General features: G+C 55.2%; 2 protein-coding genes across 2 annotated transcripts; both read right to left on the bottom strand.

The window, feature by feature from the left end:
* Positions 1-20264: 20264 nt before the first annotated feature.
* LOC135892604 (T-lymphocyte surface antigen Ly-9-like) lies at positions 20265-34898 on the bottom strand. Its single transcript, XM_065420403.1, has 7 exons — positions 34802-34898; positions 33941-34261; positions 33067-33321; positions 26326-26652; positions 25065-25331; positions 21189-21455; positions 20265-20713 (listed from the first exon to the last, which is right to left on the bottom strand). Exons 1-7 carry the CDS (start codon positions 34896-34898, stop codon positions 20616-20618), a joined length of 1632 nt encoding a protein of 543 aa, XP_065276475.1. The 3' UTR covers positions 20265-20615.
* A 16469-nt stretch (positions 34899-51367) lies between these two features.
* LOC135892690 (natural killer cell receptor 2B4-like) lies at positions 51368-62740 on the bottom strand. Its single transcript, XM_065420481.1, has 4 exons — positions 62683-62740; positions 59284-59604; positions 58897-59193; positions 51368-51495 (listed from the first exon to the last, which is right to left on the bottom strand). Exons 1-4 carry the CDS (start codon positions 62738-62740, stop codon positions 51368-51370), a joined length of 804 nt encoding a protein of 267 aa, XP_065276553.1.
* Between the last annotated feature and the right edge of the window lie 6453 nt (positions 62741-69193).

Genomic DNA, 69193 nt, shown 5'->3' with positions numbered 1-69193 from the left:
TTTAACTCCAGTGGCAGAGGCTCATGCTGTTCGCATGAGCCCACTTTCCGGGGATTTCGTTTCCCGCTACAGCCGGGATACGTTGAGAGCAGCAGCAATATATTACCCCCCCCCCCAAATAAACTCAGTGGGGGGTTTCCGGCCTCCAGGAACGTGGGTCTGCGGTTTCCAGGATTATTCTGATTCTATTCCAGCTGCTTTGCCGGGCCCTAATTAGACCTGACTTTCCTAGGACTGGACGGAGAAGGCCGGAAGCAATCTCTCCTTGCTCCTTTCCCCATCCCCTTTCTCCTTGCAGTGTTTTCTGTACAGCCCCTTTTTGCTCATCCATTCTCAGTCGCTGGGCTGGGACTTCCCTGCCCTGGGGCATTAGCACAGGATCTCCAGGGGGCAGGTCTGGGGTTCCGTTTTCCAGCCCTACCCAAATACCCATTTGCAGTTAGTCTCCAGGCACCAGTTCAGAATGTGGAGGGCTACGTGTGCCCACCCCCAAGCCCTGGGGCACGGGGGTCCGCATCCATTGCCGGGATGAAACAGCCAAGCGAGATTGTGGGTGGTGAGGGTTGTACATGTGCAGCAGACAACGAAATTCAGTCCTGCTTGGTGCTTTTGCAGGGCTTTTATTGTGATGGATGCTCATCGGCCCAGCCGCTCAGCACCCTTGGGAAGGCAGGTAAACGCAACATAGCATCCATTTGACAGCAGGGGAAACTGAGGCACAGATACTTGGGGAGGTGACTTGCTCAGGGGTGCATGTGGAGCTGCTTATGCAAACTCTAGGACTCCCGAATCTCAGCCCTGCCCCCCCTTCTCTGGCCTATGGGAACGAAAGGGAATTGAACTGAATTGATTTTCTGTCTTATTATCTATCCGTTTCTTAATGATGCCCAACATTCTGTTCACTTTTTTGACGGCCGCTGCACATTGGGTGGATGTTTTCAGAGAACCATCCACAGTGACTCCACGATCTCTTTCGTGAGTGGTAACAGCTCATTTAGACCCCATCATTATATAGATATATATAGTGGTGGACTCGGACCAGAAGGACATAAAAGAGTAGTCCTGTTGGGCTCCATGGGAGACTACAGGACCAAGCGAGCGCCTGCAGAGAGGCAGCGGCCAGAGCACTCACCTGGGGCCCAGGAGACCTGACTTCTAGTCCCGGCTCTGCCAGTGACCGGCTGGGTGACCGTCCCCGCCCTGTGCCTCAGTTTCCCCTCCTGCCCTTTGTCTATGTAGCCCGTACATGGCAATAACGACCCTTTGTCTGTTCAGGCAGAGGACGCTTCGGGGCAGGGACCATCTCCACGATGTGTGTGTGCAGCATCCGTCAGGATGAGCTAGAACTATCGCAATACAAACACCAGCACAGAGGCGCAGGGCTCTCCGAACAAAGCGCCCTGCCCCTAGGGTTAGCGTCTGCCAGGCTCCCAACAGAGGGCACTACTGGGTGGGGGGAGGGAGAGGGAGCTGGAGGGGGGGTACACTTGGGGGGTGCTGGAGGGGTGTGTGGGTACTGGAGGAGGTACCTGGGGGGAATACTGGAGGGGGTATTTAGGAGGTGCTGGAGGGGTGTGTGTACTGGTAGGGGGTACCTGGAGGCAGCATCTGGGGGGTACTGGTGAGGTACTTGGGGGTACTGGAGGGAGTTTTTAGGGGGTGCTAGAGGGGTGTGTGTACTGGGAGGGGGTATCTGGGGGTGCTGGAGGCAGTACCTGGGGGGTACTGGAGGAGGTACCTGGGGGGGGTACTGGAGGGGGTATTTAGGGGGTGCTAGAGGGGTGTGTGTACTGGGAGGGGGTATCTGGGGGTGCTGGAGGCAGTACCTGGGGGGTACTGGAGGAGGTACCTGGGGGGGTACTGGAGGGGGTATTTAGGGGGTGCTGGAGGACAGAGGATGAAAAAAGAGGTGATGTCCAGGAAGCCCCAGACAGGTGGTAACCCTGCCTGCCCCAGCAGCTGCCCTTTCTCTTCTCTCCCCCAGGGACCCCGGCTCTTCCGTTAGCTCCTCGTCTTCACGTGGACGAGAGCCACCACGATGCAGAGGGGCACATAGACGGCCGCGATGATATAACCCTTCAGAGTGCAGTGGCACGATCCCTGGCTCCCACCGCCCTCCTGCCCTCCCCCATCACCTCCCGCCAGCGTGGTCCTCCCGCCTGTGGTCACGGGCGCTCCGCCTCCTGGGGGGCCCGTCGATGTTCTCCGTTTTCCTGCTGGGGGACCCGTCGATGTTCTCCGTTCTCCTGCTGGGGGACCCGTCGATGTTCTCCGTCCTACTGCTGGGAGGCCCGTCGATGTTCTCCGTCCTCCGCCTCCTGGGGGGTCCGTGGTTCCTCCTTTGCTCCTGTCCCCTTCCTGCCCACGTTCTTTGCCGGGGATGGAACACAAGAATTGCACGTGAATAGCAATTGTGGTTTCCTGCCATGCACGGCTGGGGCTGGGGGGTTGGTTTTAGATCTCCGGCCAGGGACGCTGGGACAATGTGTCTGGGGGGGTGCTGAGAGCCATGGAACCAAACTGCAAACCGTGCATAGGATGGAAACCACGTCAAGCCAGGGGGTGCGGCAGCCCCCGCCCCCCCTCCCTAGTTCCAGCACCTGTCTCCAGCCCCAGAGCTGCGGGAGGAGCTTTCTCAGCTCGATCCACAGCAGCGTCTTTAACACAGACAGGCTGCCAGCGTTTCGTGCTGCGTGGAGCCCCCCAATGAGACTCCGTCGGCGTCAATGGAGCTGCACCGATTGACCCCAAACGTGGATCGGGCCCCCATGGTACGGGTTGGATTGCAATGGAAGCGAGAGGGAACCGAGGAAGAGGAGAGAATGGATGGATTCCTCCAGGGCTCTGGCCTGGGCTCGCCCTGTGGTCTCATCCCACATTGGGCAATATGAGGAAGTGACAAAAATAGCATGTGCCCGACGGGAGGGAGTGTCTGAGCCTCGTGGCACCTAAAGGTCACCACCCCCGCCCGACTTTCCGGCCCCCTGCCCTGCGGGGTGGCTGCCGAGAGACGCCACGTCCTTCCCCCCCTGACGAGAACCCACCGCTGTCGCTGGGAATTTTTACCCATCGGCTTGAGATGAGTCACAGAACCTGACAGTCTCTTTTTCCCACTCCTCCTGCCCCTCCACCCTGCCGGGGCTAATGAAACTCACCCCAACTGGGATCAGGGCCCTGCTGCGCTAGGTGCTGTACACCCCCATAAGCAGACAATCCCTGAGAAGTTTACACTCGAAAGAGATGAAGGAAGGGTTAGTCAGCTTCCCCGTGTCTACAGCTGGGGAAACCAAGGCACGGAAGGACAATGTGACTTGCCCAAGGTCACACAGCCAGGCAGTGGGAGCACTACAAATTGAAGCCAGCTTTTCCGAATCCCAGGTCAGTGCCTAAAAGCTGCCCTTCCTTTCCGGGCCTGGCTTCACTGCAGAGTGAGCCTAGGTGTTCGGCACCCAGGGCCGAGCCCCCAGCTTAGCCTCGCCCGGGTGTGAGTTTGTGTCTTCGCTCGTTCTGCGCATCCCCGTGTGTCTGTCACGAGGACTTCTGGGGGCACTTCCCATGGCACTTGGTGCTGTGGCAGGCTGAGACGCTCTCTTATTCTTTCCCAGTGAATTGGGGGAGACCTTGTCTGTCCTTCTGGGCACACGGTGGGTTGAGGGGGGGATTGTGGGAAGGCATTGGAGGACTATCAGCACTGGAGTGGCTTAGCCGGCGTTCATGCTGCAAAGGGGGTGGGTGAGCAGCCTATGTGAACACGGCCCCTGTGTGCTAACCCAGCCCCTGACCTGAGCCGGCTAGCCTGGGCTGAAAGCACCCCCAGACCGTAGCGTTTGTGTGTGGACAGGAGCGGGGCTGGGGTAACACCCGGCTGGAGCCCAGGCTAGCGCAGTCCCATGTGCTGAGCTGCCGGAGGGACTGACTTACCTTGCACTGACAGCTCATAGGAGAACGCCCTGGGCTTGGTAGGGTCTGAGGCGATATCCACAACGGCGCGGTACGGCCCCTGGTCCTCCAGCCGCAGAGCGCGGATCTCCAGGGAGAGGTTCCCGGCGTGGATGGCCAGCCGGTTGCTGAAGTTGGGTAAGAAATTGACGTTGAACGCCTGGGCTTGGGGTTTGGCCTCTGCGATGTGAGTGCCCTGCCTTTCCGAAAACCACAGGATGCGGATGATGTCCCTGGCCACGGGGCGCAGGGCGGGGAAATACACGGACTCACCCACCAAGCCCTCCAGCTGCACGTGGCCGGAGGAGAGCTGCAGACCTGCAAGGAGAGGGGAGGCAGGAGGGGATGGGTGAATTGAATAGGGATTCTTACATGGCAGGGGGAATTGGGCCCATCGGTCCATAACAATCAGCACTGGGGGACACGCCTTTCCAGAGCCATGAATAGAACCCAGGAGTCCTGAGTCCCAGTTTAGTGCTCTATCCACTAGATCACACTGCCTCCCCTAATTGATTTACATGGGGCGTTATACCAGGATATGCTCATGTGTGAATTTAAAGTGCTGTAGTTATACCAGTATAATGCCCCATGATGCATCTCCCACGGTAGGGCGGACGCAGGGCATGACAGCGGGCACGCGGAGCCCGGCGGTCGCGCTCTCTTGAGTTAGGCTGCAGGGTGACAAAATGCTCGAGATCAACTCGGCCTCGGTAAATCCGGAGAGGAGACAAAGCCAGAGTGCTAGGGGCTGTACAGGTCCAGCCCAGCTGGATTAAGTGGGACAGAAGCAGCGACTAGCCGGGCGCTCTCTGTCCAGGGGAGCTGTGTCACTCTCGGAGACTAGGCCCTGCGAAGACCTTTCGTTTCCCTGTTCTGCAGAACTTGCCTCTGTCATCCCCATGGGGATGTGAAACCCCCTGGGAGTGGGCAGCAAGGCCTCTTCCATTCGCCTCGGTGCTGGAAGGGGTTTTTCTCTTGCTGTCATAAATCCACCCCCCAGAGACGGACACTAGGTCGAAGAAGGGTTCTTCCGTCGACCTCGCGGTGTCTACACCGGGGCTTCGGTCGGCTTAACTGTGGCTCTTGGGTATGAATTTTTCACACCCCTGAGTAACGTAGCTCCATTTTAGGTGTAGACCTGGCCCTAGTGAGATTTGAGAGGGGATGTATCTCTGGGTAACCCGAAGACACCGAGTTATCAGAGCCAGCGCTACCACAAACCCTGACAGGGAGATTAAATCTCCTGGGTCAGGGCGCAGGGGCGGCTCCAGCGTGTGTTTGGGGCGGCAAGCCGCGGGGGGCGGCAGTCAGACTGCCTTCGGCGGCATGCCTGCGGGAGGTCCGCCGGTCCCGCGGTTTCGGTGGCAATTCGGCGGCGGGTATGCCGAAGGCGCGGGACTGGCGGACCTCCCGCAGGCATGCCGCCGAATCCGCGTTACCAGCGGACCTGCCTGACTGCCGTGCTTGGGGCGGCAAAATACATAGAGCCGCCCCTGTCAGGGCGTAAACCCATTTCTCAGTATTAGAGACCAGGGTGAGACATACAAAGTGTGTATGTGGCGGGGGGGGGGGGGGGGGGAGATTTCCCCACATCTGCCCACTGCGGGGTTCTTGCACCTGCCTCTGAAGCTAGCCACGGTCAGAGACGGGCTACCGGGCTAGATGGGCTACTGGAGCTGGGAAACTCCCTCCCAGCTGCTGTATGGACACTAGGGGACAGACTCACTTTCGTGTGGTATTGGGGACCGGGTCTGTAAGCGGGGAGCTTCGGGTGTGTCTACACTGCATGCTAAGCCTGGTCTGTGGGACCCGAGCTTGTGGACTCAGTGTTTCCAAGCCTGCGTTTGAGCGTCCACACTACATTGTGAACCTGGGTTTACAGTGGCTGGACTCAACTCACAGCCGTGCTAACGGGTCCACACTGCGTTACGCAGACCTGCTGACTGGGGTCTGGGACTTGAGCTGTGTCCGCACGGCAGAATGACAGGGCTTGGACCCAAGTCTGAGCAGGTCTCGGGCTCTGACCCACTTCTCCTAGCAGGGTCCTAGGACCTAGCTTACTGACCTGAGTCAGGCTGATTTGTGTGTGGACGCAAGGGCGGGTTGAGCTCAAACCTGAGTCAGAACCTGGGCTTGGTGCTCGGTATAGACACACCCGGAACGTTCGGGTGGGTGGCTGTGAAGCTCTTGTTATGCCCAGCCACTTGGAACGAGACCCAGAATAAAACAGGCATCTTGCAAACACCTCCCGCACTAAGCGGTCACTGAGCGTCACCACCTGATAACACAATCCAAGAATCCCAAAGAGGGTTTAAAGTTACCTCCTCCACTCCCCGTCCCTGCCTCCGCCAGCCCCAGGGGAACTGCAAAGATCAAGAGAGCCCCATCGCCCCATCCCAGAGTGGTTCCAGCCCACCAGGTAAACAAGAGGCCCCTTTGCTACTCACCCCCTGGAGCCAATAGCAGGAGGCTACGGAGCAGCAGCCCCATGGCTGGCCCCATGCCCCGGACTTCTGCTTTCGGGTAACTGCGCAGCAGCGTCTCTGTGTGAGCGGGTGTGGGGGCAGGGGTCTTATAAAGGCCCTGTGCGGCGCACAGGAAACTGGGCTTGGCCACAATATGCCCGTGTGTTAGTTCGCCTTTCCTGCCAAAGCTGGATGTCTGTGGCAAGCCGTGGTCGAATGCATCCGCAGAGGAGGTGGCTCGGGGGGTAGCCAGGAGTGTTGTTAGGATTTTGCTGGCAGCCCAAGGAAAAGAGCACACTGAATGGTATTGCATGGAGGCAGTGGGTCCTAGTGGCTGGAGGCCAGGACTCCTGGGTTCTATTCGTGGCTCTAGAAAGGAGAGTTGTCCAGTGAAAACTGAAGAGGGACTTGGTGTCATTTCTGCTGGTGTCTGTTCCCAGCTGCAGGCGGGACGGTGTTCTAACCGCTAGAGCGACAGACCGGACACCTGGGTTCTGCACCTGGCTCTGCCACTGAGTTGCTGCCTGGCTCTGGGCAGGCCACTTCACTGCCTCAGTTTCCCCCTCTGCAAATGGGCATGGCAATCCTTCTGTTTGCAAAGTTCTTCAGATCCTTGCATGAAAGGTCCCACAGCTGCACAAAGCCTTGTTTCTCCTATTCGTTGTAATGGAGCATTTAAACCTCAGGGGGGGGGGCGCTATTTAATGCACCCCACACCTTCAGTTATTGGGTAACATCTGGGGACCACCCACTGCTTATTTTGTAATGGAAGAGGGGCTGGGGTTCAAGCAACTTTTTTACTTTCATCAGTGATGCAGCAAGGCCAGAGGTGCCGGGGCTCTGAACTGCGAGGCCCAGAATCATAGAATATCAGGGTTGGAAGGGACCTCAGGAGGTCATCTAGTCCAACCCCCTGCTTGAAGCAGGACCAATCCCCAGACAGACTTTTGCCCCAGATCCCTAAATGGCCCCCTCAAGGATTGAGCGCCCAACCCTGGGTTTAGCAGGCCAATGCTCAAACCACTGAGCTATCCCTCCCCCAAGAAGTGCTGGGGCTAGGAACTGCCAGGCCTAGAGGTGCTGGAGCTCAACCCTGGCAAGCCCTGGCACAAATTAAGCACCTGGACACCTCTCCACTCAAACCCAGTGCAATGAGGTCACTGCTGCTCCCCGTCCAGAGTAACCAATCGCTCCAGGGCATTCTCTGGGCTCTGGCCTTTACTGGAGGCATTAGCCTGCCCTCAGTTTGTCTAGAGCAGCTCGCTCCCGTAGCTAAACCGACCGTGGGGCTGATCCCACAGAGCTTCTATGGGGCGAGCGGCATGAGACTTCCTCTGGGAGGGGGGCTCCTGTGTTGTGAGGCCCCTTGGCAGGGGGGGAGCTTGTCCTGTCCCCAGGTCCCATGGTGCATGGAGCATGTAGCAACCCACGGGGGGCGATAGTTTTCTGCTCTTGGGGTGGGGGAAGAGGCCTGTGGCTTGATTCTCCTGCTGCGTCGGGGTGTGCTGGAGAGACTGGAGGGTTTGGCGCAGCGTGTCTGCATTAGGGGTTTACTGGCTCCGTCGTTGCAAATTTCCCCTACCTAGACCCCACGAGAAGGCAACGATTTTGGGGGTGGGGGAGGGAGCCCCTCGCTTGCTGGGATGAGGTAAAACCAGCCTGTTCAGGCTGTACAAATCGTCCTCTCCTGGGACCCACGTGGGGAAAGCAAACGGGTTTCCTCATCAAACAGACCCAACATCCCGTGAGCAGCAGAGGAGCAGGAAAAGGGTCACCTTGCGACAGGCTGGCTATGGGTTGCGGACAGAGGGCCACATCCCGTCTTGCAGAGCCCAGCGGCACTGGGGGGAAATGTCTCCTCATTAGACAGCATCAGACGCGAACGACTTCCCCAGCCCAACCCGCTGGCATTGCTTTTCATGCTCGTTCAGCTGGTGCCCAGCAAGACGTCCCGGAGAAAGGCCGTCCCAATAAAGTGAAGGGTGCCCGAGCGGAGCCGCTCCTCAGAGCTAATCAGACCAGTCATCCATCTCTCTATCCCAGGACACACCCATCACTCTCCATGCCATTGCTCTCTCCTGAATGGAATCAGAACTGCTCAGCTGTGTATCATTGGCCCTATATTGCTTATATGTAGTGGAGAGTCTCAGGTAGATGAAGAGGCAGGCCCTGGATTATTAGCAATGCTATTAGGCCCAGATCCACAAAGATAGTTAGGCTCCTAACTTCCACTGGAATCAATAGCAACCCTTGCTTTTAGCATGAAATGGAAATTGCAAGTAGCCCACGAGTGCAGGAAATGTGATTGGTCCCAGGTGGCTCCGGATTGGTCACAGCACGGTGAGCGACTCACACACACTCTTCCCTGGACAGTCTGATAAGTCACCTCCCGAGGAAGAGAGCCTTGGGAGGAACTGGGCTGAATTGATTCTGCTTGGGATGGCGGGCGGGAGGCCCTGGTCACACCAGATCCCGTCCTGTGTTTGTCCTGGTCACCGGCTTCCTTCCTTGCTGGACATTCCTGACATTTGTTATTGTCCGGTGAGCCAGGGAAGAGATTTAAGCCCAGTGATATGAAATGGCCGGGAGAGCTGCTGAGTGGGGCTGCTCCTTGTTCTAACCCCTCGAGGGAATATCCCGGGGGACGGGTCTCTATGTCTCAGGGGTGCCTGCTGCTGACTCTCTCCTGCAGCACCTGCTGGGAGGCACGCAGCCGGGCTTCACCGGGGCCTGCTCCTTTCGTGCCAGAGGCCTAGCACCTCACCCCTGCCCTTTCTGGTGGGAGGCGGCAGGCTCAGGCCCTAGCCCAGCATTAGAAACGCACAGAGGACGGCGTCGCAGAGATGGTGACCCCAATGCCACAGGACAGGCTCTTTGCAGCTAGACAGCACCCCAGGGAGCAGCCTTGCTCCTGAGGTGAGATCTCCTGCCACCTCGGAGCTCGGCTGAAGGGTCCCCTTAAACCGGTTCCCTTTGGGCTGGGTGGGAGCGAGGTAGAACGGCGAGGGACCTGCCTGGGGCAAACACGGATCTGGGGGGGTTTCCTGCTCACGTCTCACGGGTGTAAATGACCACCGAGACCCCAGCCCTCTTATTGGCGAAAAGGCGGCAGGGGGCCTGATCCTGGCTGTTAAATGTCAATAGCTGCCGAAGCCAAGCGTGGTCGAGTGCTGCCACCGCCTGGTCTGAATGGAGCTTGTTCTTTGCTTGCAGTGGGGCAGTAGCCGTGTGGGTGGCAAGATATTAGAGGGACAAGGTGGAGGGAGGCACCCGACTTTTGTGGGGGGAAGCAGGGGACAAGCTTTCGAGCTCCCCAGAGCTTGTCTTCAGGTCACCTGAAGTTGCTCCAGTAAAAGATGTGATCTCCCCCACAAGAGACAGGGGTCCCTGGGTGAACTCCCATGGCCTGGTTATACAGACTGGTGAGCTGGTGGTCCCTTCTCCTTCTGGCTCTAACCCTATGGGCACGTCAATTTACACAACTCACCTCTGTCAACACCGTCTCCTCCCGATAATCCTCCGAGAGCAACATTTTAAACTTTAGTGCAATTGATTTAATGAGTTTTAAGCACTGAGAAAGCACAGAGCTGGTGTGCAGCGTGGATGGGAAGGAGAAAGGTAGGGCCATAGTCTTGGTAAGGGGAAAAGGATGGGGTTAGAGTACCCCTAAGGGAAGATGGGTTTAGCCCAGGGCTTCTCAAACTGGGGGTTGGGACCCCTCAGAGGGTTGCGAGGTTATTACATGGGGGGTTGCGAGCTGGCAGCCTACACCCCAAACCCCGCTTTGCTGCCAGCATTTATAATGGGGTTAAATATGTAAAAAAGTGGTTCTAATTTATGAGGGGGGTTGCACACACAGGCTTGCTATGTGAAAGGGGTCACCAGTATGAAGATTTGAAAACCACTGGTCTAGCCCCACCTATGACCTAGATAAGGATGATGGGGATTTGAACTCAGGTCTGTAGGACTACTAGGAAACCAACAGTGTCCTACTGCCACCTGGTTACACTCTAGGATGCTGCCCCCCCCCCCATTAACAGATGTTGCAATCTGCAGGAAGTTCCGCCTTATGTGATCTGACTGACAGTTGCCTTAGCGAGCCCTCATTGGCTCCTTGGCCCTATATAAGCCCATGGGGCACAGTGGGCTGTGCTTAGGTAACTGGGTGGGTTTCTGGTGATGGTTGCCTGAGCTCTTGTGCTGGACTCGGACCCCTGGAGCCCCAACATGGACCCTGGCTCTCACTCTGACCCATGACTTGACTCATGACCCTCATACTGGCTCGGACACCTGGCTTCCGGTCCTGGCTCCCAAGCTCCTGCTGGTAGTCCTGCCTCCCTCTGCCCAGGATCTTGACACCCACTTACTTTACCTCCCCAGGTGGAGAAAATGAGCAAAGTCACATGAGGGGCTGGGCAGGGGGCTGACCTGGGCTTTCTGGGGTGGAGATGAGACAGAAGCCTGTGGAGAGCTGCAAGGAAAGACCCAGGTAGGAAATGCTGGGCATTGCTGCTCCATAGAGACACTCAGCAGAGCCCAAGGGGGGCTGGGGAGGGACACAGACCCTCAGGCAGGAGGGGGTGGGCCCAGCTTTAGATGGGGGGTGGATGACTCTTGTTTGTTTTGGATGTAGGTACCCTGTGTGGGGTAGACATCTCCTTTAAGGACTTGGTTGGAGGGCCAGGTTACCATGGCAACCAAACCCAGCTGCAACGTGGGGGAGATCTGACCTGAGTGAGGAGAAACTGAGGCAGCAGCTGCTAGCCTGAAACCGGGCTGGATGAGTGATGCTGTTATGGTGCGCTGTATGTGGTAAGGGGACGGAGGGGGTTAGTGTACCCTGCACCTGGGAATGGGTTACAAAGGCCAAATTCTCTGCTGGTGGAAATGGGCCAGACTCCATTAAAGTCAAGGTGACCCTGCTGCAACTGGTGACTTGGCCCGAGCCTGCGGCATTTGTGGCTCAGGTAGGAGGTGAATGAAAATGTGATGCTTTCGTAAGAAATAGTAGCCCAGTAGACACACCTGCTGGTTGTGTTTTCTCTGCCAGCGTCAATGAAGTGAAATTTGGGGGGAGGATGAAATTAGCAAAACTGAGGGGCAACATGATTGTGCCAAAAAACCCTGAAATCTGTCCCTTCTTCCCATGCGTGATTCAATCCCTGGTTTTGCACTGGAGAGTTGGCTTCAGAGGCAGCAGGCTTGCCGACAGGGCAATGACCGCCTTCGTGATACAGGATGACCAGGAGCCAGACGCAGTGTGTCCTAAAACAAACACATCCAGGACTTGCTTAGCTCAGGGTGGGGAGAAGCTGGAAATGCAGAGATCACTGTATGCAGCAGAGCCGTTCCAAAACCAAACTCCTGTTAGTATCGCGTGTCGCTCTGTCTCCGTCGCTGAAGTATCGGATTTGTCGGATTTAGGCCCAGAAGGGACCATTGCATCAGGAAGCCCGACCTCGTAAAGACACAGGAACCAGGTGTGACGTTATTGATATAATCTGGGACCATATAGGTCATTGTTGCAACCAAATTCCTGTAGTCGCACCCAAATCTTGTATAAAGGGGGTCAAATGGGGTGTCTAAGACAAGGTTATGGATTACTGGTTATAATTATGCTGTCTATATGTGTGTATCAGTGTTATAGTTGAAGTTATGAATATTGGCTCTATACTGTCTGTATTGCAAACTTATGCTATGCTTCTGGGTGACATCCCAGACAAGCTGGTGTTAGCTCTGCCTAGCCTGCTTGATGGCCCATTAAGAACCATCAGCTATACAATGGACTCATTGAGAAAAGGCAAATATGCCTTGAGACTCAGCAAAGTATGCAGGGACTGGCCCATGTGACTCCAGACTCCATTTTGCTGTAATTTTCCACAGTAAGAACAAAGGGGTGTTCTTACACCTGGAAAAGACTATATAAGGCTGATGCCTCATCTCCATTTTGTCTTCAGTCCTGCTTCATACCTCTGGAGGAACTTTGCTACAAGCTGAAGCTTTGAACAAAGGACTGAGGACCCATCCCAGCGGGAGATGTATTCCAGAGACTTGATTGGAACCTGCAGTTTATTCTATCGCTGCTGCAAGCCTGAACCAAGAATTTTGCCATTACTGTATGTAATTGATTCCATTTAACCAATTCTAACTCTCATCTCTATCTTTTTCCTTTTATGAATAAACCTTTGGATTTTAGATTCTAAAGGATTGGCAACAGCGTGATTTGTGGGTAAGATCTGATTTGTATATTGACCTGGGTCTGGGGCTTGGTCCTTTGGGATCAGGAGAACCTTTTTCTTTTACTGGGGTCTTGGTTTTCATAACCATTTGTCCCCATAACGAGTGGCACTGGTAGTAATACTGGGAAACTGGAGTATCTAAGGAGATTGCTTGTGAGACTTGCGGTTAGCCAGTGGGGTGAGACCGAAGTCCTCTTAGTCTGGCTGATTTGGTTTGCCTTAGAGGTGGAAAAAGCCCCAGCCTTGGGCTGTAACTGCCCTGTTTGAGCAATTTGTCCTGAGTTGGCACTCTCAGTTGGGTTCCGCCAGAACCGCATCGTCACACCAGGACGCTTCTTGGCCCAAGTCACTACCCCTCTCCACTAGCCCCCACTGCCTTGCTCGTGTGCCTGAGCACCTGGCAACTCGCTCATGCCGGTTTCCGTCCAGCTCCCTGTCAGGGCCGGCTCTAGGCACCAGCTAAACAAGCTGGTGCTTGGGGCGGCACATTTTTAGGGGCGGGATGGCCGGCGCCAGAATGCCGCCCCTAAAAATGTGCCCCGGCCGCCCTAGCTCACCTCTGCTGCCGCTCGCGCGCCGCTACTCGCCCTCCCTCCCAGGCTTGAGAGCCTGGGAGGGAGGGGGAGAAGCGGCGCCCGCGCCGTGGCCACTCGGAGTCTCCCCCTCCCTTCCAGGCTCTCAAACCTGGGAGGGAGGGGGAGATCCCGAGCGGCTGCGGCGCGCGAAACAGCTGTTTCGCGCGCCGCTGCTCTCCCTCCCTGGCTTGAGAGCCTGGGGGGAAGGGGTGGAGTTGAGGCGGGGGTGGGGGTAATTAAAAAACGGGCGGGGGCGGCCAAAATTGTTTTTGCTTTGGGCGGCAAAAATCCTAGAGCCGGCCCTGCTCCCTGTGACGCACAGCGCTGCGATCACCCCTGTTTTACAGATGGGGAAACAGGCATAGAGAGGGGAAGGGACTTGCCCCAGGTTACAGAAAAGGCCTGTAGCAGAGCTGGGAACAAACCCACATTTCCTGAGCACCATTGCAATCCCTACTGAAAGGCCGTCGCCCGTATCAGCCCCTAGCACCGCACCTTCCTTGTGCCTGGCAGCAGGTTTCAGAGGTAAAATGAACGGGGCAGTTGCTGCCTCTGGGAGCTGTTGTTTCCGGCTGCCAGCAGACTTGGGCCGTCACACGATAGCAAGCTCTATTTTGCATGCACGAGGGCTAGAAAGATCATATCTTTAAAAGGCAAGCTGAGTCTAGGGCAGACCTGGGAACCGAACCAGCTCTCCTGAGTTCCAGGCCAGTGCCTTACCCACAAGCCCATCTTTCCCATCTGCCCTAATCCTCTCCCACCCTTTCTTTTTTGCATTTCATAAGCTGGAAGGGCAAAGGGGAGGCTTAATGTTGAGGCGTACACACAAACTCTCCCGCAGCTTGCAGTGGGCGGCTTTGCATCTTTCCTTCCGTCGAAACTTGTTCTGCAAAACCTGTCAAATGCTTCCCTTCCCTGAGTCCTCTCTCTTTTCTGGGCTACCCTCTTGGGGCTTGGCGTCCCTGGCTGAGCAGAAGAAAGACCTCACTGCATAGGAGAAGGGAGCCATTGATGTAAATTGTTCCCAGCCTGTTTCACTGCGCCACAGAGAAAAGCTCCAATGGATCTCCTCCGCCCTGCTCCATGGAGACAAGGTGGGGGAGGTAATATCTTTTTATTGGACCAACTTCAGTTGGTGAGAGAGACAAGTGTTTGAGCTCCACACTGGGGCCCAGATGGGGTATCATCAAACAACTCCAGCCCGTGCTCGATGGGGACCCCGTCCTGGAAGAAAGCTTTCCTGCACCCCCTCTTCTGGCCTTCAAACAACCCCCCAACCTCATCGGAAACAGGAAGCAAGCTCGCCACAGACCAGGACACACCAGCTCAGAACTTCTCTCTCTCCCCAACAGAAGTTGGTCCAATAAAAGATATGACCCCCACCCTGCCCCCGCCCTCTGTCTCTCTCAGGTCCTGGGACCGACGGGGCTACAACTACTCTACATCCAACCTTGTGGGGAGGTAGTTTTCTTTTGTCCCCTTAATTAGCTTCTTGCTCTATGGCCTGTCACGGGGGTAGGGGAGAGCGGCTGTGTTTGATCACAAGTACAACCAGCGAGGAAAAAGAGCCATGGAAGAGGAAGCATGGTCTGGTGATTAGAGCGGCGCCTCTCTCTCTCTCTGTGAGCTTGGAACAGTCACTCATTGTCCCTGCCTCAGTTTCCCTATCTGAAAAAAAAGATTTCTCCCCCGCTCTGTCTATTTAGATTGCAAGCTCCCCAGAGACCGAGTGGGGGGGTTGCTACTGTGGTGGCCTTTGCATGACCAGGCCCGTGCATTTAACAACACCCTGCCTTCCCAAATGGAGGATGACTATCGCTCTCCAAAGCCACCCCCACGAAAATAACAGCTCCCCCACACCACGGTGGGGCTGGACAGCGCCCAGCACGATGGTGCCGTGATCTCAGGGGATGCCTCTAAGCCAAGGGTAGATCTACTGTGCATCTGGTTAGACTGGGCATCAGGATTCCGGAGTCCTGTTTTCAGCCATAGGAGGGCAGTGGGGTCTAGTGATTAGAGCAGGGGAAAGGGAGCCAAGACCCCTGTGTTGTAATGCCGCTCTGGGAGGGGAGTGGGGTCTAATGGGTAGAGATGGAGGCGTGCTGCGGGCATGACTCCGGGGTTCTGTTTCAAGCTTTCTCATTGGCAAACCACTTCCCCGTCCTGCGTCTCGCTTTCCTACCTTGCTTTGTGAGCAGACGATTGTTTGTCGAGAGAACCATCGAGGGAAGGTGCCGCATCCTGTTTGCGCAAAGTATTTTTACATCCCAGGCCCCGCAGTTGCTTCTAACTGCTCCGTTCGCCTCATTGTTTGCCTTGCATTGAGTTTCGCTTTCCCAGCGCGTTTCGGGGAGATTGTGTAGATTGGAGACTACAGGGCAAGGGTGTAATTCCAGAGTCACTCCCATTCAAGCCTGATTCTCAGTCGCTCTGTTCCGAGGCTGGAAGCAGGGGATGAAGGTGGAGTGGGCGGCTTAAACTGGATTTAAGTTTCCTTTGCATTCCCTGTATTCTGGCCCCTGATGTAAATTAGAGCAGCCCAAGGGCTATTTGGTTTTTCATCACAACCTGGCATCTGGACTCCTGGGTCCTCTTCCTGACTGAGCTCAGGTCCCCTCTCCGTGCCTCTGTTTCCCTATGTCATGTAGGGTCACGTCCGCTGTAAAGTGTAGTTCCCTGGTGCATTGCAGAGATCATCGAATGAGAAAGGGGCTGTCGAAGGATGCAGTGTTGTCATGCTGGATGGAAACATGCTTGCAGGCTCCCTGGAGAAGAGAAGGGTTTCTGTTTGCCGTGGGAGATGGGGCAGCAATCTGTGAGAGCCAGGTGAAGGACCGGCCAGTGCTGACTGGTACAGACGCCCGATGCTGACGCAGCGGCTAATCCGGAGAAGCTGCAGAAAGGATGACAGACAATAGGTTTAGGCAGGCGATTTATGGGGGGGAACCATAAGGTGATTAGTGCAGTTCAGAGGGGATTTGAAGGGAAAACAGCCGTGTGGTGGATCAGATTATGAGCTCAGAGTCAGGGCGCTCCTGCCTGCGCGGTAGCTTTTTCTCTCTTCTGGCTGCCGAGGGAGTTTATGGCACGTTCTGGAAAGGCAGGGCTCTGGCCACGCTTGCCAGCATGATTCTGTTTTGCAGCCAGGTTATTATCTCTAGGCTAAGGCTTTTCAGGTCAGATGGAGGGGGAGGAGGCCTGGCCCTATGAAATACGGGATTGACTCGCTAGGGAGAGGCAGTGTGGTCTGGTGAATAGGGCACTGGGCTAAGCTGGCAGAGACCTGGGGCCTGTTCTTGGCTCTGCCGGTGCTGGGGAGGAGCAAAGGGCCGGCTCTCCAATGAGGTAGCATGGTCTAGTGGGTAGAGCCTAGGACTGTGAGTCAAGTCGTTCAGGTTCTACTCTTGATCTGGTGCCTCACTTCCCCTCTCTGTTTCCTCTTCCCTCTGTTTAAATTCCAAGCTCTTCAGGGTGCGGGGCTGCCAGTTTTGGTTGGCCGTATTCCTGGAGGTTTCATCACAAGACATAATCTGTCATCTTTAATTCCTGGAGGGTTGGCAACCCTACCAGGGCAGGGGCTGCTTTTTAGGGGGGTGTTCACACTGCAGCCAGGGGGTGTGATGGGCAGCTGGGGCAGACGTACCTGCTCTCACCGCGCCCGAGCTAGGGCGTCGCAACTGGGCTTCAGCGCCGGCTGCACCAGCCCGCCTGACCCCCTAGGTTCATACTCGCTTTTATTTTTAGTGAGTTAGCCAGACTGCAGCTAGCCCGGGTGCGTCTACACGAGCTCCCCCTCCCCCGTGGCAATGTAGATGTACCCGCTCTGTGGGTGTGTCTACGCTGCAATCCGAGGGGTGACTGCAGCCCGTACCCGAATTAGCTTCGAGCTAGCTAGTTCAAATAACAGCAGCGAAGCCGCGGCAGCGTGGGCTAGGCACTCGAGTCTCTACCCGCGGTCCCAGGCAGGGTTGGGGTGTCATTGAGACAGTCCCCACTGCAAAGAGCTGGGATGCTAAGGTTATGTCTGCACTGCAGAGCGTACCCGGGTCCTGGCTTGCGGGTATGGGCTTGCCAAGCTGGTCTCCAAGAATCCACACGGCAGAGCTGCCCACGCCCCAGCCCCATGTCCAGCTGGCGCTGCAGTGAAATGTGTTTGGCGCTAGAATTGCTGGGGTAGGGGGGGGGCGTATCCCAAGGTTCCTAGCGCCTCGCTAACTGCAGCCGCACTAGGAATTGGTGTGCAGCCGTGTTGTGGCAGAACCTGTCGGTCCTTCCCCGGCCCCTCTGCGGAAGCATGTGCCAGCATATTTAGCTGCAGTATTTCCAGCTGCTGCTGAATTAGGTTAACGGAACTTTCTTTTTATGGGATGTCCTTGGCAGATCGCAGCAGGTTTAAAGTTTCAGTATTTCACCGTGGAAGTAAATAAACCTTGTAAGATGAGAAAAGTGGTGTTCATTACGCTTAAGGAATTCTGAAGGGAGTTAAAGCTATTGATGGCTGCCCTCACGGACCCCTTGAGTTTGGGGATGGCTCTTTGCCAAGGCAATTGAAACCACGAAGGAGGCAAAGAGTGGATGAAGAACTGGGCTCCGGAGAGCTGGGTTTCAATTCCCAGCTCTTCCATAGGTTCCTTGAGCAAGTTACCAAATCTTTGTGCCTCAGTTTCCCATTCCGTGTCTCCGTTCTGTGTCTGCCTGGGTGGGTTAGACTGTACGCTCCTCAGGGAGTCTGTCCAAGCCATGAGTCGAGCCCTGGCTCAGGGCTTTAGCCAGAAGGCCCCTGGAAGAGTTAGCAGCAGCAGCTTGGCTAAGTGCCCGATCAGTGGTCTTTGCGGGAGGGGGCTGGGATTGTCAGACGAAGGGACCGAGAGCCGGACAGCTGTCGGTTATAGCGTTGGCAGGAGCTGAGGCTGAATTTCATCCTAGTTCAGTGGTGATGGAAAGTACCTTGCTGGCTCGTGGCCGTTTGCTGGTTGAGTGAATTACTGGGGACAGAGAGTGCCCAGGGTGGCATCGGAAAACACCGATTTGTTGACCCCAAAATGATTCTCAGAAACATATCAGGTTCAACACCTTTCGACGGGAACATATTGGGCTCTGACAGATCTGTCTGGTCTCCTACCAGGCTGCTGGGGCCCCTCAGGCTTCCAGGATCTAATGCTCCAGGGCCGCCCTGCCATGCGGACTGCCCCAGGGGCAGACAGGGCCGTCCCGGGGCGGCAAGTGGGGCAATTTGCCCCAGGCCCCGCAGGGGCCCCCACGAGAATATACTATTCTATAGTATTGCAACTTTTTTTTTATGGAAGGGGCCCCCGAAATTGCTTTGCCCCAGGCCCCCTGAATCCTCTGGGCGGCCCTGGGGGCAGAAAGCCTCTAAATACTCCCCGTGTGCACCTGCCACTGTTGCAGTCCAGGGCCCTCAGTCATTTCTCCCCCGCTAACGTTGTTAGAATAGCGCACAGGTGTAAATGACAGCGGGGCAGGGCTGCGGAGAATCAGGCCCTGTGGAGTTGGTGGTTTGCCTGGGGTGATTGTCTTTCCAGATCTCTACTGTAGGTGGTGCCAAGACACCAAACAATTAGCCGGTGTCCGTAACCACAGCAGGGAAGTAGGTAGGTGGCTGTGGGAGGGGGAGCGGTGGCCTCGCTAAAGCTGCGGCACGAATTTCTTGAGGGGCGTTTTCGACCTTTCTTTTTATGCCGTATTGTAAAAGTGGCCAACCGCCCAAAGCTTCCCCGGAAAGGAACGTTGCTGCGGGATTTGAATTTCCCCTGCTGGTGGGGTGCAGACGGGATTCAGCCGCACAGAATAGAAGCCCTTGTTCCAAAAGCCCCCCGGCATAACATGTTCAGCAGAGCATCCTTTTGAACCCCTTTTGCAAAAAAACAACCAACCAACCACGGCAGCCAGTTAGAACAAGAGCAGCCTGCCCCCTCTTCTCGGAACACCCTCCAGTTTGTCCATATCCCCGAGGCAATCCGCCTGCTCCAGCCCTGGCCTGGAGCAGCTACAGGGGGGGAGGAAGGCGGCTGGGGGGCTGCAGGGGGCGGGTCAGTAGGCTGGCTGGCACCTCACATCCATGGCAGGTGCTTCACAGACAGTCTCTCAGGCTGGACTGGGGTCGGTTTTCCAGCAACTCTCAGATTTAGTCCCCCCGGGAGCTGGCTCTGTGCTGGCTGTGGTCTGGGGGCCGTGGGGAGGGCAGGAGAACTGGGAACGCTGCAGCAGGCCTGAATTCCGGTCCGGGTGCCCAGCTTTCCGCAGACCCGTGCCGTGGCAGCAGGGCAGAGAAGGGACCCAGGGCAGGGAGAGACCTCAGTAAACAAATACATGTTCGGGGCCCAGCCACTCTGGGCCCCAGGAGCTCCGACTCCAAAGAGCTCGGAGGGGGCTGGGACGCCCACACCCAACTCTTCCGGCTGGGCCAGGTGCACTGCAAAGCCCAGTGCCCCCAGGCCTCAGCGACCCCCTTCCTGCCCAGGGCCAGGCACGCAGACCGTGGCTGCTAGAGGGGGAGGCAGCAAGCTGTCGCTGGGGGGCAGCCTGGCTTCCTGGCTGGGCAGGTGACGGGCGAGTGCTCATCTCCCAGTCTGTGCGGGGCGAGCAGCGATTCCTTTCCCCTCTGGGCACCCCCCTGTCTGAGCCGTGCCTGGGCAGCCGTGTCCGGCCTCGCCAGGGTCGCCTCACAAGGGCTGTGAGAGAAGCACACGGCAGCCGCTCTCAAGTGCCACCTTCCTTCCCATCATTGTTCCGCCTGCAGCAGGATGAGAGAAGCCACCCGATGCACCAGCCCTTCCTGCCTCGGCCACGACGCCCACCGGGCACTGCTTCCCGCAGCCCCAGCCTGGCTAGGACAGGCCCTCCCTGGCAGCGGTGATCCCCACGGGGCCACACCTCATTGCCTGGGCATGGCCTCTCCCAAGCTTCAGCCTAAACGTTCCCTTCCCTCTTGCCACCCCCCCCAGCACGCCTCAGAAAACCCCACAAGGAGGGTGATGCCACGAGCAGGCGTAAGCCAGAGATGCAGAGATCATGATGCCGTGGAGTCAAAAGGCAGAGACTTTATTTATGAGATGGGGAGTTAACCTGTGGAACTCACTGCTACCAGATATCCTCCGTATTAAAATACAACCAATCCCAGATATTTATGTGAATAACGAGATCCACCATAGGCTCAGATAGTTGACAGCCCCATTGCCGGACCCAGTGTTTCTGCTTCGCTCCCCACGCAGTGACATTAACCCTTCGGACGCTGCAAGTGAGTGTCCCCTGTCCTCCCACCCTTGCATCCCTTGGCCTGGCAGGCTGGGGAATGCCTGTGCCTGGTGGGATTGGCAGCCGCAGTGGAAGCTCCTCTGGTCTTGGTCCCATCTCTGCTCCCTGCCGGGGAGGCCGTGCTACACAATGAGGCCGGCACTCAGGGCTCCCAGCGCCAGCAGCAGGATGATGAGGTGGTAGGACAGCAACGAGGCCAGGGACCGGTCTGGTGGGGAATCTAAACAAGAGCGAGGGGGTCAGTTCCTGTCGGCGGCGACCGGCGATGCCGGGGGGTAACTGCACCACTAGAGCGTGACTGGGGCAGGGGCTGGGATACCCGGGGACCTTCTCCCCCATTCCATATGGGGCAAGAGGAGCTTGTGCAAGAGGGCTGGGTCTGGGCAGGGCCGTGCCGGCCTCGCTGCCGGCGTCTCCTCTGGGGAATCGCAGTCCGTTCTGCCCAGGAGCTCGGTGCCTGACGACTCTGACCCGGAGCAGAATGAGGAGAGTGGGAAGTGATGGGGCCCCTCGGTCCCCCCAGTCTGAGCCCCTTGCTCTGCCGGCTGCCTGTGAGCAGCTGACCTCCTCCCCGGGCCCTGCCCCGCTGATGTTCCAGACCCTTCCCCTGAGCTCTCTCCCGGGTAGGGACCTTCTCAGAGCAAAGCCCAGCTCTCCCCGTGCCCGCGCTGGGCAGCGCTTAGCCGGGGGGTTACCTGGACACAGGTCCTTCGGGGAGATCATCCTGGAGCTGTTACTGGCGGGGTGCCGGGCTGTGCAGATGACGGCCGGGAGAGCCTCGAAAGGTCTCCGAGAGACGCGCAGAGTGGCTCTGGTGGATACGACCACGCCGCTGTCCTTTTGAGTCCAGCTGTAGGCCACCTGTCCCCCTCTCTCCCCGGCCACGCAGCGCATGGTGTAGTGACAGGTTCCATTGTCACAGGTCACCGAGTCACAGACAATCGTTGTCGCTGGCACTTGCTCTGGGGGGGGGGAGAGAAACGGGATAAAATCCCTGGCACAACTTCCTAGCAGCTGCCTGGAAGTGCTGGAGGAAGCCGAGGGCAGGAGCCTCTGCCCCAGCCCAGCATGGTTGGAGCAGGGGTGGGTGGAGCATCTGCCCCTAGATGGCTGGTCAAACATTGGTCAAATACTGTCAAAAACACTGTAAAGCACCGACGTATTAGAACAGGAACACCGGTAACAAAATATGGCCGTGGGCTCCAGTCCGCTTAGCCTTAGCGACTTCTGTTTAATCGCCCCCCCCAAAAAGTTACTGACCAGGGATGGTGGGTGAACTCCCACTTCAGGGAGGCTAGCATGACAGCCCCACCTCTTCCAACTGAGCACCCCCGCTCCCCGCAGCCAGAGCCCCAAGCATGCCCCCCCCCCAGCGGCCAGAGCCCGGAGCCTTCCCATCCCCCCCTCCCCCCCCCCCCCCCCCCCCCGTGGCTGGAGGAGCCACAGGTCACCCCAACCCCTGGACGCTGGCTGGAGCTCAGCCCCCGCCGGCTTGGGGTGAAGCACAGGTGGGGCCAGGGCCTGGGTTAGGGGAGGCTTAGCGTGCCCGGGTCTTCAGTACCATGGGAGGCGGGTATTGAACTTTAGTTCCGTTATTTGAACTCAGAAAAGGGCAAATCCCAATGAACCGAAGTTGTAAGAAAAGGAAAGACGAATGATTCCTGGTCCCTTTTCTAGCAATGTTCTGTTACCTCTTCACTGTGAACGTGAGTCGAGACTGAACAGTTACAAAAGCGAAGACAAATGAAATGAAGCAGAAATAAAAGAAAATGAAAGAACAAAATAATTTTTAACGGCACGTAAGCTAGGCGGGCAGCTGGCCAGCTCTTCGAGCAGCTCGCTTTGCAGTCTCTTATTTTTCTTTATCTGTTTCGTGTAGCTCCTAGCCGTCATCCCCGTCAGCGAATTCATCCGTGTGTCCTTCTTCCTCTTCCTTGGATGAACATTGGGTCAGTTCTTCATCTGCCATTTTCTTTTCTCATCTTACACAGCAGGGGAGACTTTCCGTCACTTTCTGGATTTTCAGTGCAGGATCCCCAAACCGGCCAACGGAGCCATTTAAAGTGTTACAGGCGTTTCTGCCGCTGTAGCTAGATTGCAAGGCGGACGCTGCTTTGATTTAAGTGCGGGGATTGCACTCCGCACTGTTTTACGGCTGGCCGGGCTGCCGCTTGTGCCATAACTTGCAACCGCCATCCGAACGGTTTGTTCACTGGTTTAGCTTTTAAAATTCGCATGAGACGCTCTGAGGTCACAAGCAGAAATGGAATCACCATTGCAGACGTCTTGGAAGCATCTAGAAGGTAGACAACAGGGGGTGTGTCTCACGGGGTTCACGCCACTCACGGCTGGGGCGCCTCCTTGTGGCTCACCAGGGGATTCGCTCACGGCTGGGGCGCCTCCTTGTGGCTCACCGGGGGATTCGCTCATGGCTGGGGTGCCTCCTTGTGGCTCACCGGGGGATTCGCTCACCGCTGGTTTGCCGCCGCCGCTTGCGGTTTCTTGGCTCCCTTGCCCCAGTCGCGCACTTGGTGGCTTCTCTCCTGCTCCGTGCGCTCCCTCTTTGTGGCTTGGGCCTCAGGCCAGGCCGCTGCCGTTTCCTCCCTTCACGGGGATCAGAGTCTCGCTAAATAAACCGCCTCAGGAAGTCTTCAAAATCCACTGCCCTGCCCCTGTTACCCTCCCCGCGGGCCAGGCCCTCCCTCCCTCTACACCGGCTCCCTACAATCACCAGCTCAGGTCCAAGTGGCCTGGTGCTTGCTGTTTTCCCTAGGCTGCTTCCTGCTCCCTTCTCTCAACCCAGAGAGTGACTGTGACTCTCCCCCTGGCCCCGCCCGGCCCTTTCTGCTGCTTTCCTCTCCCTGGTTTTATACCAGCCCAGCCGGGCTTCAGGCTCAATTCGGGCTGTCTATCCAGCCCACACCTTACCCAGGTGCAGCCCATCCTGTCAGGTAGCCCCTCCTGAGCCCTTTTACTCCTTGAGCGGCGGTGTAGGGTGAACACCCCGTCAGTGCGGGAGTGATCCCTTAGTTTTTCCGTGATATCGTCCCTTTTCCTTCCTCGCGTCCGCTCTTGTAAGTGGACTGTGTTCCCTGCTCTCATGAGGACGTGTTTGATCATTCAGGAACCCGTTCTGGGCATCAGGCGACGCAGAAGTGTCGTTTCCCACGTTCTGAATGGACTAAATGCCGGGTTCAAGCAGTGAACTGAATGTTGAGATTCACGTTCGATGGCACAGTGGGTTATCCGCACTTGGCCACCCCTTGTCCGCCAGCCGCGGCTGCACATTGGAAGAGCTTTGAGACGGTTGGTAGAAGATGCCCAGCGAGTACCATGAGACGTTCTCGGCGTGGCTCTGCTAACGATGCTGAAAAAAGGCTGCTGGGTCTTGTTTGGTTTTGAACACCAGGACAACGCTCTTCCCTTCTGGCCCGTGTGGAGAGAAAACTGTCAGATCTTCAGCTTCCCCGGTGAGAAGCTGCCTCGTCCGGGCAGCACGGCCAGACCACCGAGGGCGTGAATGCTCGTTTGTCGTCAAAGCCCAGGCAGCCTCCATGTGAGCTGCGGTGTTGGTCCCAACACCAGACCATTCCCGGGACCCGGTTCGTTGACAATATTTTTTAACAGTCCGCAATCTCCTGGCCTGGTGAGCAACAGACCAGACGGCGTGGAAATGCTCAGCTGCACGCGGGAATGAGTAAAGCTCTGGCTGTGGCATCATTACCGTGATGTCATGCGACTATTGCTCCATCCGTCTGACACTAGAGACACATGAGGGGTTTGCACAAGACGAACCCCGAGGGCTGGGGTCACAAAGGAACGTAGGGACGCTGGGAGCCGCCGCGCCTGACTCTGAAGGGCCTGGGACGCCACTGAGATTCACAAGCCTGAGTCTGGCGCCCGGGTGTCCCGTGCGATGAATGGGGACAGACAGGTACAAAGAGATTCGCACTGGGCAGGGAGCCCCTAGGCTAGTCAATGGGAGATGCTGGGGGGATGGGGCATCCTCCCCCTTTGCTGCCTGTCTTTGCTGGGGACTCTCAGCTGGGAACTCTCTCTTGGGCGCGGGCTGCCGAGGCCTCCCCTTGTACGGTGTAGCCCTGTGGTGAGGGTCCTCCCCTGGGTGGGAGAAGGGGTTTGAACAGGGAGCTGCCACCTCGCTGGTGAGCGATATAACTACCGGGCTCTGGGATAGCCTGGCGGGGGGCTCTTTGGATCTCTGATTAATGAGTGGCTGGAGCAGGGGATCGGATCCTGGGGCTCCCTGCTCCGGGGGGAGCTCTCTACCCACCGGTTATGGAGCTGTTCTCGTGCCCGTTCTCTTTGCGGCCCCATGACTCTGCACTGGCCCAGCCGCAGGGACGCTCCAGACCCTTCCCTTGATATCTCCCTGGGGGGCAGCAGCTTTCTCAGAGTGGGAGGTGGGGCAGGGGATTCCTGGGGTGACGGGGCCCCTTTAAGTGCAAAAGTGTTGGAGACCAGAGTGGTGTCATTGAAATAGTCGTGGGGTGAGTGCCGAGGCGGGGACCCGATGCCAGCTCTCTCCAGTGTTTCCCTGCGGAGGGCATTACCTGCGCAGAAGTCCTTCGGGGAGACCGTCCTCCTGGAGCTGTTCCCGTCAGGGGCACGTGCCGTGCAAGTGAAGTCCTCACGAGCTGCCTGGTGCCGCTGAGGGATGTGCACGATGGAGCCCGTGGACAGAACGCTGCTGGGGGCGTTACTCCAGCTGTAGGTCACGTTCTCCCTTCCATCCCTGACGGCGCAGCGCAGGGTGTAGATACAGGCGTCATCCTCACAGGCCACTGAGTCACAGGCGATGGTGGGTGGCAGTTGTCCCTCTGTGTGGGGGGAGAGAAACACAGAACAGGCTGAAATCCCTGCAGCAACTTACTAGCTGCTGCCTGGATTTGCTGGGGGAGCAGCGCGCAGGGAGCCCTCTGCATCTTTGCAGCACGCTTGGAGCAGGGGCAGGGGTACATGAAGGTAATGGCACAGCTGGGAGGGAGAGGACGAAGGAGGGATCATTTGGCGAGGTGCAGGGGGGCCTAGCTTGGGGATCGGTTGGGGGTTTGAGCTGGTTGAAATTTTCCAATGAACATCTTTTCCATCTGAAAATTTGGTTTAGTCAAAACTGCCATTTGGGGGGGGGGGGGGGGGAGTTGATGCCAAGAAAAATGTTCAGTTTTCTGAAGCAGGTGTTCAAAGCCAAACCCCAAACGTCGCATTTCAAACGGACTTTCCCCTCCTCCCATTGGAGTCCACCGTAATTGGCAAGGTCATTGTGGAAACCGATCAGCATTTCGACACCTCGTGTTTCAGAGGGAGCGAAAATGTCAAAATGTTTAATTTCCTGATGGGATCTTTTGCAACTTTTCATGCCACAAATTTTTTTTTTGTTATTGACCGATTTCTACTTCACATCCCGATCTGGGACAAAAGCAGATGTCGAAATGGCCCTGTGCAAGGGAAACGTTGTTCCTGACTAACTCCCTTAGGGTGACCAGCGCTGGAGTTGTGGGATGGGGGATGGGGCAAGCAAAGCAGGAAGTGGAGCCCTGGTGGGGTGGGGGAAAACCTCAATTCCAAGAGGAGTTTGGGTTTCTGATGGGCCAGGGCCATGTGGGGCAGGGGCCAGGATGGGGGAAGGAAGCTGCAGCGGAGCACAAGAGGGAAAGGGCTGCAGAAGACGGAGGAGCAGGGAGACAGGGCTGGTGAGCAGCAGAAGAGACAAGCACGAGGTGGAGGAAGAGGAGTTGTTTGCCAGCGGCTGTGAGTTTCCTGAGCAGGGTGGGTTCCAGGCTCCCTCAGGGATCCCCCTGCCCCAGCACTTACTGGACACGTGCAGCGTGAATTCTTTGTAGGCGAATTGCTCTTTGTCTGTGCTGAATTCGACGGTGTAGCTGCCCGTGTCCTCCATCCTCAGGTCGGTGATCTGAAGCGAGTAGCTCTCATCAGAGAATCGCAGGCGTCCCTCGTAGGATGGGTCAAACACCAGGACGCGGGGAGGTTTCCCTGCGGTGACGGTGACTAGACTCCTTGTGTTTACCGACCAGGCCCCGTTTTTAAATTTCTGTGCTGCTGAGATCCTCAGGGGGAAAGTGACCGACCCTCCCAGAATCCCGGTCAGCTCCGCCTCGTCTGCAGCTGCCCTGGAGTACTCTGGTGCACGGGAGGGAAGAACAAGGAATAGATCTACCATGGACGCACCAGGCCAGTTCGCTCCCCGGTCGCCGTTCATGCTCCCCCAGGAACCGGGGGAGTCAGATTACGGGAGTGGGAGAAACCGTTTCCCCTGGATCTGGGCTCAAAACCCACAGATTGCAGATCTGGATGTCAAACGTGCCATGTCCAGGCAGCCTTCCCCCCGGGGCGTGGGTTTGGATAGTACAGAGCGAGGAACCGTTTGTGAGGTTGAGAGCCGGATCTGGCTTTGGAACACATCCGCTCTTGGGGGACAGAGATCTGGTAGCAGTAGGGGGTTCTTACCCTTGTATGGGGCAGCCTCTAGATAAAAGACCCTCAAAAGGGACAAAGACCCTCACTGGGCTAGAGCGGGAGATGCTTTTCCAGGGGTTTTATCCACGAAGCCATGGGAAGCTGATGATCCTATTACAGCCCATTGAACAGCTGAACAAATCTGTCTGTCTATCTCCATGCCCACCCATCTCTTCTCCTCCCCCCCCCCCCCCCCCCCGGTGCTGGGGAATGGTGGGTCGTGCCGTAACCACTATAGCAGAGGGAATACCTGCTGCCACAGAAATAGTCTTGCCAGTATCTCCACCTAGCAAATTATCTGCCAGGCGCTTTAGCAGCCGGGCCCTGCTGGTGCCAGGGGGAACCTCAAAGGGCAACTTCAAACCCCTTAGGGCAGCAGGTCTCCTGGGAGAGGCAAGTACCAGCCCTGGTAACTGCCTCCCAGGCCGGAAGTAGCCAACGTGGCATTTCTGTTGGTATTGCTACATCCCCACTAGTGGTTCAGGGGCTGGGAAGCAGACGAGCGACGAAATGCAGGCTGAGATCCTGGGCCTCATTCTCCATCGCGCTGCGTCTTGCGTAACCACTTCCCCCAGGGCAAAGCCAGTGTGAAATGCCCCTGGTGTGATCCGGGAGCATTTTACATGCAGGGCCGCGGAGGATCGGGCCCGACCAGGGGGTCTTGGAAAAATCTTCTTGGTGTGAATGAGACGGGTCGACCCAAAGGGTCAGGTCGGTCCCGCCCGCCCCGTGGCTCACGCTGGGCCGGGCCCAGCTGTTATACAGGCGCAAGGAGGGGCCGTTTCATCTCAGCCTCGTGACTGTCATCGGGGAATCGCCCCCTCCCCACCCCAAGCCCCTCTCCTCTCCCCTCCCACTCCTGAGCCGGACTCTCGTTCGCTCCCTCTCCAGCGGTCTGGGTAGTCTGAGGGCCCTGCTGTGGTTCTGTGTGCAGGTCACGCTCCCAGTGTAGCTGGGCCCCGGCAGTCCCTGTGCAGGGGGTGGGGAGCCGGGGCAGGAAGCACTAATCCGTGCAGACCCCCCCGAGCAGCCGCCGGGAGCTGCTAGGGAAGCAGTAATAACCCTGCCCCGCTACCCCTAGGGACCAGCGCTCAGTGCATCCCCTGCTGCAACACGGCCACCTCGCAGGAGTCCCCCTCCCTCCCTCCTCTCAGCCTCCAGCCCCACAACCTGGCCCCTCCTTTTCCCTTCCCCAAGTCCTCCTGTCTCTCTGCCCCAGAGGTCCCCCCGCAACTCTCTATGCTTTGCCCTGCCATTATGCAGAACGTCCCTCCCAGCGTCATCCCTCTGCCCCCTGCTGCGGGGAGATGGTCCCCCAAGAGCACAGGGGCACTCTCAGGCCTGGCCAGACCCCTCCCTCGCCCCCCCCTCCAGGCTTTTCGGGGTCTGTGTAGCTTCCCACGGGTCTTGCCCCCAGCTGCTGGAGAGGAGGGGACCCTGCAGGATCAGGTGAGCTGGGAGTGCAGGGCTATTCCTGCCCCGGGCTCTACCTCTGTTCAGCTCTGCTGATGCCCCTCAATCCCGACATGCAGCCCCCCCATTCCAGCTCTGGACTCCCCTTCCCTCCTTCAGATCTGCGGATGCCCCTCAATCCTGACATGCAGCCCCCACACACACCCGGTTATTTCAGCCCTGGCTGAGTAGCTGTTTGCAGGGCTGGATTAACTCTACATGGAAAAGAAGGCAAATGGATTGAATCAAACCCTAGACTCCCAGTCGCCCAAGGCGCGGGGTTTGTGGCTGACCCGCGGTCACTGTTTCCTGCACTCTAATTCAGACAGATCACTCACCTCCAGGCTGTAAGAGCAGAAGAAGCAAAAGAAAAGAAGGTCGAAGAAGAGCCCCCTCCATCCTGACAGCGTGGGGCAGCGGGCGTCGGAGATCCTCACCAAATGGAGGCAGAGCCTGGAGCGGTTCGGATGGGGACGTCTGGCTGGCAGGGCGATCCTGGCTACCCTCTGTGGCTGAGGATGGACTGCAAAGAAATGAATCGCCCGGCGGCTCTGCAATTTCTCCACCGGGAGATGGGATTTGGCAAGACCAGACCCCACTGGCCGTGATGTGACTCAGCTCTTGGGGTAAGTCACCCAATGAGCTCAAAGCAGCCGAGTTCCCTAAACCCCACAGGGTGTGTCACTCTGCGCGCAGGGCTACACTCAGCCAGGGTCCTCTAATTGCTCAGGGGCGGCGGGTGGGTCTAAAACGGACACAGCTCCTGAGTTATTGGATGGTTCTGTCTATTGCACCGGAGAGTCTGTCACGCTAGGAATTCAGTTACCCTGGGGCCCCTTGACACGACAGTAGCATATACCTCGATAGCATTCATCACCATGTATTTTTTTGACAGGTTTCCATGAGAAAAAGTTTGGAAGAATAGAGTGAGAGAGCTTAAAGATTAAAAAAAGAAAGCTTGGGTAAGGTTTAGAGGAAAAAAAGGAAAGGAAGGTTGTTTGGTGAGGTTGAGTAAGGAGAGATGATTTTAAAGGCTTAGTTTGGCATGTTATTAAAGAATAGAGAACTTAAAGAAAAATAAAGATTTTTGTTTTTAAAGGGTTAGTTTGAAAGAAAAGAGGCAAGTTATTAAAGAGAAGAGAGATTTTTGGTGAGGTTTAATAAGGAGAGGTGTTTTTAAAGGACTAGTTTGGTATGTTATTAAAGAATAAAACAATTTGAGATAAATGTAAAAGGTGTATTAAATATAAGAGTAGGTTAATAAAAAGCATTTAAAAAGAGTTAAATAAAAGAGAAACATAAAGGAAACTGTTTAGTAAGCACATGGTAAAAATATAAAGGTTGGTTTAAGAAAGAAACATTTAAACTATTAAATATAAGGATAGGTTAAGAAAAGAGCATTTAAAAAGAGTTAAATAAAAGAGAAACATATAAAGAGAGGTTAAAAGAGAGAACAGAGCAAGAAAAGGGAAAAGAAAGCCCCTTTGCAAAGGGCAAAGCTAGACAGCCCGTGGTTGAGTCAGAGAGAGAGATCTTACCCTTCCAAGTGTTTCTGCGGAAAGAGGCAACTTCCCAGGTACACAGCCCCTCAGGCTTGTTACCACCACCTTTGGGTCGGCCCAATCAGATGTGGTTCTATAGCAGTGTCATACAATTCATTTTCCTGAACCAATCCTATAGTCCCAAGGTTTTTAAACAAGAGCCACCTCCCCCCCCCAACTGCCTTAATCTTATATAAAAAAACGAACCCCAAGCATTTTCCCCGCCATGTAGCCCGTTTACCTAGGGGCTTTAATAAAAGTTAAAACTATAAGCCCTTAGTAACAAACAATTTTTAAAAGTTTTCCCCTATGTTTTAGACTAACATGGGTTATTTTTTTAATAAGGATAATCTGAAGCTGCAGCAAAACCCCTGTTAGCAAGCCTATATGAAGACACAACACTTCATATGCAAAAGTGCTAAATGTTTCAATAAAAAAAGAGCATGCAGAAGCACCCCAGACCTAAACACACAAACCCTTACTAAGAAAAAGTTTTTAAAAGCTTTTCCCTGTGCCTTTAGTGGGAACAATTTGAAGCAGTCTTTTTAAGTTAGTGGATTAGAAAAGAAGAAGGCCACTTTGAAAAACAAGTCTAGCTGAAGAAACAATTTTTCATTCAACGCTTTTGCATGTGTGTTTCAATAAAAAGTGAGCATGCAGAAACAACCCAGGGTTAAAAACACAGAAAATCTGTTTATAAAAGTAATGTATAGTGATAAAAAAGTTTCCCCATATATTTTAGACTCACGTTGGTCATTTTTTAGTAAGGACAATTTGAAGCAGCATAATTCTGCAGCAAAGCTACTGTCAGCAAAAACAGCCTCTGTAAGCCAGTGGATCACAGATAAGAAGGCTGTTTCTTGGCCTGCTTTTTAACAGATACAAGTGAAAGTTATATTAAGTTTTGTAAAGGAATAAACACTTTAAAAGACAAGCCTATATGAAGCCAGAGCCCTTTAACATTTTTACATGTGTGTTTCAATTAAAAAACAGAAAAATGAGCATGCAGAAAACACCCCAGAGTGAAAACCACAGAACTGTAGTAACAGCTAGTTTATATTCCCCTTATTTTGTAATCCAGTGGATCAGAGAGAAGTTTATTTTCCTCCCCACTTTTTAGCAAATCCATGCAAAAGTTATATTAAGTTTCTTTTTTTTTTTTTGGCTTATTAATTTACCCAGAGTAAGTAATTACTACCTGGGGGAGCAAACAGCTGTGCATATCTCTCTATCAGTTAGGTCTGCGGCTTTGGGTGCGTGGGTCAGACCTGGGTCTGCGTTGCAGCAGGCTAGCGTGTCTGGCTCGAAAAGACAGGGTACTGAAGTCCCAAGCTGGCAGGGAAAACGGGCTCAGAGGTGGGCTCAGAGGTAGTCTCAGCACATCAGGTGACAGTCCCAAGGGGGTCTCTGTGACCCAACCCGTCACAACGGGGGCTTGGCATGAATGAGAATCTGGCCCTGCGTCCGCGGGGGGGTGCGATCCCCTGGGAGCGGAGGATCTGTAGGTTCTCTGCTAGACAGAGGCCTGCGCAAAGGAATTGAAGGCGCCTCCCCATGGCTGGCAGCTCAGTGCTGGGACAGGGACACAAATCCGGATCAGGTGTGAGCAGGAGGTGCTGAGCATTGTGGGAAAGATGGTGACTGAGCCTGGGCCCCAAGGAAACCCCCGCAGTGAGTGTGATGCCACCAGCAAGGTTACCCCAGAGGTACAAAGATCATGACCCTGTGGAGTGCAGAGGCCTGGGAAGGGCCTGGGAAGCCTGGAAAGAACCAGGCCCTGGAGCAGCCGAGGGGACTGAGCAGTGAGCTCTGGGTCGGGGGATTTGTGTGAGCTGTGAGCTGGGCGCCTAGGGGCTGTTTACACTCTGGGATAATAAATCAGCCCCAGGTAGGGAAACGTTTAGACACTGGGGTCTTTTAAAAAGGTCAATGGGAGGAAACCGAGGCAGGCGCACCTGTTGTGCTGCCGGCGGCTGCCAGAGGGTGCCTCTGAGCAGGGCCGATTCTCCACCACATCTCCCACCACACAGAGGGACCCAATACTTCACCTCCTCCCACTCAGTGACATTCACCCTTCGGAAGTTGCAAGCGAGCGTCCCCCTGTAGCATCCTCGGGCTGGGGAACACCCATGCGGGATTGGCAGCCGCAGTGGAAGCTCCTCTGCTCTCAGTCCCATCTCCGCTCCCTGCCGGGAAGGACGTGCACCGCGATGATCCCGGCGCTCAGGGCTCCCAGCACCAGCAGCAGGACGATCCCCTTGACGTGGCAGTAGGACAGCGAGGAGGCCGGGGCTGATGAGTGAGCTAAAGGTGATGGCGTCAGTTCATGCAGGGGGCAACCGGCAATGCGCCAAGAGCACAGCAGGGGAAGGGGTCGGGGTGCCTGGGAACCTTCCCCCCGCTCCATACGGGGCAGGAGGAGACGCTGTGCAAACAGGGCTGAGTCTGGGCTCGGCCCCGCTGACCTCGGCTCTGGTGTTCCGTCTGGGGAATCGGAGTCAGAGGCCGTGTCTCAGACGCTTCCCGAGCCGAGTGAAGTGACGGGGCCCAAAACAGCCCCTTGGGCCCCCACTCTGAGCCCCTCGCTCCGCTGGCTCCTCCCTGCGCCCCCACCCATGAGCAGGGTGGGGCTTTGACCCCTCCCCTGGGCCGCCTGTGCTGATGTTCCTGCCCCTCCCCCGCTACCTCCCAGGTAGGAGCCTTCTCGGAGCCGGGGGAGGGGATGTGGGGGGGGGGGGGGGCTGATGCGGCCCCTTAAGTGAGTCAGTGTTTGAGATCAGGAGTGTTTAAGAACTAAACTTCTCAGGGTCCCCCCGCAATATCTCAGCCTGCGCACGGCTCTCCTTGGGCCCAGGCTGTTGCCCATTGACCCTGCGACGCTGCTCTGTGACACAGACAAATCCAGAGCAAACCGCTCCCTGCCTGGCAGGTTTACAGGCTAAAATCTGCAGCGAGGTGGCTTCTGGGGCTGCGGGGGCCAGGTTCCATTTGGGATCAAAGGCCTGGGACTGGTGCAAAGGCAGCGACCCGATGCCAGCTCCCCCCGAGTGAGCACTGGGCAGCGCGATCCTGCAGAGGGAGTTACCTGCACAAAGGTCCTTTCCAGAGGCCGTTGTGGAGCTGTTACTGGCGGGGTTCTGGGCTGTGCAGGTGATGGTCCCAGGGCTCAGAGAGATGTGCAGAATGGACTCATCGGGTACAACAGCGCCCCCTGCTGTGTGAGTCCAGCTGTAGGTCACATTGTCCCCTCCATCCCTGACGGTGCAGCTCAGGTTGTAGCTACAGGTTTCATTCACACAGGTCACTGAGTCACAGAGGACAGTTGGCTCCGGTACTTGCTCTGCCGGGGGGAGAGAAACATGGAATGGGCTGAAATGCCCAGAGCATCTTGCGAGCCGCTGCCTGGATGTGCTGGGGGAAGGTGAGGTGAGCGCAAGGAGCTGTCTGGCTCCTCGCAGCATGGGTGCCCCTGCCCCAGCTGGAGGTGGGGGGGAAGAAGGGAGGGATCATTTGGAGGTGCTGGAGAAGTGGTGGCCAGGAGGCCCAGCCTTGAGCTAGTTGAAATTCCTCAATGAAATGTGTTTGTCAGAAAAGGGGGATTTGCTGAAATTGGGGGGTTGGGGCCTGAGGCAAGTGGCCAGGCAGGTGAGAAAACCCGCGTGCCAAGAGGAGTTTGGGTTTCTGATGAGCCAGGGCCGTGTGGGGCAGGAGCAGTGGGGCAGAAGCCAGGGCGGGGGAAGGAGGTTGCAGAGGAGAAGTGGGCAGAGAGGCAGAGCTGGGGGGATGACAGGGGGTGGGGGAGAGGAAGGAACAGGAGCGGGGGGGGGGGGGGGAGGAGAAGCAGCCGCACTGAGAGGTCTGCACAGACGCTGGGACCCTGCTGCCGTTGATCTCCCAGAGGAGGTTCCTGAGCAGGGCGGGTTCCAGCTTCCCCCGGGATTCATCGGCCCCACACTTACTGTACACGCGCAGTGGGAAGGGTCTGTGGATGGTGCCTGTAGCTGTGGTGATATGAGCTCTGTAGGTGCCCGTGTCCTCCATCCTCAGGTTGGTGATCTGAAGCAAGTAGTTCTCGGGGACTCTCAGGCGTCCCTCGTAGGATGGGTCTGTCACAATGACATTGGGGGGGTTTCCTGCTATTACAATTACTATACTCCTCGTTGTGTTTACCGTCCAGGAAACAGTTATAAGTTGCTCTGCTGGGATCCCCAGAGGGAAAGTGACGGAGTCCCCCAGAATCCGGCTCAGCTCCATCGCGCCTGCCTCTGCTCTGACGTACCCTGCCCACGAGAGAGAACAGGAGCCTTTAGGACCAGATCGACCACACGCCCCGTCACGGGGACACCAGGCCAGTTCCCCTCCCCAGCCCTTGTGACACGTTCCCCCAGGAATGAGAGGGCGCTAGATGGGAGGGGGAGAGGGAGGGGTTGGTACCGTTTCCTATGGAGCTGGACCCAAACCCTCCCAGATTTCAGATCCTAGTGTCCAGCGCCCCATGGCCAGGCTGCCTTCAGCCCTGGGGCTGGGGCTGGGATATTACAGAGCCAGGGGCCAGCTGTCAGATGTGGGTCCGGATCTGGCTTTTGAACACGTCAGATCTCAGAGGGTTGAGATCCGGTAGCAGTAGGAGGCTCTTTCCCCCTGCTGTGAACCAACCACTAGAGGGGGACAGAGAGCCGCACAGTGCCAGAGCAGGTTACAGGCTTTCACAGGCGTTTTTCCTGCTCAGGTTGAGTGGAGGCTGATGATCCTATTACAGCCCATTGATGGCCGAGTCTGTCTATCCCCCGACCCACTCGTCTCCCTCTGGGGATGCTTACACTGGTGCCCATCACCCTGGTATCTGAGCACGTCCCAAGAGTAAGGGAGACAGCTGTGATTCCTCTCTCCCACCCCAGCAGGCTCGGGCGGTTTCATGATCCCCACTGGCCGTAGCTGAGCGGGGGGTGACTCTGTTGAGTTGGGGGCTAGTGCAGGAAATTTGGCTGAAGAGGTGAATTTGAACCTAGCTCTGAATGTGGGGAGGTTTTAGATCCTCAGGGGTGAGGGACCTGCCTAAGGGATGGGGCCGGGGGTTTTGGGCTTACAAGGGAGGGGGCTGCGGTGCTCCCAAAAAAGCCCTGGGGGGCTGGAGCTTGGGGCAGACCCAGCAAAGCCGCCTTTGGCTGGGGAGGGGGCATGAGTCTCTCAGGCCTATGGCAGGGTGTAGCGATGTAGTCTGGCTCCCCACCATCCAGACACCAAAGTGGGCGGAGCTAGCAAACCCTGTGCCCGTTCCTCAGAGGTCAGGGCGCAGGACAGGAAGTATAAAAGCCCGCCCCCAGAGCTCACTTGTCTCCCAGCCACCGGAGCGACCAGACCCTTGTGGCGTCGCTCCCGGTGGGGAGACCACGGCGATGGGCGGCCGACCCGAGGGCTGGCCAGACCAGACACCATCTGACGCTAGCCCGAGCCCAGAGACGCTGCCAAGCCTACTGCTCGCCCATTACCCCGAGGAACTCCCAGGCCTACCGCTCGCCAGCTACCCCGAGGAGCCCATGGTGTGTGACCCCGCAGAGGACGCCGTCCGGACCCAGGTACCTCTAGAGGGGGAGGTAGGAAGTAGCCCGGGGGCAGCCGACCCTGGTCTGGCCGCAGCACTGCCAGAGCCAATGTCAGTGTGTTGCGGTCAGGGTCCCCACTGACACAGCAGCAGATCTTCTGCCGCTGCTAGGGCCCCGGGCTGGGATGCAGTGGAGTGGGTGGGCCTGCGTCCCCCCTGCCACCCACCTCGCGGGTGCCCGTCTCCCCGGCTCTGCTTGAGCCAGGAGTCTGGAGTTGCTGTTCAACCGGTTCGCTCAGCCCCTGCCTGAGGGTCTGAGCTAGTGACTGTTTGTTGCCCCGCCCTGACCCAGGGCCTGGGCTTGCTAACACTGAACTGTGTGTTTGTATCTTGCACTGACTGTTCGCTGCCCCGCCCTGACCCAGGGCCTGGGACTGCTAACACTGACTGTTTGCTGCAGGATCACGCTAATCCCCCAACACACCTGACCAGTGCAGCGAAGTGGTCTGGCTCCCCACCGCCCCGAGGGGGGCGTGCCCGAGCCAACCAGCCTACACAAGGGCTGTTTGTGGGGACCCCCATTTCCCTCCTAACTTTGCGGAGGATTTGAGGTGGTTCGCCCAAAGCTCCATAAATTCCCCTGATGCATGTCCCATCTTTGTTCACCTCCTGTGGTTAGCAGGAGATGAGGTCACCCCCCAGTCCATTTCAGGGAGTGCATTAGATGCTCGCTGTCCAAGGGCGCCAGTTAGGTTGGGAAGGGGGTGCTGCCACGCCCCTGAGTTTCATACAGGAGGTGTGCTCCTGGGCGGAGCTCTTCACTGCACAGAGTTAGTGTGGATTGTGAGTTCTGCAGAGAGGTGTTTCTCTCAGCTTGTGTCCCTGGGGCAGGGAGTTAGTGCTTTGTTTACAAACAGAGGCACGGTGATTAAGATAAGAAAAGGCTGGTGTGACGGGTTCCATCACAGAGACCCCTTTGGGACTGTCACCTGATGTGCTGAAATTACCTCTGAGCCCGTTTTCCCTGCCAGCTTGGGACTTCCAGAACCCTGCCTTGTTGAGCCGGACACGCTAGCCTGCTGCAACACAGACCCAGGGTCTGGTCCACGTCCCCAAAGCTGCAGACTTAACTGAAAACTGCTCAGCAGGTTACCTGCCTCCAGCACCCAGACACCCAGTTCCCAATGGGATCCAAACCCCAAATACATCAGTTTGACTCTGTATAAAGCTTATACTGGGTACATTCATAAATTGTCCGCCCTCTAGAACACTGATAGAGAGATATGCACAGCTGTTTGCTCCCCCAGGGATTAATCACTTAGGCCTTGGCTACACTTGGCAATTCACAGCGCTGTGAAGCGCGAGTGTAGTCGTGCCGCCAGCACTGTGAGAGCTCTCTCGCAGCGCTGTATGTACTCCACCTCTCTGAGGGGAATAGCGTGCAGCGCTGCGAGGGAGCGTGCAGCGCTGCAGGCTCTGATCACACTGGCACTTTACAGCGCTGCACTCGCTGCGCTTGGGGGGGGGCGTTTTCACACCCCTGAGTGCAGCAAGTTGCAGCGCTGTACAGCGCCAGTGTAGCCAAGGCCTTACTCTGGGTTATTAATAAACAAAAGTGATTTTATTAAGTATAAAAAGTAGGATTTAAGTGGTTTCAAGTAATAACAGACAGAACAAAGTAAGTTACCAAGCAAAATAAAGCAAAAACACACAAGTCTAAGCCAAATACAGTAAGAAACTGATTACAGATGAAACCTCACCCTCAGAGATGTTCCAATAAGCTTCTTTCACAGACTAGACTCCTTCCTAGTCTGGGCCCAATCCTTTCCCCTAGTGTAGTCCTTGTTAGTTCCAGCAGACATCTCAGGTGGTAAGCAGGGGTTTTCTCAGGACTGGCAGCCTGTTTTGTCCTGCTCCACCCCCTTTTATAGCTTTGGCACAAGGCGGGAATCTTTTGTCTCTCTGGGTCCCCACCCCTCCTTCTAAATGGAAAAGTACTAGATTTAAGATGGATTCCAGTATCAGGTGACATGGTCAAATGTCACTGTAAGACCCCTAGTCTCCATTCCCCATGGGCTGGCCCACAAATACACAGGAAGGCTTTCAAGTAACTAAGGCCATTTACAACTGATTGTTTCTGGAGCACCCTTAATGGCCTCCACTTAATATGTTTACATCCGTGATAAAAGTTCATATCTTATTCTACTAACTCCAAATATAGAAATAAGACATGTAAACAAATAGGATGAACACACTTAGTAGATTAGAAGCTTTCTACTGACATCATACAAGGGGTATTTAGCGTAAAGCATATTCCAGTGATGTCATATTCATAAGCATATTTCCATAAAGCATATGGAATGCACCGTCACAGCTGGTAATTAAATTAAGGACCTGGAAGTGGTTAGATGAACCTGTAAAGCAGGAATCTTTGTGTGGGTGGGGGGTGAGGAGAGAACTCAGGGGACTCAGAAGAAATGCATCCAAGCCCTGTGAGCCCAGGCTACATTCAGAACAGAGGAAGGTGTGAGGGGCATAAGTGAAAAGAAGGGGCCAAACCCCAGGGCAGGGCTAGCAGTGGCACAGAGAAGTTCCCACGCTACCTGTGGTACTGATGTTGCCCCATCACCGCAGTATCTGAGCGCCTCACATCACAGCCCCTGGGTGAGGCAGAGCTGTGCTGTTATCCCCATTGTACAGATGGGCACTGAGGCACACACAGACTAACAGCCAGACTTTCAAAGATATTTAAGCACCTAGTGGGATTTTCAAAAGTGCCTAGAAGGTTCGGTGCTTTGTAAACCCCACTGGATGCCTGGCTGCATCAAGATTTTAAACCTAACCAGTGTCCCTTAAGTGACTTGCCACAAGATGTCAGGACATGTTAGTATTAGAGCTGAGTGGGTCTAATATTTATTTAATGTTCTTTCTTTATAAAGGAATTAGAAACTATTATCTGACAGGAGCACTGTATCTCTCTTATTATCTGCAAAAAAACAAGAGTTTTCAGGTGCCCAGTAGCCTCTGAAAACGTGGTTAAGGTGCCCACCACCACCCCACCGAAATCTGAAATGGCACCGCTGTCTCTGCCACCATTTCCTGCCCTGGAATTCAGGCAGATCACTCACCGCCGGGCTGTAAAACCAGCAGGAGGAAGAGAAGGGAAGGCCGTAGAGCCCCCTCCATCCTGACAGCGAGGGGCAGGCAGAGCGGGCGGCCGTCAGTCCATATAACGGGTCCAGTCCTGACCCAACAGAGCCGGAGTGCGTAGGCCGGCCGGGTTCGCTGAGTGGCCGATCTCTGATTGTGCCGAGGGGTTGCAGAGAAATGACCCGCCCCACAGCTCTGCAACTTCCCCCACGAGACGCTCTTTCCTTTTGTGGTAAGTCGCGCAATGAGCTAAAATTAGCCCAGGGACCTGGGTTGGGGAAGGTTCCTCTAATTGCTCAGGGCAGTAAGGGTCTGAAACGGACACAGCTCCTGCGTTATTGGATGGTTCTGTCTGTTGCACCGGAGAGCCTGTCACGCTAGGAATTCTCAGTTACCCCGGGGCCCCTTGACGCGGCTCTGGCAATGGAAAGTGCCTTCGACGGGGCACCCAGGATATTGACACCCACTGTCAGGGCCCTTTGCGTAGTCAGGTCGGTGTGATGGGGGCTTGGCGTGAATGAGAATCTGGCCCTGCGTCCCGGGCAGCTGTGATCCCCTGGGATCGGAGGTTCTCTGCTAGATAGAGGCCTGCGCAAAGGAATTGAAGGCGCCTCCCCATGGCTGGCAGCCCAGTGCTGGGACAGGGACACAAATCTGGATCAGGTGTGAGCAGGAGGTGCTGAGCATTGTGGGGAAGATGGTGACTGAGCCTGGACTCCAAGGATAAGCATATTTTCACAAATCATGTGGAGTGCAACGTCACAGCTGCTAATTAAATTAAGGATCTGGAAGTGGTTAGAGATGAACCTGTAACACAGGAATCCCTGTGTGGGTGGGGGGGTTGAGGAGAGAACTCAGGGGACTCAGAAGAAATGCAGCCAAGCCCTGTGAGCCCAGGCTACATTCAGAACAGAGGAAGGTGTGAGGGGCATAGGTGAAAAGAAGGGGCCGAACCCCAGGGCAGGGCTAGCAGTAGCATAGAGAAGTTCCCACACTACCTGTGGTACTGATGTGGCCCCATCACCGCAGTATCTGAGCACCTCACATCACAGCCCCTGGGTGAGGTAGAGCTGTGCTGTTATCCCCATTGTACAGATGGGCACTGAGGCACACACAAACTAACAGTCAGACTTTCACAGGTATTTAGGCACCAAGTGGGATTTTCAAAAGTGCCTAGAAGGTTCGGTGCTTTGTAAACCCCACTGGATGCCTGGATGCAGCTTTGGGTGCCTAAAAACCTTTGAAACTCTGTCCCTAAGGCGCTGCCCTGAGGTCAGACAGGAAGTCTATGGGGGGAGGGAAGCAGAATCCAGGTTTCTCAGGGCTGGCTCCCTATGCACTGGACCAGCCTTTCTCTCTGCTGCATGCTGCAAAGAAGCGGTTTCTGACGCATGGGAGCAAAACCAAGAAGGCCAGTTCTTGGAGACTCCAGCACACGGGCCCAGGGGATTGGGAAGCATGTCATGGTTGAAGGTATCAAAAGCAGCTCCGAGGTCAGGAAGGATGAAGAAAGAAAGAGCATGAGAGTCAGGTGATAGGAGAGCACTTAACCGCCAGTGGGTGACAGGTTCTGCCCCAGGCTGGGTTGTAGAGCAATGCCAGGTGGGCAATTTAAATGTTAACAAAAAATCATTTTGTCTTGTCATTTTTTGTTCCGAGTTTGAGAAAAGGAAGGAATGAGGAAGTGTCGTCTGAGTATCCGATGTGATTATACATCCAATTCGGAGGGTTTCAGCTGTACTCAGGCCAATTCCAGAACAAAGAACAGAAACTGCCTCCGCAGAGTCCATAACGTCGGCGATTATTGTCATGATTTGTGTTATTCACTGGGCACCATCTGTGTGCTCAGCGCTGTTCAGAATACGCCGGGAAATCCAGTCCCTGAGCCAAGGCATCTAAGCTGTGTGACTCTGGGTAAGACGGCTCAGATATTTAAGTATGAAGCGTATAGTTACTGAGCACACGTGTTAGCACATGGTCACTGTGATGTTATATCTATGAGTGGAGGTGCTGTTGGCAATAGAAGTTTTACTTGATTAGGGACTAGAAGATTTGACCCTCCAACTTTCTTTCAACAGGAAGAGCTGCCCAGAGCACCTGTGCGTGGTTATTTCCTTTCCTGCCTGCAGTGGCCCTGAGATACCTCAGAAGTGTCAATTTCCCCCCCAACTTTAAAACATGGAATTTTCTTGGTGTTTGAGTTAAAATATTCTCCTGTGAAAACTGCAACTCAATCACTGTAGTGTTGTTTAAGACCCTTCTGGAAAGGAACTAGCCTTTAAAGAGAAGTGAAAGCTGTGTTGCCAACGCTCATGAGTTTGTCATGAGTCTCATGATAAATATTGTTTTCCTTAAAACCCCGGCACCTGGAGTCAAGTGATGTGTGATGATTTCAGCCTTAATTCTTAAAGAACAATGACTTTTCTAGCTCTTGTGTCTGTGGAGAAAGCTTCAAAATGTGACCCCAGTGCATCTTAAAGGCTCAAAAAGCAGAATGTAAAGAAAAAACCCCACCAAATCTATTATTTTTTTTATATAAGCTCATTATTTTAAAGCCAATCTCATGATTTTTGACAGCGAGGGGCAGGCAGAGCGGGCGGCCGTCAGTCCATATAACGGGTGTCCTGACCGAACAGAGCCGGAGCGGGTTGGCCGGCAGGGTTTGCTGAGTGGCCGATCCCTGATGGTGCCGAGGGGCTGCAGAGAAATGACCTGCCCCACAGCTCTGCAACTTTCCCCGCGAGACGCTCTTTCCTTTGTGGTGAGTCACACAGTGAGCTCAAACAGCCCAGGGCTCTGGGTTGGGGAATGTTCCTCTAATTGCTCAGGGCTGTAAGAGTCTGAAACAGACACGGCTTCTGCGATTTTGGACATGAGCTCCTATCCCCAGAGAGCCGGATGCCATGGAGGAGGGAAGAGCCTGCGGGGGAGCGGGCACGGCAGGGAGTCCCTGGGAAGGGTCTGGGAAGCCTGGAAAGAACCAGGCGCTGGAGCAGCCGTGGGGACTGAGCAGTGAGCTCTGGGTTGGGGGATTTGTGTGAGCTGTGGGCTGGGCGCCTAGGGGCTGTTTACACTCTGGGATAATAAATCAGCTCCAGGTAGGGGAACGATTAGACACTGGGGTCTTTTCAGAAGGTCGATGGGAGGAAACTGAGGCAGGCGCACCTGTTGTGCTGCCGGTGGCTGCCAGAGGGCGCCTCTGAGCAGGGCCGATTCTCCACCACATCTCCCGCCACACAGAGGGACCCAATACTTCCCCTCCTCCCACTCAGTGACATTCACCCTTTGGAAGCTGCAAGCGAGCGTCCCCCCATAGCACCCTCGGGCTGGGGAACGCCCATGCGGGATTGGCAGCCGCAGTGGAAGCTCCTCTGCTCTCAGTCCCGTCTCCGCTCCCTGCCGGGGAGGACGTGCACCGCGATGATCCCGGCGCTCAGGGCTCCCAGCACCAGCAGCAGGACGATCCCCTTGACGTGGCAGTAGGACAGCGAGGAGGCCGGGGCTGGTGGGCGAGCTAAACAAACAAAGGTGATGATGTCAGTTCATGCAGGGGGAACTGGCGTTGTCCCAAGCACACAGCAGGGGTCCGGGGAAGGGGTCGGGGTGCCTGGGAACCTGCCCCCCCACTCCATAAAGGGCAGGAGGAGACGCTGTGCAAACAGGGCTGAGTCTGGGCCGGACCCCGCTGACCTCGGCTCCGGTCAGGGCCAGCTCTAGGCACCAGCGTTCCAAGCATGTGCTTGGGGCAGCACTTTTCAAGGGGCGGCACCCCGGCCCTTTGGGGTGGCACTTCGACGGTGGTACTCCGGTGTTTTTTTTTTTTTTTTTTGCTTCGGCAGCAAAAAACCTGGAGCCGGCCCTGGCTCTAGTGTCCCCTCTGGGAAATGGGAGTCAGAGGCCACATCTGGCCGGAGCCCCCTCGTCCCCAGAGCGGGGACTAGAGGGCCCTTGGATCCCCGCTCTGAGCCCCTCGCTCCGCCGGCTCCTCCCTTCGCCCCCCCACCTGCGAGCAGCTCATCACACCTGTGCAGGGCGGAGCTGTGACCCCTCCCCTGGGCCACCTGTGCTGATGTTCCTGCCCCTCCCCCGCTACCTCCCAGGTAGGAGCCTTCTTGGAGCCGGGGGAGGGGATGGGGGGGGGGGGGGCTGATGCGGCGCCTTAAGTGAGTCAGTGTTTGAGATCAGGAGTGTTTAATAACTAAACTTCTCAGGGTCCCCCACTCCAATATCTCAGCCTGCGCACGGCTCTCCTTGGGCCCAGGCTGTTGCCCATTGACCCTGCGACGCTGCTCTGTGACACAGACAAATCCAGAGCAAACCTCTCCCTGCCTGGCAGGTTTACAGGCTAAAATCTGCAGCGAGGTGGCTTCTGGGGCTGCGGGGGCCAGGTTCCATTTGGGATCAAAGGCCTGGGACTGGTGCAAAGGCAGCGACCCGATGCCAGCTCCCCCCGAGTGAGCACTGGGCAGCGCGATCCTGCAGAGGGAGTTACCTGCACAAAGGTCCTTTGCAGAGGCCGTTGTGGAGCTGTTACTGGCGGGGTTCTGGGCTGTGCAGGTGACGACCAGGTGAGCATCACGGGGGCTCAGAGAGATGTGCAGAATGGACTCATTGGGTACAACAGCGCCCCCTGCTGTGTGAGTCCAGCTGTAGGTCACATGCTCCCCTCCATCCCTGACGGTGCAGCTCAGGTTGTAGCTACAGGTTTCACTCACACAGGTCACTGAGTCACAGAGGACAGTTGGCTCCAGTACTGGCTCTGCCGGGGGGAGAGAAACATGGAATGGGCTGAAATGCCCAGAGCATCTTGCGAGCCGCTGCCTGGATGTGCTGGGGGAAGGTGAGCGCAGGGTGCTGTCTGGCTCCTTGCAGCATGGTTGGGGCAGGGGCAGGGGATTAGGGAGACTCTTCCCCAGGTGGAGGTGGGGGGAAGAAGGGAGGGATCATTTGGGGGTGCTGGAGAAGTGGTGGTCAGGAGGCCCAGCCTTGAGCTAGTTGAAATTCCTCATTGAAATGTGTTTCCATCAGAAAATGGGGTTTTGCTGGAATTGGGGAGAGGAGGGTGGGGCCTGAGGAAAGTGGCCGGGCAGGTGAGCCCTGGCTTGGGTGAAGGAAACCCGCGTGCCAAGAGGAGTTTGGGTTTCTGATGAGCCAGGGCCATGTGGGGCGGGAGCAGTGGGGTAGCAGCCAGGGCGGGGGAAGGAGGTTGCAGAGGAGAAGTGGGCAGAGAGGCAGAGCTGGGGGGATGACAGGGGGTGGGGGAGAGGAAAGAACAGGAGCCGGGGGGGGGGGGGGGGGAGGGAGGAGAAGCAGCCGCACTGAGAGGTCTGCACAGATGCTGGGACCCTGCTGCCCTTGATCTCCCAGAGGAGGTTCCTGAGCAGGGCGGGTTCCAGCTTCCCCCGGGGTTCATTGGCCCCACACTTACTGTACACGCGCAGCAGGAAGGGTCTGGGGATGGTGCCTGTAGCTGTGGTGATATGAGCTCTGTAGGTGCCCGTGTCCTCCATCCGCAGGCTGGTGATCTGAAGCGAGTACCTCTCGGGGACTCTCAGGCGTCCCTCGTAGGATGGGTCTGTCACAATGACATTGGGGGGGTTTCCTGCTGCTACAGTTACTATACTCTTCGTTGTGTTTACTGTCCAGGTAGCAGCTGTAACTTCCTCTGCTGGGATCCCCAGAGGGAAAGTGACGGAGTCCCCCAGAATCCGGCTCAGCTCCATCGCGCCTGCCTCTGCTCTGACGTACCCTGCCCACGAGAGAGAACAGGAGCCTTTAGGACCAGATCGACCACACGCCCCGTCACGGGGACCCCAGGCCAGTTCCCCTCCCCAGCCCTTGTGACACGTTCCCCCAGGAATGAGAGGGCGCTAGATGGGAGGGGGAGAGGGAGGGGTCGGTACCGTTTCCTATGGAGCTGGACCCAAATCCTCCCAGATTTCAGATCCTGGTGTCCAGTGCACCATTGCCGGGCTGCCTTCAGCCCTGGGGCTGGGGCTGGGATATTACAGAGCCCGGGCCAGCTGTCAGATGTGGGTCCGGATCTGGCTTTTGAACACGTCAGATCTCAGAGGGTTGAGATCCGGTAGCAGTAGAAGGCTCTTTCCCTCTGCTGTGAACCAGCCACTAGAGGGGGACAGAGAGCCGCACGGTGCCAGAGCGGGTTATGGGTTTTCACAGGGGTTTTTCCTGCACAGGTTGAGTGGAGGCTGATGATCCTATTACAGCCTATTGATGGCCGAGTCTGTCTATCCCAGTGGTTCTCAAACTTATGTACTGGTGACCCCTTTCACATAGTAAGCCTCTGAGTGCGACCCACCCCCTTATAAATTAAAATTTTTTTATATATATTTAATACCATTATAAATGCTGGATACAAAGCAGGGTTTGGGGTAGAGGCTGACAGCTCGCAACCCCCCCATGTAATAACCTCACGACCCCCTAAGGGGTCCCAACCGCCAGTTTGAGAACCCTTGATCTATCCCCCGACCCACTCATGTCTATCTGGGGGTTCTTACACTGGTGCCCATCACCCTGGTATCTGAGCACCTCCCAAGAGTAAGGGAGACAGCTGTGATTCCTCTCTCCCTTCCCAGCAGGCTCGGGCGGTTTCATGATCCCCACTGGACGTAGCTGAGCGGGGGGTGACGTTGTTGAGTTGGGGGCTAGTGCAGGAAATTTGGCTGAAGAGGTGAATTTGCCCCTAGCTCTGAATGTGGGGAGGTTTTAGATCCTCAGGGGCGAGGGACCCGCCTAAGGGATGATGGTGCAGAGGGTTCAGGGCTCACAGGGGAGGGGGCTGCAGTGCTCCCCAATGAACTTTGGGGAGCTGGAGCTTGGGGGAGACCTAGCAAAGCCGCCTTTGGTTGGGGAGGGGCATGAGTCTCCCAGGCCCATGTCAGGGGATGTATGTGGGGCCCCCATTTCCCTCCTAACTTTGTGGAGCATTTGAAGTTGTTCCCACAGAGCTCCATAAATTCCCCTGATGCTAGTGCTGTCTTTGTGCACCTCCTATGGGCAGCGGGAGATGAGGTCACCCCACAGTCTATTTCAGGGGGTGCATTAGACGCTCTCTGTCCAAGGGTGCCAGTTGGGTAGGGCAGGAGGAGCGGGGGGCTGCCACCCGCCCCTGAGTTTCATACAGGGGGTGTGCTCCCGGGCGGAGCTCTTCAGTGGATTGTGAGTTCTACAGAGAGGGGTTTCTCTCAGCTTGTGTCCCTGGGGCAGGGAGTCAGTGCTTTGTTCACAAACACAGGCAGGGTGATTAGGAGAAGGAAAGGCTGGTAATTAAATGAAGGATCTGGAAGTGGTTAGATGAACCTGTAACACAGGAATCCCTGTGTGGGTGGGGGGGTTGAGGAGAGAACTCAGGGGACTCAGAAGAAATGCAGCCAAGCCCTGTGAGCCCAGGCTACATTCAGAACAGAGGAAGGTGTGAGGGGCATAAGTGAAAAGAAGGGGCCGAACCCCAGGGCAGGGCTAGCAATGGCACAGAGAAGTTCCCACGCTACCTGTGGTACTGATGTGGCCCCATCACCGCAGTATCTGAGCGCCTCACATCACAGCCCCTGGGTGATGCAGAGCTGTGCTGTTATCCCCATTGTACAGATGGGGCACTGAGGCACACACAGACTAACAGCCAGACTTTCACAGGTATTTAGGCACCGAATGGGATTTTCAAAAGCGCCTAGAAGGTTCGGTGCTTTGTAAACCCCACTACATGCCTGGCTGCATCTTTGGGTGCCTAAAAGCCTTAAGACTCTGTCCCTAAGGCGCTGCCCTGAGGTCAGACAGGAAGTCCATGGGGGGAGGGGGTGTTGTGTTTAAGACACTTCTGGAAAGGAACTAGCCTTTAAAGAGAAGTGAAAGCTGTGTTGCCAACACTCATGAGTTTGTCGTGAGTCTCATGATAAATATTGTTTTCCTTAAAACCCCGGCACCTGGAGTCAAGTGATGTGTGATGATTTCAGCCTTAATTCTTAAAGAACAATGACGTTTCCAGCTCTTGTGTCTGTGGAGGAAGCTTCAAAATGTGACCCCAGTGCATCTTAAAGGCTCAAAAAGCAGAATGTAAAGAAAAAAACCACACCAAATCTATTATTTTTTATACAATCTGATTATTTTAAAGCCAATCTCATGATTTTTGGTGAGCCTGGTTCTTGATTTTTGAACATTAGGGGTCGGCAATACTCTGCAAGTGACTTGAAAGTGTCAGTTTCACTCCTGTTTAAAGTCAGTTTCTAGGCTATTATTTGTAGCAGGGTAACACCCCTAGAGCCCCAGGCAGGTGCAGTATAAACTCACGGGGCCTTCCCCTGATAGGATGTTTCCAAAAGCTAAAGGATCTATTCCAAGCTTGATGAACTGCAAAAAAGAGATAGAAAGTCCTCTAGGTTCTTCTACAATTGTTTCAAGAGTCGTATTCAAGAATTAGTAACAAAGTAGGAATATACAATAACATTTTAAACCTAACCAGTGTCCCTTAAGTGACTTGCCACAAGACATCAGAACATGTTAGTATTAGAGCTGAATGGGTCTAATGTTTATTTAATTTTCTTTCTTTATATAGGAATTAGAAACTATTATCTGACAGGTGCACTGTATCTCTCTTATTATCTGCAAAAAAAACAAGAGTTTTCAGGTGCCCAAGTATCCTCTGGAATCACGGTTAAAGTGCCCTCCCCCACCCCGAAATTGGAAATGGCACCGCTGTCTCTGCCCCCATTTCCTGCCCTGGAATTCAGACAGATCACTCACCGCCGGGCTGTAAAACCAGCAGGAGGAAAAGAAGGGGAGGCCGTAGAGCCCCCTCCATCCTGATAGCGAGGGGCAGGCAGAGCGGGCGGCTGTCAGTCCGTATAACGCGTGTCCTGACTGAACAGAGCTGGAGTGGGTTGGCCGGCAGGCTTTGCTGAGTGGTCGATCCCTGATGGTGCCGAGGGGCTGCAGAGAAATGGCCCGCCCCAGAGTTCTGCAACTTCCCCCGCGAGATGCTCTTTCCTTTTGTGGTAAGTTGCGCAGTGAGCTCAAAGCAGCCGAGTTCTCTAAACCCCACAGGGTATGTCACTCTGAGCGCAGGCTACACCCTACTGGGCTCGGGGCGAGGGATTATGTCACTTTCAGTCAGTGGAAGCCCAGAGCGCTGGGTTGGGGAAGGCTCCTCCTACTGGCCTTGCTCAGGGCTGAGAGGGGCGGCGGGTGGATCTGAAATGGACACGGCTCCTGCAATATTGGATGGTTCTGTCTATTGCACCGGAGAGCCTGTCACGCTAGGAGTTGAGGGCTGGGGTCTCAGGACACTAGGACTAGGACCCCTGTTATCTCCAGTGTGCAAGGGCCTGAGATCGGGCCCCCAGTGCCCCCACATTCACGGCAAGGCCTCTTCCCACTGGCAGCGAGGGACCAGGGGGCTCAGTGCCAATGAGACGCTGGCCTGAGTCACTGGGAGCTGAGTGCCGGGCCGTTCCCCAGCCAGAGGCCTGGTCACAGGGATCCAGTGACTCTCAGCATGGCCGCAGCGCGGGGCGTGATGCAGGGGCAGCTGCTAGGCTGGGAGGGAAATCCAGGGGGGTTCCAGCAGGAGGCGCTGAGCAGGGGGGGATGAGGCTGACCGAGCCTGGGCCCATGTGGGCAGCCCCTGGCTTCCCCTTGCAGGTCTCCCGCTTGCTGACGAGTCCACTGATGCGATGGGCACAAGCTGCAACGGCTGCAGGTCTGAAGCTGCAGGGGCCATTAGCAGCTGGTGCCAACCTAGCAACTCAGCCCAGCTCAGAGCAGCCCCCGGGCTGGCAGGGCGCAGCAGGCCGACGTCCACCCCAGAGCTGCTAGGGCTGGAAACCAGAAGCCTCCATGCAAATGATGTAACATGCTGATTTGCATATTTGCTGACTATGCATCACCTCCTTTGCATAACTCCCTCCACTGCCAAAGATCCCTTCCCTGTGCCTCCTTTCTCTGTGGTGCCCCCCTTGGTATCCCCACATCCTCCCATCCCTGTTTTCTCCCCGGGACCCGTCAATTCTGGCTGGCTCCGCCCCTCCCCCTGTCACTCCCTAGCTCCTCCCCCTTTCCGTTCTGGTTTTCCCAAGTCTGGATCTGTTTTAAAAATCTGTCTCCCCAGCCCCCCCACTCCTGGTCAGTGAGGAGATCTAAGCTCCGCATCACCCTCTGCTCTGGTACCGGCTGCTGCTGCATCTCTGGGCCGTCAGCGCTTAGCGAGCATGAAGCACTTAACCACGCGCGGAGAGGAAGGCAGGGAGGTCAGACTGGGTTGGTTGTGGTTAGTTAGGACCCTTGAACTCTCGCAGCGCATTCGGCGCCAGACGAGCGGGTGATGCACAACTGTGCATAGAAACGAGGCAGACACCTGAATCCACATCCTTAGGGCCTGATCCAAAGCCCCTGCAGTCGCTGGGGAGGGGGTGTCTTCCATGGAGGTCGGTGAGCTTTGGGTCAGGCCCTCATTGAATGTCGATGTAAAAGGACTGGCCGGCTGGTGTGCGTTACGCCACTGAAAACTGAGTTACCAGGTGAATGGCTTTTGCGGGGTGACTGGCCCTTTAAGTGGAGAGGGGTCCATCCAGCCCCACCTGTGACCCACTTTGCTCAATTTCTCCACCTGGGGAGGTGAGCTAAGTCCCATGTCAGGCAGGTCATGTGGCTAAACCAGACCTTGGAGGTAGGTAGGGGTGTGTGTGTGTGTGTGTGTGTGTGTGTGTGTGTGTGTGTGTGTGTGTGTGTGTGTGTGTGTGTGTGTGTGTGTGTGTGTGTGTTTGTGTTTTGACAAGACAGAAGCCTGGAGAGACCCAGGCTAGGACGCTGTGGGAGTTGCTGCTCCATAGAGAGAAGGGGAAGCATCAAAGGTGCCCAGGACAGGCTGACGAGGACACAGACCCCCAGGCAGGAGAGGATGGGCCCAGCGTGAGATGGGGGCAGAAGACTCGTGTGTTTGCTTTGGACTGGGGTCCCCTGGAAGGGCTGGACTTTTCCTTTAATGACTTTGCTGGAGGGGCAAACTCCCGTTCCAACCCAGCCAGGCTGGAAGAGAAGAAACACAGGCAGTGGCTAGCCCGGAGCCAGACCAGGTAGGCGGCATCGCTGCAGTGGGGTATCCAGCCCAGAAACTTGGGTTCCCCTCAATGTTCCCTTTTGATTTGCAGTTCACTGTTAAACAACAAACGCACCTGGAATGACTGAACCCACCAGCCTTGTATCCAATCCTGCGCACACGCATTTTACCCCAGTGCTCTCGTCCCATCCAAGAGCGGCTGTGGTTTCTGCACACTCAGAAGGACTGGAGTTTTATCGGTAAATGTCTATTTCATTTTTATTAATGGCTATCAGCCAGGATGGGTAAGGAATGGTGTCCCTAGCCTCTGTCTGTCAGAGGGTGGAGATGGATGGCAGGAGAGAGATCACTTGATCATTGTCTGTTAGGTTCACTCCCTCTGGGGCACCTGGCATTGGCCGCTGTCGGTAGACAGGATACTGGGCTAGATGGACCTTTGGTCTGACCCAGCATAGCCAGTCTTATGTTCTTATGTTCCAATGATAATTATTCAAATTTACAGCTAGGCCAGGTAAGAAAAATGCTGCTTCAGAAAATATTAGAATTTGATTGAAGGCTATTTACGCTGTCAGCCTGGCATGTCAAAATGACAATGACAAAGCTGTGTATTCTGTCTTCTTGTAGCCCCGTCGGTCCTGGGATATTAGAGAGACAAGGTGGGTGAGGGAACGTCTTTTATTGGAGCAGAGAGACCGGCTCTGGAGCTACACCAGAGCTTTTTGAAAGCTTGTCTCTCTTGCCAACAGAAGTTGGTCCAATAACAGATGTTACCTCCCCCTCCTTCTCTCATGATAAAGCTTTAATGGTTTGCATCTCAAGGTCTGTCATTAAATAATTACTTTCTGACCCCCATCCCCCGATGTCCTGGAACTGTGAATATATAAATGGAGAAACACTGAAAAATGCTTAAAACCCATAATCCAAACACCACAGGAAGCTTGAGGGGTCACTAGGCTGCTGTGAGCCCAGTCAGCTCTGCCCGCTGCACCTGTAGCAGGGCCAGGATGCAAGGGAAGGAGCAGGGACCCAACAGCCCTCCCGGGGACAGGGGAGCTGGGCTAGGGATTGGAACTGGGAGGCCTGACTGGGCCTCCTTGCGGGGACAGACGGCCCTGACAGGGGACTGCTTGGAAGTACCTGGGATGATTCCTAACGCAAGGCCCCGGAGGGGCAGGAGAGCGACTGTGAGCTGAGTCCAGGGGGTGGGCAGACGGGTAACGGGAAAGGGGCAGAGAACTCAGCCGAGCTGGAACAAAGGCTCCTATGTCTTGTGTGTGGTTGGACTGTGATATCCTGGAAGGGGGCTGAGCTTCCGCACTGACCCAGCCAGAGAGCTGAACCGTCCCAGCAGGTGGGGAAACGGAGACTGGAGAAACTGAGGCAGAGCACCGGCAGCACCGTGCCCAGCCAGGAGGTGGTGGCAACCCATTCACAGTCAGGTTTAGGGGGCTCTGAATGCTGAGCCCCAGCACGGCAGGGCAAAGGAGCAGGGAAGGGTCCAAACCCAGGCCCCTCGACAGCTGTGCTGCTGCGGCTCCCGTTTGCAGTAGGGGAGTGAAAAGACCCCGTTGCATTGCAGACGTCGCCCCACGCAGCCAGGAAAGCTCCTTGCACTGGCCCTTCGGCTCAATCCAGCCTCTCTTTGTCCCGGGTGAGGACGTGCACCATGACGATGGCTGTGACCAAGGCGCCCAGCACCAGCAGCAGGAGAATCCCCTTCACCTGGCAATAGCTCACTGGGCTGCTCGCGAAACCTGAAGGAAGAAACGTGACAGGGTTAGTTCATGCGGGGAGCGATCGGTGACGCTCTGCGGTTGCTGCACCCATAGAGTGCAACAGGGGAAGGGGCCGGGGCACCTGGGAACTCGCGCCCCAGGCTGCAGAGGAAAGTGAAAAAAACCCAGGGTCTCTGCCAATGTGACATGGGGGCAAATTCCTTCCTGACCCCAGCTCCCCGCCATTGGATCTCGTGGTCTCTCCTGCTAGATTAAAGAGCCCTCTGCTATCAGAAATCACTGAGACTTGTACGCTAAGATCCAGTCGCCTGCCAACTTTCTCTTAAACTAAGTAGATGGAGTTTCTAAAGTCTCGCCTTATAAATTCGTGTTTCCCAAACCTCGAATCCTTGTTGTAGCTCTTCCCTGAACCTTCTCCAGGTGGACAGTTTTTGATCTGCTGTTGCTGGGGCACATTTTACCCCTAAGCGGATTAGCTACAACTACCATCAGAAATGACACATACAGCAAGAATGACTGTTTAGAGGACTTGTTGCTGTAGAATGTCACCTTCACAAAATTCCTGGGGATAAATTGATTTTGAGCTGCTGCTGACGGGGTTCCTGGCCGTGCAGGTAACAGGTGAGACCCCACATCCGAGTCTGTGCGAGATGAGAATGGATGCTTCACTGGAGACAGCAGTGCTGTCTGCTGTCTGTTTCCAGGTGTAGGTCACATCCTCTCCTCCCCCCTGGAGGGTGCAGTTCAGTGTGACGTTACATGTCCCATTCACAGTGCGCACGGAGTCCTGCACAGGAAAGATTTTGATGTCTGACTCTGTCAGTCGTTCTGTTTGGGAGGAAAAAAAAACCTCATCAGCGATGACAGCTGGCTCTGGTACCTGCTGTACAGGTGAATTTGGAAATCACGAAATTCTGAAAGGGGGAGAAGATGAGAGAGAACACACAACCCATGAGAGATGTCGTCACGTCGCCCAGTGCACGACTGGAAGGTGCTCAGATACCACAGTGATGAGGGCAGTGGAAGAACCTACACAGAGCGGAGTGGCTGGACGAGATCCAGAGAGGGGGACTGCAAATCCGGTCTAAGTTTGCTATTCAGTATAGCTGCAGAAAGGCCAAGAGCGTAGCTTCCTTCTCACTTCCAGGGGCTTTGGATCAGGCCCTGCGTGGTTCTATCTAAAGTGCTTAAATGGCCCCCATAACGGTAGTGTCTCTCAGTCTTTATCCTTGCAGCACCCCTGTGAGGCAGGGCTTTAATCCCCATTGTACAGATGGGAAACTGAGGCACACAGTGGCTAAGTGACTAGCCCAAGGTCACGCAAGAAGTCTGTGGCAGAGCAGGGATTTGAACCCATCTCCCTGAGTCCCCAGCGAGAACCCAAGCCCCTGGGCCACCCTTTCTCCTCTTCTGGCCTGAACTCCACCTGGAAAGGGTTCAGAAAAGAGTGACAAGAACGATTGCCAGCCTGGACAACCTGCCTTATAGCGAGGGACTGGAGAGGCTCATGTGTCTAGCTCATCAGGAGAAGGTTACTGTGCCACAAGCTGTGGGGGGAGGGATAGCTCAGTGGTTTGAGCATTGGCCTACTAAACCCAGGGTTGTAAGTTCAATCCTTGAGAGGGCCATTTAGGGATCTCGGGTAAAAAGGTCTGTCTGGGGATTGGCCCTGCTTTGAGCAGGGGTTTGGACTAGATGACCTCCTGAGGTCCCTTCCAACCCTGATATTGTATGTAGATTCTCACCAGCAGCTGCCGGAAAGTGCCCAGGGGGCAGCGCTGGGAGATCACGACAGCGATACGAGTATTGAGAGCCTGCCATGCCAGAAGGCAAAGCTCACTTCATCCAGCGCTGCCATGGAATCTGCCACCACAGACCGTCCTCCCCCGGCCGCATCCCTCAGCAACGCCCCTCATGGCAACAAACTGATCAACCAAAATCCAGAACCATCCATCTGCTGTGGAGAGAAAGGGGCTGAAATCTCCGTCCGGGACTTACTGTACACGTGCAGGGCGAATCTCCGGAAGATGGGTTCAGTGATTCCCTGTATGGTTATTTGTGCTGTGTACGTGCCCGTGTCCTCCTGGCTCAGGTCAGTGATTTGCAATGAGTAGCCCCCGTCAGGGACTCTCAGTCGCTCTGTGTAATGCTGATCTATCACATTGAGGGGGGCTTGTTTTCCTGGTACCACAACTGCTATAATTGATTTTGCATTCCAGGCTATGTTGGTAACCTGGGTTCCTGTTGGAACCACAGGAGAGAAAGTGACCGACTCTCCCCGAATCCCGTTCAGCCTCATGGGACCCGACTCTTCTCCGGGGGCTCCTGCAGCTGGGAAGACAGAAGAAAAGGAAACTGTAAGATCCAGCTGGAACAAACCCCACCCCCACCTCCTATCGCAGATGGACCAAGTTCTCCCTTCACCTGTTACAATATCTCCACTGAAAACCTGCCGCCGAGGATGAGAATAAATAAACCCTTTATAGCCTGTATTACCGTAGGGCCCGGGGACCCCAGTCCCGGACCAGGCCCAGGGTGCGAGGCGCTGTACAAACACACAACAGAGACGGTCCCTGCCCCACAGAGCTGGTGCCCTTTGTTGGCCTCCAGGATATTCTACTGCCCGTCAGTTTATTTTTAAGGTGTCAATTCTTCCCTGGTACAGCCATGCAACTTTCCTGAGTGCAGGGGGAAAAGCAGGCTGCACAAGCCCTGCAGTCAGAGTCTAGCACAGAGGTGGGTAAACTACGGCCCGTGGGCCACATCCGGCCCGCAGGCCCGTCCTGCCTGGCCCTTGAGCTCCCGGCCGGGGAGGCGAGCCCCCGGCCCCTCCCCTGCTGCCCCCCGCCCTCCGCAGCCTCAGCTCGCCGTGCTGCCAGCGCTCTGGGCGGTGGGGCTGTGAGCTCCTGCTGGGCAGCGTGGTGGCGTGGCTGGCTCCGGCTGGGCGGCACGGCTGCCAGTCCTGCTGCTCTGAGCAGCATAGTAAGGGGGCAGGGAGCGGGCGGGGGTTGGATAAGGGGCAGAGGGTCCTGCGGGGCAGTCAGGGGATGGGGAGCAGGGGGCGGTTGGATGGGGCGGAGTTCTGGGGGGACGGTCAGGGAACGGGGGGGGGGTTGGATAGGCGTGGGAGTCCTGGGGGACCTGTCAGGGGGCAGGGGTGTGGATAGGGGTCAGGGTAGTCAGGGGACAGGGAGGAGGGGGGGTTGGTGGGGTCCCGGGGGGGCAGTTGGGGCAGGGGGTCCAGGGAGCGGGGGAGTTGGATGGGTTGGGGGTTCTGAGGGGGGCAGCCGGGGGGGGAGTTGTAGGGGGCGGATGGGGGCGGGGGCCAGGCTGTTTGGGGAGGCACAGCCTTCCCTACCCGGCCCTCCATACAGTTTCACACTCCGATGTGACCCTCAGGGCAAAGAGTTTGCCCACCTCTAGTCTAGCAAGAGTAGAGCTGGGCTGAAAATGGAGAGGGAGCTGAGGTGGGGGAAGGAGGTTTTTAGATGCAGATTAAACAAGCCCCAAGTGCCTCCCCGCCCCCTGTTTTCTCTCTCTTCCTCTTCTGCTTTTTTTCTCTTTTCTGCCCTTCTTTCCATCCCCCCTTCTGCTCGTCTCCTCGCCCGCCAGCAGCCCTGTGCCCGCCTTGCTCAACCAGATATTACTGCAGATACACGTGCACCTGAGGGACAGCGCTGGGCCCATCACGATAGTATCTGGACCCCTGCCTGTCTCTAATGGAGTTCTCCTCCTAACACAGGGGTTGTCACCTTCAGAGAGGGGACCTGAGGCGCAGAGAGACTAAGTGACTTGCGGACTCCTTGTGTGACCTTGGGCAATGGAGCAGGGACTTGACACCCAGCCCACGGAGCCGCCCTGCCTCTCAGCCTTTGCTTCCGGCCCTGACCAAAAGTGGGAAGTGGAAACGCTCACCAAAGCTTCTAATCAGGTTTGGAGCCGCACGTCTGTGTCGTCTGCCATGGCTCCAACCCACTGCTCTGTGCTAGTCCCTGGCCTGTAACCAGCCCCTTGGGAGGACCCCCGGCAGCGTGCCAGCCCCCCAAGGGGTCACTCTTTTCTGCAAGAGCTCTCAGCTCGGCAGACTTTGCTGTCCAGCTCTGTTAATGCACCCGCTTTATGACTTGCAAAATACCCGTTTTATCCCGCTCCGCACAACTCAGCCAGTGCATCTCAGTCCGGACCCGCAGTACCCAATGCTATTCCAGTCCAGAGCCCCCCACGCAGCTCTGTCTAAGCACGTCATCCCTGCTCTCCAGGCCCCATGCTGCTGGCCTGAATCCCCTCCCCAGAGCTGGTGATGTGCCTGGAGCCTCCTCCGCATCTCCCGTAGCTGCGAGTCTCGCTCAGACCGAGACCTGGTGCCAACTAGCGCTTTGTGATAGGAGCAACTGTCCGAGGACGTGTCTACCGTGCAATAAGGAGGCCTGTGTAGGCATCACTGAGCTACCTTCGATTGATCCAGGGGTTAAGAATAGCAGTGAAGCTGGGGTGGGGCAGACTGGCTGTCTGAGTACAAGCCAGCCCAGATCCCTGGGTACCTACTCAAGTGGTTAGTCCATGTCCCCGCCCATGCTGGTGAGCTTCACTGCTACTTTTAGCTGGCTAGTTTTCCTAGTTCACTGGGCTATGCCTACCAAGGGTGCAATGCACCTCCCGATTACTGTGTAGACAGACCCTCGGTGAGCCCAGATGCTGGGTTTTGTTAATATCTTTTCAAATAAAACTAGGCTATCCACCCCAAGCGGGCTACAAACAACCAGCTTCATCAGATCTCAAAGACTTCTAGCTATGACCATGTGGCTGGCCTGCTGGCTTATTGCTCTTTCACCTTTCATTGTTACTTACCTGCAGCTTGGAACGCCAGCAGGAGGAAGAGAAGGGAAGGCTGTAGAGGCCCAAGCATCGTGGCAGTGCAGGACGGGACAGGCTGCTGAGCCAGGAGTAATCCGGCTATAGAGCGGAGATCCAGACCAGCTAGACAAAGAGCTCGGAGTGGTTGGACAGGAGGAGCTTGTGAGTCCCCTGCTGAAAGGTATGTAAATAATATAGCCCCCAGGTGGTGTGCAAATTCCCCTCGCTGTTTTCTGCAGAAACCCGGCAGCTGAACGGGTGCAGTCCGGCTCCTAAGCACTCTGCAGAGCAGCTGAGATTCTGCGTGTGTGAGACTGAAACTGAGCGGGGTCTATGGAGAGGGAAGGTTTTGTTGCTCAACAGGGGAAGTCGTGTAGAGACAACAGGATATTCGTAGTTTTGAAAGTTTGTTTTTTAATGGTCTTCATAAGACCTGGTTGAAAAACCAGGAAACAAATCAGACGGATCTCTAGGGACATTTTGCCCTGGCTTGTTGCAATTCAACATGTGGGGGGAGGGATAGCTCAGTGGTTTAAGCATTGACCTGCTAAACCCAGGGTTGTGAGTTCAATCCTTGAGGGCCCCAGTTGGGGCAAAAATCTGTCTGGGAATTGGTCCTGCTTTGAGCAGGGGGTTGGACTAGATGACCTCCTGAGGTCCCTTCTGACCCTGATATTCTATGAAATTTCCATGAAACCCACGGAGCTGTGCCAGCATCAGCATAAACCACTGAGCTTGGTGACAGCTGCTGCCTGAGACCTTTCTTCTCCTTTTTTATCTGGTCCCTGCCGGTCTCTGGTTAGGACGTGAGTCGCTGCCGTCATGGCGACCATGGCCCCCAAGGCCAGGAGCAGCAGAATCCCCTTCACGGCGCAGTAGGACAGCGAGGGGCCTGGAAATGAACAGACACGATGGCAGGGGGTGGAGGAAGAGGCTTAGGCGCAGACCAGCTCCGTCCGCTGGAATCGGGGCTGCGGATTTCTGGGCAAACGTGTCACAGATACCAGGGCTCTGTGTCCATGACTTCCTAGGTGAGCCGCCGGCCCGGTGAGGAGAAGCGCGGTGGGGAGGGTGGGGTGTTGGAGCCCTGAACTCACCCCGCAGTGGGGGCTCCTGTCCGGTGGGGCTGGGCTCAAGTCCTGGGCATGGTGACCTGGTGCCTGGGCTCGCAGCACAGCTCAGGTTTGGCACAGTCATGACAGAGCGGCGGCCAGACCCAATCTGAGCCAGTCGTGTCGCCGCCCAGAACAGGAAGCTCGGCCCAGCCCTGTGGGACAGGAACTGCCTCTGTGGGGTGCATGTGGGTCAGGCTCACTCTCCCATCCCCCCCGGCCAGAGGGTGCTGCTGCAGGGGAGTCTGGGCCCCCTCAGTGTGGTGAGGAGGAGGTACCTGCGAAGGAGGAAGGGAAGGACAAAGACCCTGGGTCTCTGATTTTGGGGGACCCCCTCTGAATTTGGGGTGGGGAGACTTTACTCACCATTTCCTCCAAACCCGTGATTTGTACTAAACTGACCACGACTACGCGGTGATGTGTCGATACCCTGCCGCGAGAAACCTGCAGCCCTAGCCCGAGTTCTCTGGCCCCATCTCTGTAGTATCCGCACCTCACTGTCTTCAATGTCTCCATCCTCCCAGCACCCCCGGGATGGTGTCACTTGTCCTGGGCCTGTACAGCACCTAGCACCAGGGCTCTTGATCCAGACTGGGGCTCCCAGGCTCTATGCCCATGGAAAAACAACCCCCCCTCTCCATTTTACAGCTAGAGAACTGAGGCACTGAGAGATTAAGGCTCAGACCCTCAAAGGTATTTAGATTCCCCACATCCAGTGGGAGTTAGGAGTCTAAATAGCTTTGAGGATCTGGACCCAAGGGACTTGCCCAGGAGAACATAGCGAGTAAGAGCAGGGAAGCCATCGCAGGTCTCCCAAAGCCCAGTACCCTAACCGCTGAACCAGCCTTCCTCTGAGCCCAGGGCCGGCTCCAGGGTTTTGGCTGCCCCAAGCAGCCAAAAAAAAAAAAAAAAAAAAAAAAGCCGCGATCGCAATCGCGATCTGCGGCGGCAATTCGGTGGAAGGTCCTTCGCTCCCAGCAGGAGTGAGGGACCGTCCGCCGAATTGCCGCCGAACAGCTGGACGTGCCGCCCCTCTCCGGAGTAGCCGCCCCAAGCACCTGCTTGCCAAGCTGGTGCCTGGAGCCGGCCCTGTCTGAGCCTGAGCTGGGAGCTGAGAAGGAATCGTAAGTTTCCTCGATGGAAACAGGCTGAGAAGGTGACAGGGTGGGGATGCTCAGAGGATCTCACTGGAAGCAGGAGACCCCATCAGGGGCTGTGTCGGACCCTGGGGTAAATTCTAGCTCTGACGAATGCAGAAATCTACAGGCAGAATCCAGAGCCTCTTCCTCCTATTTTACTCTGGCAAAAATATGACTGATTATTAAATACATAACAAGTGGAAAGAGAACGGACTGCCACTGTAAGGCCCTCTTATGCTGCTAGAGGAGAACAAAGTGGCCCCGGTGTTAATGACAATCAGGCTCCGATGTTGCTTATACTGAGGAATATTTACCTGTAGCTGGGGAGTCGCACAATGATTTGACGGCTACAGTGTTGGTGGCCCAGCTGGCTCGGTTACTAGCATTACATCGGTAGAAGATGTCACTGCTGTTTGCGTTAATCACTACGTGCAGCAGGGATTGATTCTCAGGGAGCTGATGGTCCCGGTCAGACGGGATCCGGGACGTGCCTCGGGACCAGCCGTAGGTGACTCTGTCAGCGCCAGGCACCGAGCAGGACAGGGTAACGTTGCACTGGCCTAGCTCCTGGTGGGCAGAGAGCACCGTGAGGTTTGGCTGCCAGACTCGGTCTGAAAGGAGAGATCCTGGTGAGAGATGCTGAGGAAGGCGGCTGCCGTCAGTGACACACACTAGGGAAAAACGTGATCTTTGCTACTCACCAAACACAGAGACACGGAACTTTGTGATGTCTTCACGGCCTCCTCCAGTGTCAATTCTCAAGGTATAGAGGCCACTGTCTGACTTCTTAAAGGGATCAATCTGCAGTGAGAGATTCTCAGGGTGGAAAGTGACTCTGTTGATAAAATGTGGGGCTGCCCCAAGGTCAGGGGGTTCCCTTTTATTAAATGTTACAATCCGATACGTCTCTGCTGAGTCTAGTGTAACCTTCCAGGTGATTTCTGCCCACAGCTCCGGCAACTTCACTGGCTGTAACTGAACCGATTCCTCTGCAATTCCGGCCACTTCCATTTCTTTGCAACCTGGAGTTCAAAAATACGAAATACAAAAAGCAGGGGAGTGAAGGGTTAACTGTTTCCTGAGCTCAACAGCGAAACATGGGCTAAAACAAGACCATTCTTAGCCTGGTTTCAGGTGAACTTAGAGCTGCTCAGAGGTGCTGGGTAGGCTGCCCTGGAGAAGGAGGGCTCTGTTTACCCACAGCACACGTATGGCACAGCTGCTATGAGCCTCCCACAAACCTGACGCAACCCTCTGTAAGGGTGAGCAGGGACAGCCGCATTTAAATAGCATGTCGGTCTCTTGGAACTGTAACAGTTTGTGTTAAAATAATAATCCCTAGTTTTTATACAGGACTTTTCACCAGTAGCTCTCAAAACTATTCACACAGGAGGTAAAACAGCCTTATTTCTATCTTGCAGATGGGGAAATTGAGGCACAGAGCGGTGTAATGACTTACCCACGGTCACCCAGAAATCCAGTGGAGCAGCCAAGAAGAGAACCCCGTCTCCTGGGTGCCAGCCTAGTGCTCCCCACAGGTATTCTCTAGGCCAGCTGCAGCTGTGTAGTTAAACTTCGATATAATGGCCCTTAATTCTAATCTGTGCTGGGTGTGACTGTAATTTACACCCACTCTGAGGTCCTTTCACAAGGTGGGGCCTTAGCGTAACTGAGAATCAGGTGCAGAAAATTCATGGTTAGGATTCCCAGAGGAAACATAATTTTCATCCAACCAAAAGTGGTTTTACTTAGGGCTGTCGATTAGTCGCAGTTAACTCACGCAATTAACTCAAAAAAATTAATTGTGATTAAAACAAATAATAGCGATTAATCGCACTGTTAAACAATAGAATACCAATTGAAATGTATTAAATATTTTTGGATGTTTTTCTACATTTTCAAATATATTGATTTCTATTACTACACAGAATACAAAGTGTACAGTGCTCACTTTATACTATTATTTTGTATTACAAATATTTGCGCTGTAAAATGATAAACAAAAGAAATAGTATTTTTCAGTTCACCTCATACAAGTACTGTAGTGCAATGTCTTTACTTTGAAAGTGTAACTTACAAATGTAGATTTTTTTTGTTACATATCTGCACTCAAAAACAAAACAATGTCAAACTTTAGCGCCTACAAATCCACTCAGTCCTACTTCTTCTTCAGCCAATTGCTAAGACAAACAAGTTTGTTTACATTTAAGGCAGATACTGGTGCCTACTTCTCATTTACAATGTCACCTGAAGGTGAGAAAAGGTGTTTGCATGGCACTTTTGTAGCTGGCCTTGCAAGGTATTTAGATGCCAGATGCACTAAACATCAGTATGCCACTTCATGCTTCCGCCACTCCAGGTCTAATTTACTCTTGGCTGATCTGAAATTATTCTTATCAATATTCAGTTTCTGATTATTTTCTTTCAATATTGTTTTTAATTAGGAGAATATTTATTCAATGGGGACTATAAATGTAATTATTTTTGATATTTTTCCACAATGACAAACCAGTTCTAGCACGAACCTTGGCCTTTTTTTAAAGAAAAAAATTGAATATTTTATAAAACAGAATATTTTGAAAAAATTAAAATTGGTAGAAATTTTTATATGGAAAATACTAAGCAAAACTATTGAGTGCATTGCTACTTCTGTGAACTATTTTTTTCATTTTCATTCTTTTCTTTCCTATTGAAAATGGGATTTCTTTTTTCCAAAATTGCAAAATTTGATTTATTTCTGAAAAATAAAACCACTTTAAAATTATTTTTAAAATCATTTACATGAATTGCATGGCACATTCACAAAAAAATCATGATAGGAGAAAAACAATCAATTTTGCTGAAATTTCTATTTTTATCAGCTCTAGTTACAATCTAACAAACTTCTGGAATTATTATTTGTAATGCAGCAGCGCCTCCGATCCCCACTCAGGGCTCTGGTTCCAGATCAGACATGGGGGAGAGAGAGTCCCCTGCTGCTACCAGGTCTTACGCTTTTATGTGGAGCCGCCACTAGATGGGGACAAAGACCCGCACTGTGCCAGAGCAGGTTACAAGCTTTTAAAGATGTTTTTCTGCATAGACTCAAGGGCGGCTGACGATTGTATGACAGACCCTTGAATGGCTGATTGTTTCTGACTGTCTCCAAGCACACCTCTCTCTCTCTCTCTCTCTCTCTCTCTCTCTCTCTCTGTCTCTGCCTCAGGGTCCTGGGGAACGGTGGGTCTTGCTGCCAACACTGTAGCAGGGGGAATGGCTGCAGTCAGTGTCTCCACGTAGCAAATGATCTGCCAGGTGCTTTAACGGACGGGTCCCTGATGTGATGGGAACCTCAAAGGGCTGAGAAACGCGACTAGCATCTCAGGGTCCTGCCCCAACCTCTCCGTAGCCCTTAGGTCGGAAGGAGAGGGGAGCCTGGACCCTTCCTAGGGCTGGTAGCTGCTGGCAGTCGCTGGAACAGCATTTCTGAGTTTTTCAACATCCCCACCTGTGGTAACGTCTGGGGCCAGGGCGCGCACAGGCAGAAGCGAAAATAAACAGAGGCTGAGAAGATCCTGGGCCTGATTCTCCATCACTCTGCACCTTGCAGGGCCGTTTCCCCCATTGCAAAGTGAGTGTGAAATGCCGCCATTGTGAACCGGGGACATTTCACACCCAGGGCAATGGAGGATCAGCCATTTCCGGGGCTCCGTTCCCCAGTGGGCTTGGAACATCTCAGCCGTCGCTGGTATCGACTCAGAAGATCAGGCAGCTGCCTGGAGCCACCAGGAGAGCAGTCATGACGCTGCCCATGCCCACCGCCCCGCTACTGCTAGGGACGGGCTCAGTGCATCCCCTGCTACAACTGGCCATCTCTTTCCCTCCCAGTGTCATTTCTCTGCCGCCTGCTGCCGGGGGATGCAGGCCCCAAAGCCCAGGGACTCTTCAGGGCCTGCCTACCCCTCTCCTAGCCACCCTGGGCTCTTCAGGGTCTGGGCAGCTTCCCACTGGTCTATCCCTCAGCTGCTGGAGAGGATGATGGGGACCCAAGCATAGGGTTTGCAGGGGACGCTGTTTGTCACCGGTGGTTTCATGCCCTCAAATTTAGACAGATCACTCACCTACGGGCTGTAAAACCAACAGGAGCAAGAGAAGGGAAGGCCGTCGAGCCCCCTCCATCCTGACAGCGAGGGGCAGGCAGTGCGGGCGGCCGTCAGTCCGTATAACGGGTGTCCTGACCGAACAGACCCAGAGCTGGAGTGCGTAGGCCGGCAGGGTCTGGCTGAGTGGCCGATCCCTGATGGTGCCGAGGGGCTTCAGAGAAATGACCCGCCCCACAGCTCTGCAACTTCCCCCACGAGACGCTCTTTCCTTTTGTGGTAACTCGCATGGTGAGCTCAAAGCAGCCCAGGGCGCTGGGTTGGGGAAGGCTCCTCTTACTGGCCTTGCTCAGGGCTGAGAGAGGCGGTGGGTGGGTCTGAAACGGACACGTCTCCTTCTACCTTCAATGGTTCTGTCTATTTCATCGCAGAGCCTGTCACGTGAGGAGTTGTGTTAGGTACAAGAAATAAAAATGGAAGGGCAGCAGGGAGCCCCCTAACAATATCTGCTCTCACAGTCCTCTACTGCCACACCAGTGTCTGTCATCTGGTTGGCAGCCACCCTCCATTATGTAACCTCCCTTCCCTCCCTATGATGGAATAATGCAAAGGGAAGCAGAGGTCTATAAACCAAACAAGGGGTGTTGATTGAGGGGAAACTGACGTACATGCATGGGAAGATGCACAAACATTAACTGAAACTCGGTTGGTTTACAGGGACAGGAACTCAGTGAATGTGTGGCCTGAAGCCAAGGCCCAAACGAGTCCCACGTGGAGTGGAAGGTGAGTATAACAGACAATATCACCCTTCTCGGGGGAGCTCAGGAGCTCAGGACGAACAGCCCCTAACTGAGGTAACTGCCGGCCTAGAATAGATTCTCCGGTGCCAAACTCCTCAGGGGAGCCCCGTAGCATCCCTGGGTCAATCCGGTCCAAACTGGTCCTTGTTTACCACTGGTGCCACCACTAACCGTTAAAAAGGGCGGGAAACACTCCAACTGCCCTTCTAGTCACATGACCCCATCCTCCATGTTGGGTCATGTAGTGGGGCGGCTGCCCCACTCCTGGAGAACAGGGGTTAAAAGTAGCCAAGCTAGGCTGATTGGGGAAGCACCCACAGCTGTGGCCAGCTCAATTAGGGCCCAGCTGGCCCTGATAAGAGGGCTGAGGGCCAGGCACAGGGGAGAAGTCTCGCTCTAGCCCTGGAGGGAGAAGGGTTAGCTGCCTGAGAGGAGGGTACCTGAACTGGAGCAGTGCTAGGGAATAGGGCAAGGGAGCTGGGGAGCTCCAGCCTGGTAAAACCCCAGGCTGCAGGCCTTGGTGAAGGCCTACAGAGTACTGGAGCTGCAGAGCAAAGGCAGCAGGTCCTAACCCCCTTGCCAGTGATGAGTGGCCATTGCACTGAGGCAAGGTGGGCTTAGAGGGTTCCCCTGGGAGGGGAGACCCAGAGTGTGGGGGTACTGCGAGGCAGAACCCTGAGGTAAAGGGCACCAGGGTCTGGGAGGGACACGGGGCCAGCAGCAGGCAAGACACCCGCTGGCAGAGGGTGCCCCGAAGGTTGGAAAGAGCTAATGCCCAAGATGACCAGCAGGAGGCGCCGCGACGGTGAGTCTTCGTTTTGCGACAGGTCACAAAATGGATGTCATACAAGTACAATAAATCATAATGGTCTGCACAATACAAACACAAACTTTAGGAATTTGCCCCTAACTGTTGAGGGCCGGGGTCTCAGGACATTAGGCCCCTGTTATCTCCAGTGCGCAAGGGCCTGAGATCGGGCCCCCGGGGCACTCCCATTCATGGCAAGGCCCCTTCCCGCTGGCAGCGAGGGGCCAGGGGGCTCAGTGCCAATGAGACGCTGGCCTGAGTCACTGGGAGCTGAGTGCCGGGCCGTTCCCCAGCCAGAGGCCTGGTCACAGGGATCCAGTGACTCTCAGCATGGCCGCAGCGCGGGGCGTGATGCAGGGGCAGCTGCTCACGCTGGGAGGGAAATCCAGGGGGGTTCCAGCAGGAGGCGCTGAGCAGGGGGGGATGAGGCTGACCGAGCCTGGGCCCATGTGGGCAGCCCCTGGCTTCCCCTTGCAGGTCTCCCGCTTGCTGACGAGTCCACTGATGCGATGGGCACAAGCTGCAACGGCTGCAGGTCTGAAGCTGCAGGGGCCATTAGCAGCTGGTGCCAACCTAGCAACTCAGCCCAGCTCAGAGCAGCCCCCGGGCTGGCAGGGCGCAGCAGGCCGACGTCCACCCCAGAGCTGCTAGGGCTGGAAACCAGGAGCCTCCATGCAAATGATGTAACGTGCTGATTTGCGTATTTGCTGACTATGCATCACCTCCTTTGCATAACTCCCTCCACTGCCAAAGATCCCTCCCATACCCCTCCTCCCTCTGCGGTGCCCCCCCCCCCTCCCCAGTATCCCTACATCCTCCCATCCCTGTTCTCTTTCCTGTGTCCCCATACTCTCTGGCTGGCTCCTCCCCCTACCGGCACTCTCCAGATCCTCCCCTTTCCAGTCAAGTTTCCCCAAGCCCCTGCCCCATTGTAAAAATGTCTCTCCCCAATTTCCCCCCAGCCTGGTCGGTCAGCCGGAAATCTAAGCTCATCTGAACATCCACCAGCAGGGAGAGCGTTTGGAGTAGCATTAAGGGGACAACAAAGTAAAGTAAAGGGAACCAGGTCCCATTTGGGCCCTGTACTCTGCCCCCCCGCCCCCCCCACACACACACGTGCACACACACACTATTTGCACCCATCCCTGGGTCAGTGGTTCGCTTGTGTCTCTGGGCTCTGGTTTGTGCTAGTAGAAATGGCTTTTCTAAATGGCTGTTCACAGCCCGTCCCTGCTCCATGAGGCGGGCTGGCTAGTATCACCCCAGCTGGATGCACGCACCCTCTGGCATCGGGGGTAAAACACTTCCATGGATTGCAGGATGCTCCATTTTCCCCATCTGCCCCCCTGTAGCTTTTTCATTGGTAGCCTGATTTCCTCTCTCATGACTGGGGTGCAGAGGGGCCACTGCAGACATACGATCCCAACATACTTTTCTAAGTTTGTCGGCATTTTGCTCCCCATGGAAATGCACCCTCCTCTGGGGTGGAATGGGCCAGTTGTGTAACGGCCACTCTGCACCAGTAAACAGTGTTTAGGGGCGAGGAAGCCTCCACTGAATCTAATTAAACTGGAGGGGAATGCAGGGCACCAATGTAATTCCCCAACACCTGGATTTAGCCCCAGACCTCGACTGTAGCAAAGTGCCCTGGGATCCTTAGACAGGACCAACAGCACTAAATAGCAGAACCTCGCCCTCTCCCCACGAAACAGAAATCCTTGGTGACAGATTTAGCAATTGCTAAAAATGCAGCAGTGAAACTACAGAGCTGTGCCAGCGTCAGCGTAAACCCCCGAGCCCGGTGACAGCTGCTACCTGAGACCTTTCTCCACAGGCTGTACCCAGAGCTAGGGAGCAACATTCACTTCCTTGGGTGAGTCGTACCCCGCAGAGGGTGCTCTGTTCTCTGCCTTGTCCCCCGCCCCCACCATCAACCCGGAGTGCCCCTACAGCCAGTCAGTATCTAGAAAGCCAATGTAGGCTGGTGCCAAAGATCGCCCTAGCGTTTGCTCTCGTAAGGTTAATGCATCCATCACCCTGAGAAGCTTGTCTACATGGCGAGTTATTCTGGAATAGCTGTTCCTGATTAACTCCATGTACGGCTGCTCTTATTCCAGGATAAGAGTGTCTTATTCCTGATTATCTTAATCCATTTAGGAAGTGCATTAAACTAAAGTGCTTTAAATTCACACCCTATCTTATTCCAGATGAACTTTCATGTGTAGACAATCCTAAAAAAGACTGTAATCCTCAACGCTCACCAAACGCAGAAACACAGAACTTTGTAATGTCATCATGGCCTGATCCACTGTCAACGTAGAGGAAATAGAAGCTGCTGAATGAGTCCTTAAAAGGACTAATCAGCAGTGAGAGATCCTCTGGGTGAAAGCGACTCTGCTGGTAAGGTGAGGGTTTGCAAGTGCACATCTTCCCTCCTCGCAAAGGTTAAAAGCCAAAGTTCCTCTGCCGAGTCAAGTGAGAACTTCCCCCTGACTTCTCCATGTGTCTTTAAAAATAACAGGAGTACTTGTGGCACCTTAGAGACTAACAAATTTATTATGTGTCTTTGGCATCTTAGCTAGTTGTAACAGGACTGAGCCCTCTGCCATTGCAGCCACTTCTATTACTTTGTGGCCTGGTGGTCCACAAATACCAGGAGCCAGGTGGTGGGTGACGGGTTAATGGATTGCAGAGCTTGTCGGGGAAGTGTGGGATAAAATGGGAACACGTCAATAGCCTGGAATTTAGAACCACGGAGAGGCGTTCGGTAGCCCTGGAGAAGGAGGTCTCTGTATCAGTGGAACAGGTAGTATGAACGTCCCACAAACCTGACTTTGAGTGACCCGCTGACTTCAATGTGTAAGGTTAGGCATTTGGTTAGGGGGCTTGCTGGACTGGGGCCAGAGGGCTCATCGCCTTTACAGGATAGAGCCCTTAGCCTCCCCCAGATCTACTGACCCTGATCTCCTGAAGTGCAAGGGAGGGTAAGTGCATGTGTAACTTCCATGAAGCCCTTAAATAGCCCCCATCCCTGATTTAACGCACGTCCGCTGTTGCCTTGACCTGTAAGCAGAGGTGAAAGGAAGCCAGTACGGCGTACTGGTAAGAAAGTGGCCGCCAGTGCACAGACAACCGTACCCGCAGAGCCACTTATTGGGGTGGGGGGGAGGAAGAAGGGGCAGCCCAGAGCCGCCCCCCACCCCCTTGCCAAGGACCTGCGTACCGGTAAGTCCATTAAGTTACTTTCACCCCTGCCTGTAAGTGACAGTCCCGGACACAGGAGGCGGCGTTAAGTAAGTGCTAAATGGGGTTATAAATGTCAGCAGGGGAATGGGTCTTATTTATAGCCCCTTCAGACACAGGACCCTACATCTTCCATGGTTTGGCCTGTGGGAGGCAGAGAGACGCTGACCAGCAGGCATATGCTGCGGTGGGGAAAATCCCACCCATCGTGGCTTTATAACTTACTTCCTCCAGTCTATTTTCCTCTGTGGTCCAGCCCAAGATAAGCAGGTGCGATCGCCACAAGAAGTGTAAAACTGCATGGGGAAACAATCTCTCCCTTTTTAGAAAATGAGAAGATTAGCTGTATAAAAATTAGGGGAGGGGTTGAGGACACTTGAATAGGCTAAGACAGGCAATGGGGGTTGATCAGGGAATAGGATGCCTGGATTAGTCGCTAAAGGCCTGCTCCTACTGAAGTGAATGGGAACTCTGCCGTTGACATCAGGGGTCCGGGACCCAGTCCTGCAAAAACTGTCTGCACGGTGAGGAGTCCCACTGCAGGGCGCTGAGCTAGGTGCAAAGGCCGGTGCAGACTGAAATCAGTGAGCGATGACACCCTGCACCAGCTAAAACCATCCTCCCTGCTGTGCGTAAAGTGAAGTGTGTGCATAAGTCTTTTCAGGATCCGGGGCCTCGGGGGGGACTGAAATGATGGTGCCGCTGGAGGTGAAAGGCCCCGCTCTGCCCTACACACTCTTGCTCCAAAACATTCCTCATCAGGGGCAACAGAATGAATTCTCACTTGGTCGGGGTTTGGTAGGTGGTAGCATGGGCCAGACAAATAGGACTTGGGACCCCTGGGTTCTGGTCCTGGCTGTGCCATGGACCTGCTGCGTGTGCTTGGTCAAGTCACTGCCCTTCTCTGTGCCTCAGTTTCCCCATCTGTAAAATAGGAAAATGTTACTTACCTCGGGCCCTGAGCCTTTGGAAACTGGGTCTATAATAGCCTGAATTTGTCAGCCTTCAAACCACGCTGGAAGACCCATCTTGTTCATAAGCAGATGGGTGATTGCTAGCAGTGGTGGAGATTCTGGGCAGGTAAATTAATTTCAGGTGATACCGATGCTGTCGCTGGGTTATTTCATTTGATCTTGGGTCTGTTTATAAATGATATGTGTATTTTAAGATAGTTGGGGAGCCCGGAGTATTGCAATCTTCTATTACAGGGAAGTAAAAACCGAAATAAATAAATAAAAGGAGCTTTCTTGGTAAAGTATTTTGTGGTTTGCAACTGAAAAACCCAGTTACAATGGGAAGCAATTTCTTTCCCAGCTCTTCTCAAGTCATATCTACCCTCCTACTGGAACTAGTTCTTCCCCATTCCTGCTCCCGGAGCTTTTTTTAGTCACTTCTCCTGCAAACTCTGCCTGGATTGGAAGCGGCGAGCAGCAAAGTGCTTGCAAATAGCACGGCTTGGTTTGGTTGCTAGCGTTTGTGCTGGGGGCTTTAAAAGGAAGCTGGGAGGATATGGCGCGTAGGCTTTTATAAGCAGAGCGGTCAATGTTCTGTTGTGAAATGACAGGACTCGCTGCAGAGAAACCACACGGAGCAGAGGAAGTCGTTGACCGACCATCTCGAAGAAGTCTCTTTTCTGTCACTCGCTGTCAGAAATTCGCCTCCGCTGTCATCTCGGGGTGTC

Source organism: Emys orbicularis, chromosome 20 (assembly GCF_028017835.1).
Source record: "Emys orbicularis isolate rEmyOrb1 chromosome 20, rEmyOrb1.hap1, whole genome shotgun sequence".
Taxonomy (NCBI): domain Eukaryota; kingdom Metazoa; phylum Chordata; order Testudines; family Emydidae; genus Emys; species Emys orbicularis.
This window is presented reverse-complemented; position numbering and strand designations above follow the sequence as displayed.

Excerpts from the sequence above, each read along its gene's own strand:
- LOC135892604 (XM_065420403.1), bottom strand. The coding sequence starts at position 34,898 with ATGAAACCGCCCGAGCCTGCTGGGGTGGGAGAGAGGAATCACAGCTGT. Across the intron at positions 34,262-34,801 it reads CCAGGGTGATGGGCACCAGT|GGTACGTCAGAGCAGAGGCA; the intron begins GTAAGCATCCCC and ends TCTCGTGGGCAG. Across the intron at positions 25,332-26,325 it reads ATTCACGCTGCACGTGTCCA|AGGGACAACTGCCACCCACC; the intron begins GTAAGTGCTGGG and ends CCCCCCACACAG.
- LOC135892690 (XM_065420481.1), bottom strand. The coding sequence starts at position 62,740 with ATGGAGGGGGCTCGACGGCCTTCCCTTCTCTTGCTCCTGTTGGTTTTA. Across the intron at positions 59,605-62,682 it reads GTTGGTTTTACAGCCCGTAG|GTTGCAAAGAAATGGAAGTG; the intron begins GTGAGTGATCTG and ends TTTGAACTCCAG. Across the intron at positions 51,496-58,896 it reads GTGCGACTCCCCAGCTACAG|GTTTCGCGAGCAGCCCAGTG; the intron begins GTAAATATTCCT and ends TTCTTCCTTCAG.